At 39.6% G+C, this 72,089-nt stretch overlaps 2 protein-coding genes across 2 annotated transcripts in view; both read right to left on the reverse strand.

Moving 5' to 3' along the window:
* Positions 1-8,931: 8,931 nt before the first annotated feature.
* On the reverse strand, positions 8,932-29,337 carry FEM1C (fem-1 homolog C). Its single transcript, XM_082651316.1, has 3 exons — positions 29,199-29,337; positions 27,632-28,345; positions 8,932-11,808 (listed from the first exon to the last, which is right to left on the reverse strand). The coding sequence occupies exons 2-3, from the start codon at positions 28,173-28,175 to the stop codon at positions 10,502-10,504; spliced, it is 1,851 nt and encodes a 616-aa protein (XP_082507442.1). The 5' UTR covers positions 28,176-28,345; positions 29,199-29,337; the 3' UTR covers positions 8,932-10,501.
* Positions 29,338-71,109: 41,772 nt separating this feature from the next.
* TICAM2 (TIR domain containing adaptor molecule 2) overlaps positions 71,110-72,089 on the reverse strand; it is a 7,521-nt gene continuing 6,541 nt past the window's right edge. Inside the window, exon 2 of the mRNA XM_082650152.1 lies at positions 71,110-72,089. This exon is cut by the window's right edge and continues 548 nt beyond it. Coding sequence (XP_082506278.1) covers positions 71,875-72,089 — 215 coding nt within the window. The 3' untranslated portion in view covers positions 71,110-71,874.

The following is a 72,089-nucleotide window of genomic DNA, read 5'->3' on the forward strand; positions in this document are numbered from 1 at the left end:
GGAAAAGTGGGGTCATGTCAAAATACCATGGCTCCCAATGGCCAAAGCTGAAACAACCTGAGCAAGAAAACAAACAATTACAGTATTTAATTATAATACACAAAAATAAAATATAAATCCATGATCCTATACTGAAAAATGATTGATTGAGGGAGACGGGACAAATCTCCCTTCCGTTAGAATTCCACATGGATACCCCTGTCTAGGAAGAGGAGCTTAATTACTCTCCTCTTCGAACAAGGGCTGGACTTAGCAACTCACTTGCAAAGAATACCCTATGGAATAGAAAAATATAACTCTCAAATAGAGAAAGAAACCCACCAGATACCATCTCAACCAAGTGATCAAGGTTATTATCATCAGTGTTGTACTGTTGGTAGCATGTACCCTTGATATGATGTAAGGAGAAGGGCACCTCACCTCTGGTGGTATTCCTCCCCAGAAAATCACAATCCCAATAAAATCACGAGAAGATATCAGATAGACCCAAACAGAGGAACATTCTACAAAATACCTGACCAGCACTCTTCAAAATCGTCAAGGTCTAGCAAAGATCAATAAAACTAAAAGCTGGTTCTTTGAGAAGATAAACAAAATTGATACACCATTAGCCAGACTCATAAAGAAAAAAAGGGAGAAGACTCAAATCAATAGAATTAGAAATGAAAAAGGAGAAGTAACAACTGACACTGCAGAAATACAAAGGATCATGAGAGATTACTACAAGCAACTCTATGCCAATAAAATGGACAACCTGGAAGAAATGGACAAATTCTTAGAAATGCACAACCTGCCAAGACTGAATCAGGAAGAAATAGAAAATATGAACAGACCAATCACAAGCACTGAAATTGAAACTGTGATTAAAAATCTTCCAACAAACAAAAGCCCAGGACCAGATGGCTTCACAGGTGAATTCTTTCAAACATTTAGAGAAGAGCTAACACCTATCCTCAAACTCTTCCAAAATATAGCAGAGGGAGGAACACTCCCAAACTCATTCTATGAGGGCACCATCACCCTGATACCAAAACCAGACAAAGATGTCACAAAAAAAGAAAGCTACAGACCAATATCACTGATGAACATAGATGCAAAAATCCTCAACAAAATACTAGCAAACAGAATCCAACAGCACATTAAACGGATCATACACCATGATCAAGCGGGGTTTATTCCAGGAATGCAAGGATTCTTCAATATATGCAAAACAATCAATGTGATAAACCATATGAACAAACTGAAGGAGAAAAACCATATGGTCATCTCAATAGATGCAGAGAAAGCTTTCAACAAAATTCAACACCCATTCATGATAAAAACCCGCCAGAAAGTAGGCATAGAGGGAACTTTCCTCAACATAATAAAGGCCATATATGACAAACCCACAGCCAACATTGTGCTCAATGGTGAAAAACTGAAAGCATTTCCACTAAGATCAGGAAAAAGACAAGGTTGCCCACTCTGACCACTCTTATTCAACATAGTATTGGAAGTTTTAGCCACAGCAATCAGAGAAAAAAAGGAAATAAAAGGAATCCAAATCAGAAAAGAAAAAGTAAAACTGTCACTGTTTGCAGATGACATGATACTATACATAGAGAACCCTAAAGATGCTACCAGAAAACTACTAGAGCTAATCAATGAATTTGGTAAGGTAGCAGGATACAAAATTAATGCACAGAAATCTCTGGCATTCCTATACCCTAATGATGAAAAATCTGAAAGTGAAATCAAGAAAACACTCCCATTTACCACTGCAACAAAAAGAATGAACTATCTAGGAATAAACCTACCTAAGGAGACAAAAGACCTGTATGCAGAAAATTATAAGACACTGATGAAAGAAATTAAAGATGATACAAATAGATGGAGAGATATACCATGTTCTGGGATTGGAAGAATCAACATTGTGAAAATGACTCTACTACCCAAAGCAATCTACAGATTCAATGCAATCCCTATCAAACTACCACTGACATTTTTCACAGAACTAGAACAAAAAATTTCACAATATGTATGGAAACACAAAAGACCCCAAATAGCCAAAGCAATCTTGAGAACGAAAAACGGAGCTGGAGGAATCAGGCTCCCTGACTTCAGACTATACTACAAAGCTACAGTAACCAAGACAGTATAGTACTGGCACAAAAACAGAAATATAGATCAATGGAACAGGATAGAAAGCCCAGAGATAAACCCACGCACATATGGTCACCTTAACTTTGATAAAGGAGGCAGGAATGTACAGTGGAGAAAGGACAGCCTCTTCAATAAGTGGTGCTGGGAAAACTGGACAGGTACATGTAAAAGTATGAGACTAGATCAATCCCTAACACCATACACAAAAATAAGCTCAAAATGGATTAAAGACCTAAATGTAAGGCCAGAAACTATCAAACTCTTAGAGGAAAACATAGGCAGAACACTCTATGACATAAATCACAGCAAGATATTTTTTGACCCACCTCCTAGAGAAATGGAAATAAAAACAAAAATAAACAAATGGGACCTAATGAAACTTCAAAGCTTTTGCACAGCAAAGGAAACCATAAACAAGACCAAAAGACAACCTCAGAATGGGAGAAAATATTTGCAAATGAAGCAACCGACAAAGGATTAATCTCCAAAATTTATAAGCAGCTCTTGCAGCTCAATAACAAAAAAACAAACAACCCAATCCAAAAATGGGCAGAAGACCTAAATAGACATTTCTCCAAAGAAGATATACAGACTGCAAACAAACACATGAAAGAATGTTCAACATCATTAATCATTAGAGAAATGCAAATCAAAACTACAATGAGATATCATCTCACACCAGTCAGAAAAGCCATCATCAAAAAATCTAGAAACAATAAATTCTGGAGAGGGTGTGGAGAACAGGGAACACTCTTGCACTGCTGGTGGGAATGTGAATTGGTACAGCCACTATGGAGAACAGTATGGAGGTTCCTTAAAAAACTGCAAATAGAACTACCATATGACCCAGCAATCTCACTACTGGGCATATACCCCGAGAAAACCATAATTCAAAAAGAGTCATGTACCAAAATGTTCATTGCAGCTCTATTTACAATAGCCAGGAGATGGAAACAACCTAAGTGTCCATCATTGGATGAATGGATAAAGAAGATGTGGCACATATATACAATGGAATATTACTCATCCATAAAAAGAAATGAAATTGAGCTATTTGTAATGAGGTGGATGGACCTAGAGTCTGTCATAAACAGTGAAGTAAGTCAGAAAGAGAAAGACAAATACTGTATGCTAACACACATATATGGAATTTAAGAAAAAAAAATGTCATGAAGAGCCTAGGGGTAAGACAGGAATAAAGACACAGACCTACTAGAGAACGGACTTGAGGATATGGGGAGGGGGAAGAGTAAGCTGTGACAAAGCGAGAGTGGCATGGACATATATACACTACCAAAGGTAAAACAGATAGCTAGTGGGAAGCAGCCGCATAGCACAGGGAGATCAGCTCGGTGCTTTGTGACCACCTAGAGGGGTGGGATAGGGAGGGTGGGAGGGAGGGAGACGCATGAGGGAGCACATGTGGGAACATATGTATATGTATAACTGATTCACTTTGTTATAAAGCAAAAACTAACACACCATTGTAAAGCAATTATACTCCAGTAAAGATATAAAAAAATAATAAAAATAAATAATAAAAATTAAAAAAAAAAAGAAAAGAAAAAAATATTTCTTTTCTAAAATTCAAAAAAACACAAAAAACAAAAACATCAAGGTCTAGGAAAACAAGACTGAGAAACTGTTAACAGACTAAGGGAACACAATGACTATATGCAATGTGGTGGCTTAGATTTCATGCAGGAACAGAAAAAGGACATTAGTGGAAAACTGTGAACTCCAAATAAAATCTATAGTTCGGTTAATTGTTTTATACCAATGTTAATTTCTTGGTTTTGACAAACTAAGTTTTGATAAACAGGTACCGTGTATGTGAGACGTTAACATTAGGGGAAGTTAGATGAAGGGTATACAGGAACTCTCTGAACTATCTTTGCAACTTTTCTGTAAATCTAAAATTACTCTAAAATTTTTTAAAGTTTTGGAGTATTCATAGAAATAAAAATATTCTACAACTCTTACTAGTTTGTATAATTCATCTGTAAAATAAAATTTTCATAATTCAAATATATCAAGACTTGTTCAAAGTCAGTGATGTAGAGAAAGAACTAAATATGAGAAATATCAGCTTATTTTTAAGATTATAGAAAAATCAGAAAGGTTTAAATGTATTATATAAGCTCTTTATGTGTAACTAAAGCGTCCATAATTTCTTTAATAAGTTGTATTTAGATGAATAGAAGCTATCCTAACATCAGCTATTTCAGAGATAAACAGGAAGGAATTGTTACCTACTGACAATGCATGTGGACTTATTTTGCTAACTGATTTTTTCGTGAAGATTACCCTGAAAGAGCATGGAGAATATGCCTAATTTTCCCTTAACACTCCATTATAAACAGGTCACACTCATCTAAATTCATTCTTGACCTAATTCTATTTTTCGAATTTTAGCTACCACCTATTGCTTTAAGAATTTGTCTTGAAAGAACTTAAGGTTTAAAACAGAACAAAAAAAAAAAGAAAAGAAAACATACCTAAGCATTAACCATGTATAACTGAGAGGTATGAGATAGGTGGTTTTCTTTTATTTTCGAAAAGCTTCTACAATGAATAGAATAATCATTTGACACAGTGTCTGTTACTGCAGGAATTCAATATTATTGACTGAATACTGAACTGGTATTACTTCTGTTATTAAAGAATCAAGGTGATCGATCGGAGCCGCCCTTAAAGGAGTGGGACGTACCCGAGCTGGGGCGCCGAAAGCCTGTGGGCAAGAGGCTCCCGTGGCATCCCTGGTGGCGCAGTGGTTGAGAGTCCGCCTGCCGATGCAGGGGACATGGGTTCGTGCCCCGGTCCGGGAAGATCCCACATGCCGCGGAGCGGCTGGGCCCGTGAGCCATGGCCGCTGAGCCTGCGCGTCCGGAGCCTGTGCTCCACAACGGGAGAGACCACAACAGTGAGAGGCCCGCGTACCGCAAAAAAAAAAAAAAAAAGAGGCTCCAGTAGGAGCTGGTGACCCCCAGGAAGTCTAGGGACAAGGGAATTTCTGCCTACCCTGAGTCAGTCCTTTCCACATGGGTGAGGTCCATCCACGGAGCAGCGGGAACAGTCTGCGAAGACCTGAGGCCTCCGTCTCTGCGGTTCCGGGTGGCTTCCATCGCAGCGCGTGCGCAGTGAAGCTCCTCAGCCCTGTACCAGCGCCACGTGGATGCGAGGCTCACGTCGGCCTGGACATCTCCGAGAACAAGTGGGTCCACCTGTGTGACATCAGGACCACCTGTTCTCCGTGCAGAACCGACTAGAACCCAACCTCGACAGCTCTCTGAACACACATGCTCCTAAGTTCTAGAAATGCCCACAACCTGTAAGTACCTGCAAGAAAGTCTAGTTAAAGCAGGTCTCCCTGTGAGAACCCTGACTCCAGCTGTCCAGCCTCTTTCACTGTTGCCTTGGTTTTTCCTTAGATGGTCTGTCCTTTCTTTGTTATCTTAAGCTGTGGTGTCATTTTAGTTTTGTTTTTCAATTGTCTTTAGTTAATCCCTTGTAATGAATATGTTAACTACATTTTGTTTAGAAAAAGAAAAATCAGGTGCCAAGTTTTTGAACTAGGTATTATCACAAGTATCCTTTATAACTTTATAATCTACAAACCCATTTGTTTATACGGATGAAAGGATTTTAGAAATAAGTATCAATACTAGGATCAATTGGTACTATAATGTAAACAAGAGGGGAACCTGCTATTAACAAAATTTTCTTTTGGAAAAGGAAAAAATTAAATTAATAAAATAAGGCTCAAATTATGTCTAAAATAAATCAAGGAGACCTCACTTTAGAAGAGACATTACTGGGAAGTTTTGTTAATGTTTTTATAATAGACTATCTTTCTTTATTCATCTTTGGCAATGTGAAATACTTTAAACCACTCCACTCCTTGACTTACACCAAAGTATAGTTATTAATAAGCACCCAATTGTTTTAGTGGGACTACTAATCAAATCCCTCTTTAATGTGAACATATGTGTCTGAAGTGTATCCCATTTTAAAGTTTAAATTTTCAATTTTTTAAGGCATGGAACTGTATTGTTTTATTTTTTAAATCAGACATTCTATATTAAGAAACTAAATTGAGATAATTATTAAAAGCTGAGTTAATTTAGGGAGAGAAAATCTTATTTAAAAGAGCCTTATAATAAAACGTAAGGTAATATGGCATACAGGAACCAATTCACAATTCCCACAACCCCATATTACTCAAGAAAGAACATTCTAAATGTGCAGAAATGGAGGGGAAAAAAAGGATATAATAACTTTTTTTTTTGCTCAAATCCTTAAAAATATTCTTAGCCTTATATACTTGCTAAGATTTCCTTTTAAATGTTGGTGGTGGTAGTTGGGAACAACCATAGCACCAAGGGTAAAGAAGACTAACACTTCAAAGGGTCCTGTGAAAACTATGACAAAGCCTGTATTTGTTATGGATAAGTTAATGATTCAAAAGGGGAAAGCTCATACAATTGAATATTTCAATTTATGCCTGGAGTTTAGAAATTATGCATTTTCTGGATCTGTTAAAACTTCTTATATTAGGAAACTTACATATAAGGAAAAGACAAGGACTACTTACATTTTGCAATTTAAAAGTGATGAAAATAAATTTATAAAATTTACCTTCATAGTAATATATTTATGATATACTTCTGATACTTAATATCAAACTCAGTTAAAAAACTGAGTTAGACCAGTTAAAAAACAAGAGTTAAAAGCAGTCCCTCTCCCATGCATCCCACAACAAAAATCTTCCTATATCTTTAGTTTCTGTGCTCTTTACTGGAAAAAAAAAATTAGAATAAACTACATAAATCATCTTTGTTTTTTACATACTAGTATAATAATAAATGCTAACTCGTGAGTTCTAACTGACTATAAATTACCAGTAGGTGTTTTTGAGAAAGGAGTCCACTATCATATGCCTTAAGATAACATCAGTCAAGTATTGAGTTAATAAGAATACACTAGTATTTGGCGCAAATTTAATTTTATTAAACCTTACAATGAATGTTGTGGCGTATCATTTTCCATTGTGTGACAGTTTATTGGCTGGCATCTGAATACAGTACTTTTTGGAAAAATACACAATGGGAATTGACAAAAGGGAGAGAAACTAGTTGCTTAGTGATGTATGAGGGCAAAAAGAAAAAGATGACAATTAATTTTAGTTTTCCTAGTAACTAAAATGGTTAAAGTTCCAAGCAATAATGCTGCTGGTACAGTGCACAAGAATATGGTTATTATCTCATCCGGCCCCCACAATTCTGGGGAAATTAAAAGGATTATTATACCTGTAAAATTCAACCTAAGGCTTCTGCTGGGTAATATTATTTTAAAGAGCTACTTTTTCAAATATAACCTCAACAGTTTTCCCAAGTCACAGGAGACGGGGGCCTCGAAAACATTATACATTACAAGTCACTTTACAAGTGAGCAATCACTTAACTGCAAAATCATAATGGGCACCAAATTACCTTTGGTTGATTTGGGCTAATGTCCCTGTCAGATTTATGGATAAGAAAATGACTCTTTTTAAAATCTGTAATCCACTTGTCTTTAAAATGTAGACTGGCATCTAAATAAAATGACCATTTCTTTTACAGAAATGATCAAGAGTGGAACATCTAAAATTCAGCAGGCCTTAACAGGGGATTTTTATGGAAATGCAACCAAAACTTATACATTAGCTCCAGCCAACATTACCATCCTACAGTGTACAGCTGAGAGTACAATTAGCTCATTATTAAATTACTCATCTGTTGGTTAAAAAAAATAACACAAACTTAAGTTTTTTTTTTAAATTCAGTCTCACAATTTTGTGAATACTTTCTGACAAAGGCCTTAAACAGTATCTGAGGGCACATTTATGAAACAACCTCCTCTAAAATAAAATGGACAATTTTGAGCTTTTAAACTACGTGATTTTTCAAGAGCTCCTAACATCATTTGGGGAGATGGCAAATAGAGAACTGTATCTTAATTGAAATAAGGCATTTCAGTTATCAAGACTGAGGAATAGTTCTAAGTTATCTATATTCAGTGGTGGGAAAATGCTATGTAAAGAAATCCTTATTTTATACTAGAGTTGCACAATTCAAATTCACCTATAAAATAGTGTGAGATGTGCCTTACTATATATAAGAGCATGTAAGCCCTCCTACACCCTCCCAAAAAAAGGAATATTAAATCAGTTAAAATCCAATTGCTCACCGTTCACCCCAAAATTATTGAGATCAACTAATGTAGATTTACTGTACTTGCAAAATTTTCCTTTCTTTAAAAAAAAAAAGGCTGTTCACGCATATAATTCTTATTCCAGAAGGTCAGAGGCAAATGATTTCAAAAATTGATATCTGATATTTCCAGAATAATTATCTAAATCACAAACTATTCTTAATTTATGTGGCAGTTCAAATATTTCATCAAATTTTCCTATAGTAAACAAGATATTAAAATCTCTTCATCAAAAGGTTGCAGAGCAACCATTTATATCCAAATCACCTTTTTCAATGGTGAAATTAAATATACAACCTAGTAAAATGAGTAAGGATATCTCTTAAAAAATTAAACTTCAATTATTTAACCAGAAAGTTAAGTCTAATGCTTTTTTGTTTATTTACTATTCTTCATTACAAGTTTTTTACTGAGTAAAGATGAAATAAACCTAATGTGACTGTTTGCAATGATGACTCCTTAAATACCCCTACATCAACCCTCAGAATAAAATGTCAACACAAAAATCCAAGTGATCAGGCTCATTAAACTCACAGGTAAACTGAGTTTTTCCTCAAACCAATAAGGAGCTTTTTATTCAGAACAATTGCATTAAGACATTTGCAGGGCAAATATGCCATCATAAATTTTATTCTGAATAACAATAAAGTGCTGAATGATAATTACCTGAATCTTTTTTAGTACTTTTCACTTATTTTTTCTTAAGTTAAAAGAGCCCTTTCTGTGGCATTAGCAAAGCTGTGAAAAAAAAAAAAATCCAAAAAAAAAAAAAGAAAACAAAGAAGGGAGGGAGAGAGGAAAGAAAGAAAAGAAAGGAAGAGAGAAAGAAAAAGAAAGAGAAAAGAAAAGCTAATTTTCAGTAAGGGAAGAGGAAGCACTGCAACCTTTTGTGTTTAATTAGGGTGACAAATAATTGAGACCAAAGTAATTCATGCAAGTTATCTTCAAAGGTATACTTAAGCTTGAAGAAAGAAGGAACACTGTTACTGACCTCTGATACTATGGTAGTAAATTGCATACTAAAAATACCTTAATTATCCTAGATGCCTAGATCTGGCTTGGCAAGCATCATGCCACTGACATGCTTCAGCTCTTTTTTGTAAATAAAAGTGATTTGCAGTTCAATTACTGAATACTTCAGTGTGACTCATTAAGCTGTGTGATAAAACTTTGAGGTTAAATTTAAGCAAATTCTCTACACCTAATCACATCATCAGCACAAGCAGGACAATGCTGGCGCAGCATGAAAGGTGGGTCACTTTACAAAGATTCTTCCTTTTACTGCATGATATATTAAGACGACAGACCTAAATTTCAACTGGGTTAATGAGTTAGAATAGCTTTGTTTCCCAAATTTAGCACACAATAATTTCAGTGGATTAGAGAAAGAAACCTCAGATGTAAAGAAAAAAACAACAAAAAAGCTTGAGCTGTGGTAGCTAACCTGTAGCTCTAAAAATTGTCATGCTACAAGAGTACTTTCGTAAAATGAACTTTGTAACATACTTAGCAGTGTTTCAGAGTTGAAGGTGACCAACTGCTGCATAGAAAATATGCTAACATACAACAGTCAAGTTGAAGCCAGTGCATAGAGAAGATAAAGCACTTATGGTAACTGCAAATGGTAACAAGTCCATAAAGTTTGTACAACCTAACATGGATCCATAAGGGGAAAGAAATTGATAAGTAGAAATGGTTAAGTTAAAAATGAGGTGGAAACAGGGGAGAAGCTCAAAGAGAAGGAAGAAGCACAAAAAAGACATTCAATTGTATAAAATTCACAAACCAGAAAAGTATAAAGACACCACTGAAAAATGGTTAACTCTATCCCAAGCACCCAACAGCAAACAAAACCAGAATGGATAAGCCTTTGGCAGACAATTTTAGAAATCTGAATATGAGATTACATTTCTCAATAATTCACAAACAACATATTATATGGTATATTTATATTAAATACTGGGAAACCAATCCTGTAAATTTGATGCTTACAATGCTTTAGCCAATGAGAGCACGATGAAATCAAGCTAAATGAATGCTGGTGTTACCACAACAGTGCTCATTTATGAAACAACTGTTACCAAGTCGTGCTTCAACAGTCAAATTATCATCTATGAAGTGAAACGAAGGTCTCTAGCTTTTCTGGGATATGCCCTTTATAGTATATTCTATGATTCACTATGACACGAGCAGCTAGACACTGCAATGTGGTATGATTTATAGGCTGGATCAAATTTTTAGCCATTTCCTTCTCGTCCAGCAAGTCACTAGCAGTTTGTTTGTGCAAGTTTGTGGCATCAAAATGTGCACCTGATTTAATAAGGAGATTCATGATGTCTGGATGGTTGTTCAGAGCAGCGATATGGAGGGGACTGTTGTCATCCGAGTCTCTGACGTTCACATCAGCACCACATTCTATCAGTATCGCAGTAACTTGCAGAGATGGAAATTTACAAACAGGGTACTGCCCTACACAGGTAGTATTCTTGTCCACAGCCAGATGAAGAGGGCTGAAGTTATTCTTTCCCCTTGGATGCAGCTTAAGAAACCTGTATATAGTTTGCTTTTTGAAATGATCCTGTTCTAGAGTACAAGGAACTTTTTCTAATATGCAAATCAAGTGCAAAATAATGGAAAGAGCCTTATTTAACTGTAATGGGTCTGCTGGACACTGAGTTTGTTTGATCGCTCGCTCTATTTCAAGGACACTTTTGCACAGTATGCCCATAAGATCATCAAATGTAACAGTGGTTCCCAGACCTTTAGCCCTATACTGTAGCATAAAAGAGAACAGTTCTGCAAAAGATAATAAGCTGCTGGCGGTCATCGGGCTTAGAGGGTCCAAATTGTTCTGCTGCATATCCAAAGCATACTTCCATAGGTTGATGCATCGTTTGAAATTTCCAGAGTCTGCATAGACAGCACCTCTATATCTAATATAGTAAGAGGTGTCAGGATGAGAAGGACCGAGAATACGTTCTCTAATTAATAGTGCCTGCATTCTCATCTCATCAGGATCAGCAATAAGACCTTCTAGCTCTTCTGCACTGTTTACCTCCTTGGCATAATCATAAGCCATTATTAGTGTCTGCGGTACTGGTTTGCTAATTATATTAGTCCTATCACTGTACCTCATGTTCATTGCCTTTTTCCAGTATTTCAAAGCCCCAAGGAGATCTCTTTTTTTGTCTACAAATGTAGCTCCCAGAAGCTCTAGAGCATTGATCCTTTCTGTCTTGCTGGTCTGTGCATGGTGAGTCAGGAAATCCACAATATTTGTGTGACCAGTCACACTTGCTGAGAGAAGGGGAGTCATTCCATAACCATCCTTTTCCATCTTGGCACAATACATAAGAAGCATCTTCATGATGTCCAAACTTCCAGATTCTGCGCAATCATGCAATGCAGTATTACCTTAAGGAGGAGGAAAAGAAGAGATAACATATTTGAGGGACCAGGATATAATGTAATACATATGTATACTTTAGAATCTAAAGAAAAGCAGGCAGCTCCAAGCTGCCCTCAATGGGACATACTTTAATTTGATTACAAATAAGAAAAAATGATCCCCAGCACCTAAAGCTAATGTCTGACACACAGCAGGGGGAAAAAATATTGGTTAAATTCTTTGAATAAACGAAATGACAAAATAAGGCATGAAAAGATATTCAAAGTCACTAAATGAAATTCAAAATTAATCCACGGCCTCTTGATATTTTTCAGTAATGTTTTCAAGTGTATATTCTACAACTAAAAACTGACAAAATGAAATTAACCACCTATTTACAGTTTTGCTGACAGTCACTTAACTTTCTGGGTCAGACTCCACATTTATAAATAAGAAATCTAGTCTGTAACACCTAAGAGTCTCCAATTTGATTCTAAGAGCCAGAAATTATTTTTTCAGTATTTCTGATTGCCAAGTGAACCTCAGCTGTTTTAGTCAAAAATCTTGGTAACAAAGTACAATACTTTCTTCAAAAAACTCACATAAGAAAAACAAGTCCACTGAAACCTAAAAAATATGTGGGTGGTTCAACATGAACTTTAAAAGGAGACATCTGAAGTGTCCTTTCATAATGGATTATTTCCCACTGTAATTTAATTTTCTTAAACATTCTTTTTAAATGTACTAAATGTTCTAACACCGTCCGATTCTTCCCACACATGCATTAAAACTGACAATAGACACTGGCACATTAGTAAAAGGCTGTGAGGATGGAACATACTAAGACATAATCACTCATTTTAGCTACCTAAATTTAATCTAAACATTCTACTAATGATCAAAACAGAAATTATCATGCAGACCTTTGATATCTACATACACTGTTTACAGAAAATTTCAACAGTCTTTTTAGGCTGTGTGTGTGAAAAATAACTAATATAGCTGGCTGAGACAGCTATCTTTAGAAAGACCTGCTTGCAAGGATGGCCCTGGGCTGGCATCTGGAATGTTGTCTGGTAAACAGTTCCAAGATATAAAACTTTCCCTAAATGATAAGGGTGGGCTTTTATGCTGACTACCTGCTTTCCTTCTGGGACTCTGGAATTTTGCATATGTGCTCAGCAGAGGGTGCCTTTGTGACCAGTGCCCAATAAAAACCTGGACATTGAGTCTCTAACCATTCTCTCATCAATCAAAATGGGTTTCCCTGGGCAGGAATATTGCACACATGCATTTATGTTGCTAGGGGAAGACAGCTCTTTGTGACCTCACAGGAAGGAGAGAGCACAAAAAAGCCTGCACAAAGATTCCTCTAGGCCCCAACTGTGCCTTTCCTCTTATGATCCAGGTACATGTCCTTATTATATCACTGTAATAACTCTTAGCCATGAGTACAACTGTATGCTAAGTTACCTGCAAACATGGGGGTGGCCTTGAGGACCCCTGACACAGGATGTATACTAGAAAGTTGTTTAAACCTGAATACTTCACATAACAGATCTACAGATAAAATTCCAAAAAGCACAAGTTGTAATACATTAGGACTTTAAATCTCTTCACAAGTTTATCCTGTTTATTAGTCTTCCATGATATCTATAGGGATTATATTAAAAAATCTGGATATGTTGTGACCCAGGATTCCAATGGTCTACAATGGAAGGGTGTCTGATAGAATGTTTTAGCAATGTGTATGGTAACCAACCACTAAGAGAGCCCAGAACTTCTGACTACTAATGTTCATTTGCTCAAAATAATTTCAATTAAACATGACTACTACTAAGTATATTTTTAAAACTCTTTTGAATTATTGATCCCTAATATTCCCATTTTCTCTAAGAAATAGACAATATAATAGAAATATAAACAGAAGGCTTAGATGGCATTCTTCTCTATTCAGAACAATAAAATCAAGAAAAAGAATGCAGCAAAAGCCAGTTTTTTAAGTAACTGAATTGACATATTAGAAAAATGCAGAATATATATATTTTGAATACACCATATACTGAAAAAATGTTGTTTTGTTTTGTTTTTTGTTTTAAAGGAATAAGAGACTCTCACATCTAGTATTGGCAGAGGTAGCATGATTACCCTCCCAATCAGAACCAGAAAAGCTGAAAACTGCATTTAAAAAAAATCTGTACGACCGCCTGTAAGAGCTCACAGGGAGACAACATCCAGGAGAATAAAGAAAATTAGTTAAGTAAAGTCCAGAATTTGGGGAAGCTTTCCCCAACGACCTCTATTGATTCTGGAATAGGCAGCTAAAAAACTGGGCAGAGCTTTTGACCTTTCAGGGCTAGAGGAGAAAACTGGAGTCCAAAGCCCATTAAGAAATCCCTATACACTTTAGGTTATAGCTCTGAAGGGCTGCTCTCTAGGAGTTAAGGTGAAGTGCAAAGAAACCAGCGTTCACAGGCACTGAAATGCAAGTTAAAATCATCTTTATATTGAATTAAAGTGATCCAGAACTGCTAGTATATATGTAATCAAAAGCCAGAAGCAAATACAAATACTACTTAGATGAAGATATTATCATATTAGAGCTCAAATTATTTTTATATATTCTTCATATATAATGTTTGGTATCCAATCAAAAATAATGGACAAAAGAGAAAACAAGGAACCACAACACAAAAACCAAGGATAAGAGCTAAGAGAAAAGCCCAACAGAAGATCTAGATAATACAGTTATCAGACACAGACTTTAAAGTAATAATTATGCTTAGAGTATTCAGATATTTAAAAAAAATTTGAGAATTAGACAGAAAACTGCAAACTACAAAAAAGAACCAAACGGACATTCTAGAACTGAAAAACTCAATGGGTGGCTTTAAAAGCAGACTACACACAGCTGAATAGAGAATTAGTGAACTAGAAAATTAAGTCAGATGAAAATACATAGAAAGAAGCATGCAAGTGAAAGGATGGAAAAACAGGAGACTATAGAGACAGAGGAAACGATGTCAGAAGGGATAACATGCTTAAAACCAGAATTGTAGAGTAAGAAAATAGGCCCAAAGCAATATTTAAAGAGATAAAGTTTGAGAATCTTCTGAAGCTGATGAAAGATTAAGCATAAATTTAATAAGTTTTATAAACAACAAGGATAGACAAAAAGAAAGCCACACTGAGGCACTCTACGGCAGAACCGTTAAAAACTAAGGACAAAGAGAAAAATCTTAAAACCAAAGAATAGGTGGACATGACCTGCCAAAGAACAACAATTAGACTGACAGCAAAGTTCTAATCAGAAACAAGAGAAGCCTTAAAGCACTAAAGGAAAATAAATGCCAACTTAGAATTCTGTGAAGTAAAGGACCGTTTCAGGTGAGAAAGAAAAGATGAGCCACATGGAAGCCTGGAAAGGAGAGTATCAACATTGACAGAAAGGGTAAATTTGTGAGATATCTAAATAAATATTGACGTTAAAAATAATATCTTGTAACAGGGTTTGAAACACATATAGAAGAAAAATGCTTGACAGCAATAGCATAAAAGTAAAGAGGGTAATTGGAGTTGAAGTATTCTAAGATTTCTGCCTTGCTTGGAAAGAGGTAAAATTAGAAATTTATGTTAGCCTTTGATAAGTCAAAGTAGTACTATCTAGAGTAACCACTAAAATAATAGAGGCTATGCATGCATATAATTACTATATCCTCTAATATAGAGAAAAAATGAAAAATAATCCAAACAAAGACAGAAACAAAGCAAAACAGGTAGACAAATAAAAATCAGTAAGTAGCTAGGAGATTAAAGCCCAAATATATAAGTAGTTACATTAAATACAAGCAAACTAAATGTTCCATTAAGACAAAAACTGTCAGACTGAAAATACAAACACACATAGAACTCAACTACATGCTGCTTACAAGAGAAATACCTTAAATGTAAGGATAGAAAAAGGTTTAAGTGAAAAGATGAAAAAATATATATACTTTATGCAAAAATTAACCATAAGAAAGCGGTCTGATATTAAAATATCAGATTAAGTAGACTTTAAAACAAAATACATGATTACAGATAAACAATTTTATAATGGCATAAAATTCAAAACAACAGAAAGATATAATTCTAAATTTGTTTTCACCTAAAAACAGCAAAATAAATAAAGCAAAAATCAACAGAACTACAAGGAAAATCAGATAAATCCACTCATAATACATTAGAACACACCTTTTTCAGTTTAGGAGACCAAAACCAATAAGGATATTGAAAATTAAATGAACACTATAGAATTTAATTTTTTTTCTAAGGACACATGGAACATATACAAATGCTGACTACATTCTGGGCCATAAAATGAGACTCACACAAATGTCAAGGGACTGAAATCACTGAATATGTTCTAAGTCCACAATACAAGTTAGATTAAAAACAAGCGGAAAAAAAAAAAAAACCCTAGAAAAATCTCCACATATTTGAAATTTAAAAATATACTTTTAAATAGCCCACGGGTCAAAGAAGGAATCCCAATGGAAAGCAGAAAATATTTTTATCTGGATGATAATAAAAATGTTAAATAAAAAATCTTGTGGGATATGGCTAAACTATGCTTAAATGTACATTAGAAAAGAATGGCTTTTTGAAAAAACAGCTAAGTTTCCATCTCAAGAACTTATAGGGGAAAAACAATATATTAATCCTAGAGAGACTAGAAGCAAATAATAAAAAACAGAAATAAATGAAGAGAAAAGGTACCAGTATGCTAGCACGGCATTTTTCCCCTAAATTGTATTAACTATTGCAAACTTCTATTAATAACTATGCAAAGTAGAGAAGATAAACTTGTTCTACAAACAGAAACCAGAGAAACTGGTAGTAAAATAAAAACCCATGTCTCCCAATTGCCATTTCAGTGTATTGCTCATTACTAAGGTCATATTTTAAATGCTAGTCATACTACACTCCAGTGAATAATTTATTTCTAATATAAACCAAGCATCATAATAAAACTTCCACCAATCATATTACTTTCCAGCTCAAAAGCTTTCATGCTTCCTCTAAAGAAATAGCTGAAAATCTTTAAGATTTCAAAATTCTACAGCATTGATTCTCAAAGCACTATCTGTGTGAGGATGAGAAAGCAACAAGGCAGAAATCTATAGTTTTAGAAGGCATGTCATGTGAAGTAAAGCTTAATCTTGGTAGTGGGAACACACATAAGAAGATATACTCTGGGAAATAGATTTTTAAAAAGAGAAATATTTCCCTAACCTACCTCTCTAGCCTCATTCGTTGTCATCTCCAGTATGAATGCTGCTCTGTGAATCTAGCCCAGGAGCCAGCAAACTTCTTCTGTAAAGGGTTAGATAGTATTCCAGCTTTTGCAGTCCATAAGGTCTCTGTTGTAATCACTCAACTCTACCATATAACAAAAAGTATCCATAGGCAATTGGTTAAATTAATGGACATGGCTGTTTTCCAACAAAACTTTACTTATGGACATTGAAATGTGGCTTTTGTGTAATTTTCACATGTCATGATATATTATTCTTCATTTGATTTTTTTTTCAACCATTAAAAAATATAAAAAATATATCTTAGTTCTCAGGCAGTACAAAAACAGGGGGTGGGCAGGATTTGACCTCTGGGCCAGAGTTTGCCAACACCTTCTCTAACCCAAAAGACATCATCAATACCAGCCACACACAAGGCAAAGAAACGGCTTAGGCTTCCCATCACTGTATTCTAAGTTACCTCTCCCAGTTCCTGGAATAGTCCCACTTACTTCCACCTCCATGCCTCTTCTCTTAATTTTCCTGTCAATATACTCTTTCTTCTTTGCCTTTTTAACTTCTTTTCCTCCAAGTTGCACCAGAAATTTCAGCTGCTCAAAGAGGCCTTCTTGGTTATACTATGTCAATTTATCATTTTGAGAATGCCTGGTGAATAAATGTTTCATTCATCCTGGTAAGTACTCATGTTATATCTACTACTATAATCTTATGTAATACCTTACATAATATGTTAGTGCTTCACAAATAGGTTTTCTTACCTAAACTGTCTATTCCTAAAGTACACAGAGCCTATGTTATATTTCCTGTATATCCCAGATAGCAGTTATTTAGCACAATATCAAAGCTAAGGTAGATTCTTAAATTTTTAATACTTGATATCACAAAAAATGATTCAAATAAGGACAAAATAACTTTAAAAACTAAAATCTTAGGGCTTCCCTGGTGGCACAGTGGTTAAGAATCCACCTGCCAATGCAGGGGACACGGGTTCGAGCCCTGGTCCAGGAAGATCCCACATACTGCAGAGCAACTAAGCCCGTGCACCACAACTACTGAGCCTGCGCTCTAGAGCCCATGTGCCACAACTACTGAAGCCCGCATACCTAGAGCCCATGCTCCGCAACAAGAAAAGCCATCGCAATGAGAAGGCTGTGCACCACAATGAAGAGAAGCCCCTGCTCGCTGCAACTAGAGAAAGCCTGCGCACAGCAACGAAGACCCAACACAGCCAAAAATAAATAAATACATTAAAAAAAAAAAGTAAAATCTTAGCAGGAGGGGATCACCTTTATTATTCTAACAGGTTAAGTATATAACTGCCACACTTTCATGCCCTGGAAGCCCTAAAAAATTTCTGAATTATAACCTAGACCATTACTTAAAAGTTAAGAAAACAGAGGTCAAAAAAAACCCCCAATACAAAAGCATAATTTTACAGCAACTATGTCATGTCTCCAAGTGTCTTTACATAGTATATTTTGATAAAGTTGTAATCAGAAAATATACAACTGTTTCCTGCTTTTCACCTACATCTTAGTCATTTTATCATGTTCCATGTATATAGTCTACATGAACTATTTACACAGATACTACATAATCACTCTTAATGGCTTTATGGTTAAAGTTCAAGTAAGGAGGCATGTCATAATTTACATAAACACTTCTCTGTTGATGGACATCTGCATTCCTTCAGAATTTTCACTATTAAAATTAATGCCTAAAAAACTATAAGGACATAACAGACCAGTGATTGCCAGAGGGTGGGTGCTGAGAGAATGGTTAACTGCAAAGGGGCATACAGGAAGTTTTCATTCCACCTCTATTGTAGTGGTGGTTAAATTACAGTTTATGTTTTTCAAAACTTAGGGAACTGGGCTTCCCTGATGGCGCAGTGGTTGAGAATCCGCCTGCCAATGCAGGGGGCACGGGTTCAAGCCCTGGTCCAGGAAGATCCCACATGCCGCAGAGCAACTAAGCCCACGCGCCACAACTACTGAGCCTGTGCTCTAGAGCCCGCGAGCCACAACTACTGAACCCGTGTGCCACAATTACTGAAGCCCGCACGCCTAGACCCCATGCTCTGCAACAAGAGAAGCCACTGCAATAAGAAGGCTGCGCACCTCAACGAAGAGTAGTTCCCACTCACCGCAACTACAGAGAGCCCACGCGTAGCAACAAAGACCCAACACAACCAAAAAAATAAAAAATAAAAAAAGTAATTGTCGTGATGGCTGCACAAATCTGTGACCATACTAAAAATCAATGATGGGTGGTTTTTAAATGCGTGAATGGTATGTGAATTATGTCTCAAAGCTGTTTTAAAATCAAAGTATTTGTTTTTAGTAAAGTATAAGTTTTGACTGATAGAAACAGCAATTAAAAGGTTTTTTATCATAACAGATTTGTCTGGAAATGCACAAAAACAGTTCTTATTGTAACAGGCAACAGCCAATTTTGACTCCATGTTGGATCTGTTTCTTGGACTTTAGCCTTTGCTTTTCGTTGCTTTTGTTATTATAATCATACATAATTTCCTGCCTCAGGGAACCCTACCCACCTGTGAATGGCTGCAAGAAAAAAAGAAATTAACACATCCCCTCCGGGAGGCTGGCCATTCCAGGAGATGTTCTCCAAGACTGATGGCCGTTTTTACTTTACTTCCTCCCCACCTCTCCCTCTCTATTCTGCCTTTTTACTTTACTTCCGATTCTGTAAAAAAAACTGGCATCCAGACCCCATAAGGTGGTTTTTTGGGGGACCCTAGTCTGCCATCTTCTCGGTCTGCCAGCTTTCCGAATAAAGTGGTACTCCTTGCCTCAACACCTCGTCTCCCGATTTGCTGGCCTGTCGTGCGGCGAGAAGAGTCAGCTTACACGACAGCTCCAGCTCGCTCATCATCTCTCCTCTTTAGCCTGCTGTGCTTCGCATCCATTCTTCTACCTTGCAGCTGGGGCTAAGCCGAGTCTTTAAAGAGAGGTCCACCTATAAACATGGGGGCGGGGGGGGAGGGGTGCAGTTCAACTGCATAACAAGGCTGATTGCAAGCATTTTACTCCTGGAATAGCTAATTGGTATGTGTTAAGGGAGCAGGCGGGAAGGAGTGAAGAGGAAAACTTTAGGATATCAAAGGAGCACTAGAAGGTTCCTCTGCTCAGAATATTTCCCTTCCCCATGTATGCTGTAACACCAGAGATACTCAAGGACAAGAGTTTGAAAAAAAAAAAAAAAGAATCAAAAATAGGATAGGGGGCTTCCCTGGTGGCGCAGTGGTTGAGAGTCCGCCTGCCGATGCAGGGGACGCGGGTTCGTGCCCCGGTCCGGGAAGATTCCACATGCCACGGAGCGGCTAGGCCCGTGAGCCATGGCCTCTGAGCCTGCGCGTCCGGAGCCTGTGCTCCGCAACGGGAGAGGCCACAACAGTGAGAGGCCCGCGTACCGCAAAAAAAAAAAAAAAAAAGATGATAAAAACCTACTGGTATTAAGATTACCACGTGCCTTCCCCTCATTAATTCTTTATATAAGGCAGTGAGCTAGGAACACAGAGAAATTTAACAATACAGGTCCTTGAGCTCACAACAAAGTTAAATGCTAAAAAATGCTCAAGATGCATTCATGTGACTCAAGGGGGATGAGGACTTGCCTTTGAAATGGGTCTTGATAGCAAGCAGTAATATCTGAGCTAAGGGATCAGGACTAAATTCAACTAATAATAGTATAATTTGATGAAGATGACACAACATAAGTTGATGAAAACATCAACATTACAATTCAGACTTACATTCTAGTTCAGACTCTCTATTCAACTGCAGCTCTACCCAAAGGTAGGGAAAAAAGAGGAAGAGATATTTTAATCAAATTTGCATCCGTGTGACTTCTTTACCTGGGCCTCTCCCCAACTCTTCCACCTCTATCTTCCAACACATGCATTCCCGATGTCTCAGTAGCATACATCTTTAGAATGCCATGGGCTTCCTAAATTTTCTTTTAAACAAATTTAATTAATCAATGTGATTAAAATCTCATAAAGATGAACTCACTGAGGGAACTATATGTAGCTAAAAGATCAATAAGTAAAACTTAACCACTGCCTTAAGTTTGTGTTGCTGGGGATGACTCTGAAATAGCAGTAGTGTTCAGGAGCTACTCATTTTCACCATCTTCAGTTCAATCTTGTGAGGACACAGTTTACAATCCAATCTTCACGGATAGAGGAACACAATAGATATTTCCCTACTGCACTCAATAGACACATCATCTACAGCTTAGCTTCCCCAACTAGGATGCCAAGTTTCCCCGAAGACACAGAGAAAGTGTGCCAGGAGATACAGGAGGGAAAAGGATGAACAAGAAACAACTTGCAGGAGCAACTTGATCTGGGATTAAAATGTTAATGAATTCAACTAGTTAAACATTATTATTATAACAAAATAAGTATGGAATGTTACAGAGTAGAAAGAAATTTTAAATCCCTCTCTTTCACTCTTCTCTGCTACTAGGTGTGTTCTGAGGTAACCAAGAGCTGGGCTAGAGTTCTCAAAGAAGAAAAACAGAATTTCAGCTTCCAACACTCTCAGTCCTGAAGTATACAAATAAACTACCTACATGACAATAGTCATTATCCTTGTCCATTCTCTTAATACCAACCATTCTTAATTTACAGTGGAGATTTTCTTACATGAAATTCCTTTGGATTTACAGTGGATAAGAGAAAAAAAGGATTTCTTTTTTTTAACATTCTCTTGATTGAAATACATCTATACCCTAAACTGCCTATACTATAGGAGAGAAAGAATGCCTGGGGTTTGCTTCAAGCTACTGCAGAGAACAAAAGGAGGGAGAAATATATTTTTTAACATATATTAGCAAATGTGGATAAATGTTGAAGCAAGGTGATAAATACATAATGGTTCAAAGTATTCTTCTTTCTCCACTTACATATAAGTTAGAAAACTTCCATAATAAAGAGGCAAATAGGGGCTTCCCTGGTGGCACAGTAGTTAAGAATCCGCCTGGTGGGCTTCCCTGGTGGCGCAGTGGTTAAGAATCCACCTGCCAATGCAGGGGACAGGGGTTCGAGCCCTGGTCTGGGAAGATCCCACATGCCGCGGAGCAACTAAGCCCTGTGTGCCACAACTACTGAGCCCACGTGCCTAGAGCCCGTGTTCTGCTACAAGAGAAGCCACTGAAAGGAGAAGCCCGCGCACCACAAAGAAGAGTAGCCCCTGCTTGCCACAACTAGAGAAAGCCCGCACACAGCAATGAAGACCCAATGCAGCCAAAAATAAAGATTTAAACTAAATTAATATAAATAAATAAATAAAACCAAGGTTTTAAAAAAAAAAAGAATCCGTCTGCCAATGCAGGAGACACGGGTTCGAGTCCTGGTCCAGGAAGATCCCACATACCATGGAGCAACTAAGTCCATGTGCCACAACTACTGAGCCTGTGCTCTAGAGCCCACGAGCCACAAGTACTGAGCCCGTGTGCCACAACTACTGAAGCCCGCACGCCTAGAGCCCGTGCTCGCAACAAGAGAAGCCACTGCACTGCAACAAAGAGTAGCCCCCACTCGCCACAACTAGAGAAAGCCTGTATGCAGCAACGAAGACCCAGTGCAATCGTAAATAAATAAATAAAAGATTTATTTATTTTTAAAAACGAGGCAAAAAACTGCCTGATCTAGCTCTCTCAAACCCTTTTAAAGCTAACCATACTTACGAGCCTACATGGTTTTCTCCCTTTTCTAAGCTCCTATAGAGTTCTACCTGTACCACTCACTTTTCACAATCACTGTCTTAATGTCTTCATGTACGTATTTCTGTACTACAAGGACCAGAAAACACAGTCCTTGCCATCCAAGAGCTTATAATCTTTCCTCTCCTAAATGCAACACATTCATTCAACAAACTCATTTACCAATTGCCCCCTGTGGGCCAGATTACTCTTTCTAACACATGGATACAAACACCAGGTCTCTAGCCTCAATGAGCTCACAATGTAACAGAATTAGAATGTACTAAGATGGGTTTCTCTAAAAAAAAAAAACACCACAGTCGTTCCTCTGCTGAAAACATTCACCGACTTACCTACCACTGCATAAAGAATAAAGTCAAACTCCTTTACCTGGAAGTCAATGTCCTTTTATACTCTAGCCCTGACTGCCCTTTGGTCCAAATATGCTACTTTCCAATTTCTGTACCCTCCAAGCATAATTCTCAATGTGCCTTTCCTTATGCCATTTCCTAAGCCTTAAAAACTGGATCAAATCCCTTCTGCAGATCTCAACTCCAACAATCCTTTCAAAGCCCAGTTAACTCCATGAGGCCTTTCCAGTCAGTACACTCTTCCAAAATCCTATATAATGAATTTATACCATTCCTTTATCGGTGAACAAATGTGATGTGCTGTATCTTTTCAGAGCCTCCACAAAGTCCAACACAATATCTGGCCTACAGAACATGCACAGGAATTATCCTATTACTAATTTACTTAATTACCTTGGGTATCTAAAATAATTGACCCATGCGTGAGGATAGCCTGTCCTCTGGGGCCAGTCTCCCCAATCCCAACTCAAAGAGCTGTCCTATATAGGTCTGTAGTACTCAACCAATCACTTTCAGGTGCTCAATTTCCAGTCGAATTTGGGTGTAAAAGCAGAATTGAGGGTTTAAGTAACTTTTCCATAGAGCTGCAAAGTCCTATTATGAGTCAAAACACAAACAAACAAACAAAAAAACCCTCAAATATAAAAGAACCAGGGCTTCCCTGGTGGCGCAGTGGTTGACAGTCTGCCTGCTGATGCAGGGGACACGGGTTCGTGCCCCGGTCCGGGAGGATCCCGCGTGCCGCGGAGCGGCTGGGCCTGTGCGCCGTGGCCACTGGGCCTGCGCGTCCGGAGCCTGTGCTCCGCGACGGGAGAGGCCACATCAGTGGGAGGCCTGCGTACCGCAAAAAAATAAATAAATAAATAAAGAACCAAAGAAAGCCAAAGATGACTATAACCGTGAAGTACTGAGATCAGTGTTATGGCCCTAAGATGGGCTTGTCTAATCACTCCTGATTTGAGGTCTATATTTAAATAGCAACCAACTTTCCTGTCTCAAAAATGAACTGTTGTGTTATACTGCAGCAGCATTTCTAAATATCTCAGTTTTTCTCCCCCTTTTGAATGGCATGGGAAAAAATGGAACCCACTGTCCCCTCAGGTAATGAGTTAGTTGGGGATAAAGTATTTCCAAAAATCTAAAACAAGAAAGCACTACTGCTGCATTTACCACAGTGTGGTTTAAGTATCTGCTTATGAACCTGTCTCTCCAAACAAGCCATGAGCTCCTGAAGAGCAGGGAATCAAGGACTGGATATCTTGTCTTACTCATCTTTGTATATCCTAAGTCAAACAGTCTGGCACACTCAAGGGACTCAATAAGTGCTCTCTCAATTAATGAATGAATTCCACCTTAGGTTAAAACATGTTCAAAATGCCAACAGCCTGTTAAAAAGTAATGGAAAGAGCTTAGATAATATATTCAAATGTCAACTGCCTGTTAAAAAGTAATGGAAGGTAGAAGTCACATGCATTTTATATTTAAGCAAACCAAGCATAATCTACTGACATTTTCCTTCTTCAGAACCATTTCCAACAGTTTACATATAAAATTTCCTAAGAAATTATCCCATTTTATCCCTCATCTTATCAGTCTTTTCCATTTTTTGCATGGGGATAAAAATGTGGGAAAAAAAAATCCTTTCTTGACACTCTACCAGATCCTTCTCCAGTGTTCCTGCCTCAGTTTCAAATAGTTCCTGTTTTTTTATTACCCCCCAAACCCATAAAATAAAAAAAAATCTGAAAAATCGATGAGGGAATTATCAAAGAATGGAAGCTTCAGGACCAGAGTGGGGGAGGTACATACGTACTTTAATCTGCCCCCAATATTCTTTAAGACTCACTGTCAAATTTAAAAGGCACTATGCAAAAGTTAAAGTACTGCACACAAAGTGATACGTTATATATACATATACTACACACGTATGTATTATGTGTATATATGTATGTATATAAAACTGAAGCTATATGAAAACAATTTTTGGTATAAAATTGTTTTCTCTTATGTGTACTTCTTTAAACAGCATAAATACTAGATATTGATACTGAGGTAAAAAAAGAAAAAACTCTAGAATTAGCCAGAACAGGGAGTATACACATCCTCAAGTACAAAACTATATGATGATGGTGTTAAAAGGTTTTATTACCTCTGAAATAGCAAAGGTAATCAAGTTAAATATTGTTCACAGTTTACTAAGGGAAAATGCTCACTAAAATATGGGCTATTTACACTATAGTTCTCCCATACATTATATCTCTAGAAGTATAAAGAACTTTGAAAAAGAGAATGAAAAATAGTACCAGTACTAATCTCTCCAGTGACCTAAGTTTAAAACATGCCCCAATTTGATTTAAATACGTGAGTTTATCAACAATCTCTACATCATTAGGCTGATGAATAAAAAGCCCAAAACAAACTAAAAATTCAACAAGCCTAAACATGCAGCCATACCTTTTAACCCTTTCTCTTCTAGGTATGATTTCAAAGCATTCCCAATACTAACATGGTCAATTAAGCAGTAATTTGTTCTTTTAAAACAAACATTCTTTAAAAGAATGGTGATTGTTTAAAAAAAAAGAAAGTCATGCTGTCCTTTTACCCAACACCTACATCAAAGATAATCAGAAACAATAAATCATTCATAAGAAAGAATGTTTACAGAAACATTTCTTATAGTGAGAAGGCAGAAGCAATGTAAAACTCCATTAGTAGAAGAGTATGCAGCTACTGAAATTAAAGAGCTATTATTAATGACATTAAGGATAACATTTATTAAGCTAAAAAACAAGTACAGAAGAGCATATAAAATAAAATTTCATACATATATCTAAATGCAAAATTCAGTATCTTTGGGAGGATTATCTCTAAGTGCTGGAATTTTGTGAGATTTTATATTTCCTCAGGAAAAAAATTTACAAAAAAATCACAATGTGGCTGTATCATTTTTATGACAACCCTTTTTAAAAAAGATTATACTAACTTCAGTAAATATGTCCAGTAACTATGTGGTGCCCCATAATTGTGTGGTTTAGCTACTCTGAGAGGAAATCAGTCACTATCACAATGATAAACTGCACATTCACTTTGATTTAGCAATTACACTTACAGGTATTTATAATACAATTATTTTCACATAAGTGTGCAAAGCCACAGATTTGTTCAAGAATATTCACAGCAGCATTGTTTATTTTGGATGTGACCTGTCGGTCAACAGGGACTAGATAAATTATGCACACTCATACAATGAAATACTGTGTAGCCATGAAACAGAATGAGGTAGCCACGTGTGTTGGAGCTGAATGACATTCAAGATAAATTAAATTGAAAAAAAAAGAAAGAACAGTATGCATCAACTAACAAAGAAGAAAGAGGGAGAGATATACAGACAAGTATACTTGTATTTGCATAGACTATCTTGAGGACACACAAAACACTGTAAACAATGGTAGCTGGTGGGTTGGAGGTCTAGAAATGAAGGGTGTTAAGACTTATTTTTCATACTAAATACTGTAAACCAATTTGTATTGTGTGATTTTTTTTTTACCACGTACGTATGCTCCTTTAAGTTTTATAGTTTTTTAATATTACGCAGTGAATTACTTTGCTGTTGTATAAACAAATATGTTTAAGGAAAATAATGTTAATGCTAAGTATTAATATTATACTATCAAAACACTTGTTTTTAAGGGTTAAAAAAATCCTAAACTATCATCTGAACAGTATACATGACCATAAACCTGAACTCTTCTTCTGGACAAAGAAGTTTACATTGTTGCTAGTCAGCAAATCCACATCTGCTTAACCTAGTCCTTGTTTTGCTCTGGGCATTGTGGCAGTTTAAAAAAATCTGTTCTCTCTTGCTATATTTAATGAAAGGATTTTCTATTGGCCACACAGTAAGTATGGAATAAGGGAACAGATTTTCTCCTTTTCATGGATATTAATCCTCCCGGGTCAGTATGGCCTAGCCATCCCTGACAGAATAACAAATGAAATGCCTACATAAGACAAACATGACAATGACTCACTAAGTATAGTAGTTTCTACTCCAAGGGTATTCTAAGAAAATAAAACTAAGAAAAATATATTAAATCAAGTTAAGTAAACTAAGTAAATTAAGTAAACACAAGTCTAATGGCTCAGATCAACTGCCACTAACATGCTCGAAACTTTGGGGAACCCACTTCCCATAAATTGTAAGTTACTCCAAATAAAGAGAAAATGCGGCTTAACACAGTGATAGAGGGTGTTTTTTTAAAATCACATTTGTCCCATGTACTATCAAATACCAAAGAAACAATCAACAAGGTTATACTGGAAGGGATACCTAATCAAAATAGGTCTGTCAGTGTTGGCTTACTCAACACCACTGCTTATAATTATGTATCAAACTTCCTGAAAATAAGTGGTAAACACTTAAAAAATTAAAATGAATATGAACTCACCTTTAACACTTTTTCTATTAACATCTGCCCCCTTTTCAAGTAAATACTGAGCAATCTCTTTGTGTCCTTTGTAACATGAGATCATCAAGCATGTATGCCCATGTCGGTTTGACACTTCCAAATCAGCTTTGTGTTCTACCAGGTACTTGACTATTTCCAAATGGCCATCGAAACAGGCAGCTCGAAGAGGAGTTGAATTGGTTAAAGTCGTGTTGTTGACAGACGCTCCATGATTTAACAAAGACTGAACCACCTTCAGATGTCCTGCTGCAGAAGCGGCCCACAAAGGGGGAGCCCCCTCAATGGTTTCGCCATCAAAATTGACCGAGCCCCCGACTTCTATGGAGGCACTGCACTGCTCTAGGAGAAATTCCACCATGTCAAGGTGCCCATACCTGGCGGCCATCAAGAGTGGGGTGGCCCCATTTGTTTTTTCAGAGATCAAGGAGGAAACCTCCTCTTTAGATTTGCTTGCCAACAATTTGGTGAGAAGCCGGAGTTTGCCATCTCGAGCTGCATTAAATACTGCTGTCTTTAGATCCATTTATGTCCAGTTGAGAGGCTGTGCTTTATCTTTCAAAGCAAAGCTCCAGCTTAACTCTATTGACACAGGCAAGGGTTACAGGAACCAAAGTTCAGTGTTAATCACGGCGCCCCAGAACGGATGTATGTTCTGTCTATTGCCGTCCAACATATGACAACCAGAGCGCCAAACTGGAGAAAGAAAAAAAAAAAAAGTAGCGGTTTTGAAATTTCCATAGGTAAAGGCGAAAACACTAGGTTTTCTTAATTTTTACTCCTGGGGGCGGGGGGAGCCACACTTTAGGGACTACTCCGCCTCCCCAAAAAAGGTGGGAAAGAAGAATACAAAAAAGATACACACAGAGACCCAAATGTTATGGTGGGAGACAGTCTCTTCTCTGTATACGGTAAATTTAAACACTACAGGCAACCGGTTTTCTCGCCTCCTAACCAGCCAAGCTTTGGGCTAGTTTTGCTTTGCACACGCCCAGAGAGAGTACAACCCAAAGAGGCAGGAGACGCGGGTGCAGAAATGTTTCCCTTTCTCACATCTGCAGAGGAGAGCGGGCCAAGGGCGCGAGGCTGCAAGGCCTCGCCGTGGCCAGGATGGCTTTCGAGAAGGAACAAAAAAGGTCGGACCCAACAAACCGCGGCCAGCTAACGCCAAAACCCTCACCCAAAAGGTTCCCTCTCCTTTAAAACTACTCGAGGCTCTCAGGAAATCCGGCTGCCTTTTAGCTAACTTCGCCCGCCCCATTCTGATCCCCACCCCCCGCCCCGCAAAGGGGTCCGTAGGTTCCCCAAACCACAGCCGCCCCTACACAACCTTCACCTCTACCTTTTCCCGATAGGGGCAGCCCCCTCCCCAAGCTCCTCCATCAACCACGACCCCCTCCCGCAGGCCGATCAGCCTGTGGCCTCCAGCCCGCTGCCCGCCTTCCGTTCCTGCGAGCGCCCTCCTTCCCCTTCCCGCCCAGGCCTCCCCGCGGGAGCCTCAGGCCGCGGCCCGGGCTCGGCCGACCGCCGCCGCCGCCGCCTCCACTACCTGCCACGGGGCTAGTCCTCCCCGCCGCCGCCGGCCGCTCGGGCTCGGGCTGCCCCCTCAAAATGAGACCGCTATCCGCGCCGCCGTCCGGACCGCCCAGCTCCGCCTGCGGCCGCACAGCTTCTCCATACCCCGCGCCCCACAGGAATGAATCCGGCCGCGCCGCTCGCCCCGCCTCGCCTCGCCCCGCCCCGCCCCGGCGAACTGCCTCCCGCCCTCCCAGTCTGCGCGGGCTGCAGCGGCTACAGCAGCAGCCGCGGCGGATGGTGTAATGGACTGCGGGACGGGGGCCGGACGTGCCAGAGCACTGCTTCACATCACCGACGCGGCAGCCTCGCCATTGGGCCGGGGGAGGGCGGCGGCTGCCGCGAGCAGCCGCCTAGGGGCGGGGCGGGGCCACGCCGGAGGCGGCCGCCGAAGGTTGGCGGAGAGGCTGTCGAGGTGTCGGGGGCTGCTCCGCGCTCCACCTTTCGGGGCGCTGGTTTCGGGTACCTTTGGGTTCCAAGGCCATAACCCCCCAGAGGGGTGGTAGCCATTCTTTCTTTCTCGCAGACATCAACTCTCTCAAACTAGTCTCTTCTAAGGTTCCTTCCTTTGCTGGGCCCTGGAATATACCGAGCTCGTTGTGAGGCCTCAAAAAAGCAAAACAAGAAAAACGCAACAAACTTGAGAAAAAGCTTAGTTTTGGAGGCTGCCAAACATGGCTTAGTTTATAAAAATATGAACTCTAAGAAAATATAAAGCTACAAGGAATGATAAAGCTTAACAGCAGTGTAAGTCATCGAGTTCTTCACTCTGAACAGTAAAACCAGGAAATGAGAGGAAGCTAAAAAGTTAATATAAATGAAAAGAATTACTACTTTGTGCAGCAGGAAATAAACTTGTGGAATTCATGACGTTAACACATGGGATGTTTTAAACTAGGGTGAGGAAGAGTTTAAATATGTTTGGAGACTTAACACCCATAGTGAATCATGATGAGAAAATAGTTTTGAAAAACGTAGTTTTCAATCTCTTGAACACTTTATTTTGGGGGACTTGAACTCACACACAGTTTTTTGGTACCGTTAAGAGAAAGAGAATGTTAGATTAGACATTATCTGACCCCCAGTATCATAAGTGTAATTAGCATTATTACTTAAAAAGTAATGCAACATTAAAGACATTTTATTTAAAAATCACTTCATTTTTGCATATTTACTTATAGTATTGTCCAGAATTTTATGTAGTTTTGTATAATTGAAATAATAATTTACATACAACTACATATTTTGCTTTTTTACCTTAATATACTCTAAAGATTTCTCATTTTTTATGGTCTTAATAATCATTTTTAAGTGGGGCATTATATTTGCCTCAGGCAGCCAGTATATAGGCTCAACATCAGTACTCCAAAATTGAAGTTAAGGTTACTACCACTGAGAGGAAAATAAAGAAGGGCAGAATAGAAAGGATGAGGGTAGCAATCTATAAAAATCAAACAACCAAGAGGAATTGGCTGTTTTATCCCTAGTGTTAAAGATCACAGTTCTACACTCCCAAGGTGTAAACACCAGAGTACAGTTTCCCAACCAAGGCCTAATGTGAGCTGACCTATCTCTCTTATCAAATTCAATAAGATGTTGTAAAAATTTACATCAGTGGTCTTCAAATGGACATGAGCATCTCCCAGGGGATTTTCAAGGGGTAGGTGCACACTTAGTTTTAAGGCCACCAGTTTCTGAATCTTCAGCTTGCATCTGTATCAATTCCTAAAACTGATCTGCTGGTAAAGGAATGCAGTATGGCATCTCCCTGTTTCATTTCCCAACTCTTTTACAATAGCCATATATTTCCCAAATTGCAAAAATAAAGGACATAATTTTCACTCACTGAGAATCTTAAAATGGTGCATTGTTCCAGGGTATAAAACCAGGCAGGGCTTCCCTGGTGGCGCAGTGGTTGAGAGTCCGCTTGCCGATGCAGGGTACACGGGTTCGTGCCCCGGTCCGGGAAGATCCCACATGCCGCGGAGCGGCTGGGCCCGTGAGCCATGGCCGCTGAGGCTGCGCGTCCGGAGCCTGTTGCTCCGCAACGGGAGAGGCCACAACAGTGAGAGGCCCGCATACCGCAAAAAAAAAAAAAAAAAACCTCAGGCAACCTTTGTCAGTTCTTTATCAATTTAAAATATTGGACTGTACAGAGAAAGTATACTCCTAATGACTGGATAACAAATTCTTTTGCAAGCTAGGTGATTTCCAAATAATTACTTTCAACAAAGTATGACCTCAAGATCACTAAGTGAGTTTATAAATTGGAAGGAGTTCAAAGAATTGAGTGAATTGATGTGACAACACTTCTTACAGCCCCATATACTTATTAATGTAAAAACATTTTCTTAGAATTTGTAAAAATGAAAAATTGAGAAAAACACTGACGCTTAACTCTGTCTCATTCTTGTAAGATGTAGTATTTAACAACAAATGTATGCACTAATTGTAAAAAATTACATGTTTAGTAATTATAAACATTTGTAATATATTTTGCATTGTTTAGAATACCTGATCATTTCTAATAAATATAATAATATCTTAGTCTAGAAGAAAATGTTCTAGCACATAGTCTTTCAGTCATAGGAAATTTTAAAATTAAATATATTTATATTTTCATCACAGATAAATATAATAGGATGATCAATAAAACACATTCAAACATAAAAATACATTAAACTAGGATACGATCCTGAGGGATGGGGAAGTGGAATGGAGCTATAAGTGTGAAAAGAAAAATAAATTACATAAAATATACTGAAGGTAAAGAAGAGTTTGTTCATATATTTTGTAAATAGCTGATAATAGGCATAATTGCTATGGTATTTAGATTTCATTGGATTCACTTAAAAGAGTGACTATTCTAGCTTAAAATGTCATTTTTACAGTATGCAGGAAATTGTATCCTTTGCAACTGCTTAAACTTATGACGAAAAAATTTTAGATGTTAACCTAGAAATATGCAAGAGGGTAAATAATATTTCATGTATGTGAACAAAAATATTTGAAGACTACTGATTTACTCATTAACCTCCTACTGGCGGTTGTCTCCGTTTCTACAGATTTTGGCAGTATTTGTTCTTCAAATCTTTGTTTTTAGTTTTTTTATTTTCTTAAATAGAAACTCAACTAAAATTCCGTTTTCTGTTTTGCTGAAAGATCTTACATTGTGTTTCTAAACACCCATCTCCTAGGGCACCTTTTACGATTGGGGAGGAGAAGTTTTTCTTTTGGCTTGCTTGGTTCGACTTGGATTGGTTTGGTTGCTAAGGCTTTGGACTCTGGTTTAATCAGCAATTACTGTGGTCCTAAAAGCCTCAGAATATTTTGGGGGATATAACAAGGAGAACCATGGACTCAAGGTCAAGGAGTCTGCAGGTGGTACAGGTGGGAACCAGAGAGGTAGAAAAGGGGGAAAGGACCAGAGGGAGCCTCTGAATAACCCATTCTGGTAAGTGCCCAGGGGATGGCAGGCAAAAGACGAGCCACTTTCAGGAGCCAAGGCAAACACCCAGTCTACCTCTGAGGGGAAGCCTTGTGTCACTGCATTCACAGCTCTGACTCACTGGGCTTCCCTGAGACCCAAGGCACTACAAGTCCCTAGGAGGGCACCTCTCTGCAAGGCCCCCAAGACACTGTAAGCCCAGAGGGGTCACTACCCCATACCTGAAAGGGTGGTGGGAAGGAACTGGACTAGCAGAGACGGGGCACCCTTATTACTAGAACAACAAACATTTTCAAGTTGTCTAAGTTGTCTTCTTCTTTTCATGTATTGCTTTGGGATAAATTTCCAGGAGTTGGATTATGGAACATCTTTCTGGCTTCTCATACATATTGTATCACTTTCCCAAAGAGTTAGGCCAATCTGCTTATACTAGTGGCAAGAGAGTGTGCTGAATTCGCTGAAACTTGTACCCACTAGATATTATATTTTTCAAATTCTTGCTACTTTGGTATGTATAAAATAGTACATCAAAATTTCCCAAATTTGCTTGACCACCTTGTGATTTTTTGGCATCCATATAATCTCCTATAATTAGTAAACTATTCCTTCTAAAGTTTTCCTTCTGGGGATTTTTCAATGTTTTATTCTTGCTTGTCTCTGCTTAAACCAGAAACCTCAATGAAAGATTCTGCTTGCAGTTTTGGTAAACTTTGTTAACTTCATCTAACTTCAGGAAAGGATAGGATGAATGAAAAAATACTTCTTGGGGCTTCCCTGATGGCGCAGTGGTTGAGAGTCCGCCTGCCGATGCAGGGGACACGGGTTCGTGCCCCGGTCTGGGAAGATCCCACATGCTGCGGAGTGGCTGGGCCCATAAGCCGTGGCTGCTGAGCCTGCGCGTCCGGAGCCTGTGCTCCGCAACGGGAGAGGCCACAACAGTGAGAGGCCCGCATACCGCAAAAAAAAAAAGAAAAAATACTTCTTGTTTTTAGTAACTAACTGAGCACTGGTTTAATTTTTAAAAAGTGTGAAAGGAACCTACTTTAATGACTATAACACAAAAATAGTATAGCAGTGTGTATGCTTCCCAAGCTATTTAGAAATGCCTTTCTTATAAAAGAAATCTATTTTATTAACACTGATAATTTGTTTCGCCAAAGTAGTTTTTCATAAATTCATTCATCATGTCAATAGTTACTGAATCCTATTGTGTACTATGTTAGATGCTAAATGGATATGATCCCTGCTTTCAAGGAATTCATGGTCTGTGGGAGAAATGTAGCAATAAACAGATCAAAGTGAAATATATATATATATAAACATTTGTGAGAGCTCAAACGATAGAGCCACTAACTCTCCTTGGGCAAGTCTGGAAAGGAGGTGATGTTTAAGCTGGATCTTCAAGGATTACTGGAAGGACAGCCAGCCAAAAGGCAGTGGGAGAGAGCAGAAGCCCCAACAAGAAACAAAGAGCTGAAAAAACACAAGAGGTGGCCCTTTCTTTCCTTCTCCCCCACTTCCCACCCAGGTACAGAGTGGAAAACTAGGCGACCTTCTGAATGTACAAAGATTTCACCCAATCCCCATAAGATGAAAAATCCATCTCCACTTGCTGCAGCAGAATGGGCCTCTACATTATTGTTTCTTATAATGTGGCCCACAAAACTCAGGAATAAGAATCACCTAGGAAAGTTGTTTAAAATGAGGATTTCTGGGACACACTCTCAGAAATTCAGATTCACTAAGTTTTAATGTGAAGCACAAGAGTCTGCATTTTAAACAAATCCTAGAAATCATTTTATGCCCATAAAGCTTGAGAACCAGTCTTATAAGTCCCTGTCATCCAACTTTCTAAAGAGAAGGTGAGGGAGATTGGTTCAACATGGCAGAGTAGAAGGACGTGTGCTCGCTCCCTCTTGTGACAGCACCGGAATCACAACTAACTGCTGAACAATCATAGACAGGAAGACATGGGAACTCACCAAAAAAGATATCCCATATCCAAAGACAAAGGAGAAGACACAATGAGACAGTAGGAGTTGTGCAATCACAATAAAATCAAATCCCATAAGCGCTGGGTGGGTGACTCACAAACTGGAGAACAATTATACCACAGAAGTCCACCCACTGGAGTGAAGGTTCTGAGCCCCGTGTCAGGCTCCCCAAACTGGAGGTCCAGCAACGGGAAAAGGAATTCCCAGAGAATCAGACTTTGAAGGCTAGTGGGATTTGATTGCAGGACTTAGACAGGACTGATGGTAACAAACACTCCACTCTTGGAGGGCACACACAAGGTAGTGTGTGGATCAGGACCGAGGGGAAAGGTGCAGTGACCCCACAGGAGACTGAACCAGATGTACCTGGTAGTGTTGGAGGGTCTCCTGCAGAGGCAGGGGAGGAGCTGTGGCTCACCTCAGGGACAAGGACACTGGCAGCAGAAGTTTTGGGAAGTACTCCTTGGCAGGAGCCCTCCCGGAGTCCAAACATTAGCCCCACCAAAGAGCCTGTAGCCTCCAGTGCTGGGTCGCCTCAGGCCAAAAAAAAAAAAAACAGGGAGGGAACCCAGCCCCACCCATCAGCAGAAAAGCAGATTGAAGTTTTACTGAGCTCTGCACACCAGAGCAACACCCAGCTCTACCCACCACCAGTCCCTCCTATCAGGAAGCTTGCACAGACTCTTAGATAGCCTCATCCACTAAAAGGCAAAGAGCAGAAGCAAGAAGAACTACAATCCTGCAGCCTGTGGAACGAAAATCACATTCACAGAAAAATAGACAAAATAAAAAAGGCAGAGGACTATGTACCAGATGAAGGAACAAGATAAAACCCTAGAAAATCAACTAAATGAAGTGGAGATAGGCAACCTTCCAGAAAAAGAATTCAGAATGATAGTGAAGATGATCCAGGACCTCAGAAAAAAAATGGAGGCAAAGATCAAGAAGATGCAAGAAATGTTTAACAAAGGCCCAGAAGAATTAAAGAACAAACAGTTCTTTTGTTCAATACAATAACTGAAATGAAAAATACACTAGAAGGAATCAATAGCAGAATAACTGAGGCAGAAGAATGGATAAGTGACCTGGAAGACAGAATGGTGGAATTCACTACCATGGAACAGAATAAAGAAAAAAGAACGAAAAGAAATGAAAACAGCCTAAGAGACCTCTGGGACAACATTAAACGCAACAACATTCACGTTATAGGGGTCCCAGAAGGAGAAGACAGAGAGAAAGGACCTGAGAAAATATTTGAAGAGATTATAGTTGAAAACTTCCCTAACATGGGAAAGGAAGTAGCCACCCAAGTCCAGGAAGTGCAGAGACTCCCAGGCAGGATAAACCCAAGAAGAAACACGCTGAGGCACATAGTAATCAAATTGCCAAAAATTAAAGACAAAGAAAAACTATTAAAAGCAACAAGGGATGAATGACAAATAACATACAAGGGAACTCCCATAAGGTTAACAGCCGATTTCTCAACAGAAACTCTACAAGCCAGAAGGGAGTGGCACGATATATTTAAAGTGATGAAAGGGTAGAACCTACAACCAAGATTACTCTACCAGGCAAGTATCTCATTTAGATTTGACAGAGAAATCAAAATGTTTACAAACAAGCAAAAACTAAGAGAATTCAGCACCACCAAACCAGCTCTACAACAAATGCTAAAGGAGCTTATTTAAGTCAGAAACAGAAGAGAAGAAAAGGACCTACAAAAACAAACACAAAATAATTAAGAAAATGGTAATAGGAACATACATATCAATAATTACCTTAAATGTGAATGGATTAAATGCTCCATCCAAAAGACACAGGCTGGCTGAATAGATACAAAAACAAGACCCGTATATACGTTGTCTACAAGAGACCCACTTCAGACCTAGGGACACATACAGACTGAAAGTGAGGGGATGGAAAAAGATATTCCATGCAAACGGAAATTAAAAGAAAACTGGAGTAGCAATACTCATATGAGATAAAATAGATTTTAAAATAAGGAATGTAGGGCTTCCCTGGTGGCGCAGTGGTTGAGAGTCCGCCTGGCGATGCAGGGGACATGGGTTCGTGCCCCGGTCTGGGAAGATCCCACATGCCGCGGATAAGCTGGGCCCGTGAGCCATGGCCGCTGAGCCTCCGTGTCTGGAGCCTGTGCTCCGCGGCGGGAGAGACCACAACAGTGAGAGGCCTGCGTACCGCAAAAATAAATAAATAAATAAGGAATGCTACAAGAGACAAGGAAGGACACTACATAATGATCAAGGGATCAATCCAAGAAGATATAACAATTATAAATATATATGCACCCAACATAGGAGCACCTTAATACATAAGGCAAATGCTAACAGCTATAAAAGAGGAAATCGATAGTAACACAATAATAGTGGGGGACTTTAACACCTCACTTACACCAATGGACAGATCATCCAGACAGAAAATTAATAAGGAAACACAAGCTTTAAATGACACCATAGACCAGATAGATTTAATTGATATTTATAGGACATTCCATCTGAAAACAGCAGATTACCCTTTCTTTCTTCTCAAGTGCACACAAAATATTCTGCAGGATAGATCACATCCTAGGTCACAAATCAAGCCTTGGTAAATTTAAGGAAATTGAAATCATATCAAGCATCTCTTCCAACCACAACACTAGGAGATTAGAAATAAATTACAGGGAAAATAATGAAACACAAACACATGGAGGCTAAACAATATGTTACTAAATAACTAAGAGATCACTGAAGAAGTTAAAGAGGAAATCAAAAAATACCTAAAGACAAATGACAAACACGACAATTTAAAGCCCATGGGAGGCAGCAAAAGCAGTTCTAAGAGGGAAGTTTATAGCAATACAATCCTACCTCAAGAAACAAGAAAAATCTCAAATAAACAATCTAACCTTACACCTAAATAAACTAGAGAAAGAAGAACAAACAAAACTCAAAGTTAGTAAAAGGAAAGAAATCATAAAGATCAGAGCAGAAATAAATGAAATAGAGACAAAGAAAACAACAGCGAAGATCAATGAAACTAAAAGCTGGTTCTTTGAGAAGAAAAACAAAACTGATAAACCATTAGCCCAACTCATCAAGAAAAAGAGGGAGAGGCCTCAAATCAATAAAATTAGAAATGAAAAGGGAGAAGTTACAAAGGACACTGTAGAAATACAAAACATCATAAAAGACTACTACAAGCAACTCTATTCCAATAAAATGGACAACCTGGAAGAAAAGGACAAATTCTTAGAAAGGTATCGTGTTCCAAGACTGAACCAGGAAGAAACAGAAAATATGAACAGACCAATCACAAGTAATGAAATTGAAACTGTGATTAAAAATCTTCCAACAAAAATCCAGGACCAGATGGCTTCACAGGTGAATTCTATCAAACATTTAGAGAAGAGCTAACACCCATCCTTGTCAAACTCTTCCAAAAAATTGCAGAGGAAGAAACACTCCCAAACTCATTCTATGAGGCCACCATCACCCTGACACCAAAACCAGACAAAGATACTACAAAAAAAGAAAATTAAAGGCCAATATCACTGATGAATATAGACGCAAAAATCCTCAACAAAATGCTAGCAAACAGAATCCAACAGTACATTAAAAGGATCATACACCATGATCAAGTGGGATTTATCCCAGGGATGCAAGAATTCTTCAATATACACAAATCAATCAATATGATACACCATATTAGCAAATTGAAGAATAAGAACAATATGATCATCTCAATAGATGCAGAAAAAGCTTCTGACAAAATTCAACACCCATTTATGATAAAAATTCTCCAGAAAGTGGGCAAAGAGGGAACCTACCTCAACATAATAAAGGCCATATATGACAAACCCACAGCAAACATCATTCTCAATGGTGAAAAACTGAAAGCACTTCCTCTAAGATCAGGAACAGACAAGGATGTCCACTCTCGCCACTATTATTCAACATAGTTTTGGAAGTCCTAGCCATGGCAATCAGAGAAGAAAAAGAAATAAAAGGAATCCAAATCGGAAAAGAAGTAAAACTGTCACTATTTGCAGATGACATAATACACTATACATAGAAAATCCTAATGATGTCACCAGAAAACTACTAGAGCTAATCAGTGAATTTTGTAAAGTTGTAGGATACAAAATTAATTCACAGAAATCTGTTGCATTCCTATACACTAAGAACAAAAGATCAGAAAGAGAAATTAAGGAAACAATCTCATTCACCATTGCAAAAAATAGAATAAAATACCTAGGAATAAACGTACCTAAGGAGGTAAAAGACCTGTACTCAGAAAACTATAAGACACTGATGAAAGAAATCAAAGATGACACAAACAGATGGAGAGATATACCATGTTCTTGGATTGGAAGAATAAATGTTGTGAAAATGACTCTACTACCCAAAGCAATCCACAGATTCAATGCAATCCCTATCAAATTACCAATGGCATTTTTTACAGAACTAGAACAAAAAGTCTTAAAATTTGTAAGGAAACAGAAAAGACCTGGAACAGCCAAAGCAATCTTGAGGGAAAAAAACAGAGCTGGAGGAATCAGGCTCCCTTACTTCAGTCTATACTACAAAGTTTCAGTAATCAAGACAGTATGGTACTGGCACAAAAACAGAAATATAGATCAATGGAAAAGGATAGAAAGCCCAGAGATAAACCCACTCACCTAACATCAACTAATCCATGACAAAGGAGGCAAGGATATACAATGGAGAAAAGACAGTCTCTTCAATAAATGGTGCTGGGAAAACTGGACAGCTACATGTAAAAGAATGAAATTAGGGGCCTCCCTGGTGGCGCAGTGGTTGAGAGTCCGCCTGCCGATGCAGGGGACACGGGTTCATGCCCCGGTCCAGGAAGATCCCACATGCTGTGGAGTGGCTGGGCCCGTGAGCCATGGCCGCTGAGCCTGTGCGTCCGGAGCCTGTGCTCTGCAACGGGAGAGGCCACAGCAGTGAGACTTCCGCGTACCGCAAAAAAAAAAAGAATGAAATTAGAACACTCCCTAACACCATACACAAAAATAAACTCAAAATGAATTAAAGACCTAAGTGTAAGACCAGACGCTATAAAACTCTTAGAGGAAAACATACGAAGAATACTCTTTGATGTAAATCACAGCGAGATCTTTTTTGACCAACCTCCTAGAGTAATGGAAATAAAAACAAAAATGGGACCTAATGAAACTTAAAAGCTTTTGCACAACAAAGCAAACTATCAACAAGACGAAAAGACAACCCTCAGAATGGGAGAAAATATTTGCAAACGAATCAACGGACAAAGTATTAATCTCCAAAATATATAAACAGCTCATGCAGCTCAATATCAAAAAAACAAACAACCCAATGAAAAACTGGGCAGAAGACCTAAATAGACGTATCTCCATAGAAGACATACAGATGGCCAAGAGGCACATGAAAAGCTGCTCAACATCCCTAATTACTAGAGAAATGCAAATCAAAACTACAATGAGGTATCACCTCACACCAGTTAGAATGGGCATCATCAGAAAGTCTACAAATGCTGGAGAGGGTGTGGAGAAAAGGGAACCCTCTTGCACTGTTGGTGGGAATGTAAACTGATACAGTTCCTATGGAGAACATTATGGAGGTTCCTTAAAAAACTAAAAATAGAATTACCATATGACCCAGCAATCCCACTACTGGGCATATACCCAGAAAAAAACATAATTCAAAAAGACACATGCACCCCAATGTTCATTGCAGCACTATTTACAATAGTCAGGTCAGGGAAGCAACCTAAATGCCCACTGGCAGACGAATGGATAAAGAAGATGTGGTATATATATACAATGGAATATTACTCGGCCACAAAAAGGAATGAAATTGGGTCATTTGTAGAGACATGGATGAACAAAGAGACTGTCATGCAATGTGAAGTAAGTCAGAAAGAGAAAAACCAATATCGTATATTAATGCATGTATGTGGAATCTAGAAAAATGGTACAGATGAATCGGTTTGCAAGGCAGAAACACAGACACAGATGTAGAGAACAAACGTATGGACACCAAGGGGGGAAAGTGTGTGTGGTAGGTGGTGGTGGTGGGATGAACTGGGAGATTGGGATTGACATGTATACACTAATATGTATAAAATAGATAACTAATAAGAAAAATAAAAATAAAAAGGAATCTTTTCTTAACCAGAAAATTCAGAAAAAATAAATAAAAAGATACAATAAAGAGAAGGTAACATCACAGGTGTGGGTCTCAGCCATGTTTCCTCCAATTACAGCAGTGTATTTTCAGTAGGACCCATTGAGCAGAAAACCCAAAACTGCTATAGAATTCTTTAGCCCAGGCGTAAGGATATGGCTTTATGGCTGATGGATTACCCCAGCAGTGTTTCGAGAATGGCTTATTGGGGAATTTTCCAACCTGGTTTACAGCCCAATGAGCCCCACCCTAAGTGAAGAACCCCATTGTTGAGTTCTCTGTCACCACCCAGACTGGTATCAGACAGGCCAGGTTCTTGTCAGTTTCAAGCATGTGAGACCCCACCCAAGTCTTAGGAGCCACACTTTATTGGAGAGGGAGGAATCAGATGGCTTCTAACCCAGTAGTCCATCTAGGTCCCCTGTTGCCACACAACCTGAGTCTAGGGCACTCCTGCCCTCTCTCCCAGCCCTGGCAACCGTGCCTCAGACACCACTCCAAAGTCCCTGTTGGCCAGGCCCTAAACACCCAAATGATCTTCTGGTGCCTTACTTCTCACAGAGCCCAGGAAATGAATTTTGCTTTCACAACCCTCACTCCTTTGGTGTCTTCACAACCTGCATCAGTTCCAGACTCTTACTTCAAAGCTGCCTTCTTTCATGCCCACCTTCCCCACTCAGGAGCTCCCAGCCACCTCCTTGGATGCTCAGCTTAAAGGACCTTTTTGCTCCATCGGTGGGGATAAATCATTACTGATGATTCTGCCTCTGCCAAGGTGTTGATCCCAAATTCCAGAGCTCCTTCAACACCTCCCTGGTATTTACAGTCCTAGGAACTTCATGCCATCAGCCCTCCCAGTGGAATCCACTATGTCCTAGTGTAGAATTCTGGAAGGTGATTCTGCTCTAGGTTCAGCTCCACCTCATTTATTTTTCTTCTGACTTCCTGTGCAGCTAGTGACTGTCTGCTGATTCTGTGCCTCCCACTCCACCTTTAGCTCCTTTCTACGTGGGCCCAGTGTGTTCTACTGCCGACCCTCTCTGAAGAGGCCAGTGCCACAGCAGAGTCACTTTCCCTGTCCCCAATCCTACCTGTTTCTGTCTTCTTTTTCCTGCCACCAACTGGCAGGCCCACCATGTTTGGGGCCTGCCCCCGCCCTGAACTCAACCCTGATGGTGAGGACCCTGTCACTTTGACTCTTTCTTGTTAAAGCCACTCAACACACCTTCAACCTTTCAATACTTCTGATTGGAAACCCCCTTGCAAGTTGCTGCCCCAGTTGTGGCTGAGGCCAAGATATTCCTTGGTAATAGTGGCTCCTGTCTGGTTCCTCTACTGGCATTATTCTCCACAGCTAAATTGGTTCTTCAAAGCCAGTCCCACACTAGTAGGTAGGTCTCATGCTAAGTCTCAGTCTCTCTTCCTGCCCCGTAAGGCCAGAGTAGCCCACCATACTTACAATCCAATCTTGAGTTATGATTCCTAGTCAGAAGGGGATAAGGCCTTTAGCATCAGTTTTGTAAGTTCAGTACTCTTGTGGAGCACCCCTGAGAAACTGTCTGAAGACCCACATTGGTGGGAGATCTGTGTTACAGACATAAGGTTCTCCCCTTAAGAAATATAGATGCAATCCTCAGGAGAAGGCTGGCAGATGTGTCCTTGAAGCTGAGTACTGCTGCGCATCCTTCCTATTGAGGCTCAGTACCATCAATCAGTTTACCGCGATTTATTTTATTTATTTTATATTTATTTATTATATTTATATTTATTTATTTTATCATTTTACTTAAGTGTTTTCCCATGCCTTGGGACAGGTTTCAATTCTTTATTCTACCATACCCAATCCAAGAACACCAAAAGCATCCCTCACCTTCTAGGTCCCTATTCAAAACAGCCCTCTGTTGGCCATTTGCGGAGGACAGGCATATTTTGTCCATCCATTCATTCACTGATACTCATTCTTTTTTTTTTAAATTTATTTGTTTTTATTTATTTTTGGCTGCGTTGGGTCTTTGTTGTTGCATGCAGGCTTTCTCTAGTTGCGGCGAGCAGGGGCTACTCTTTGTTGCGGTGTGCGGGCTTCTCATTGCGGTGGCTTCTCTTGTTGCGGAGCATGGGCTCTAGGTGTGCGGGCTTCAGTAGTTGTGGCACTCGGGCTTCAGTAGTTGTGGATCACGGGCTCTAGAGTGCAGGCTCAGTAGTTGTGGCGCATGGGCTTAATTGCTCTGTGGCAGGTGGGATCTTCCCGGACCTGGGATCGTACCAGTGTCGCCCACATTGGCAGGCAGATTCTTAACCACTGCGCCACCAGGGAAGCCCCAGTCACTCATTCTTTCAACACCTATTTTTTGGTGACTCTGTGCTATGCCCAGTAATGAGCCTGGGAGCAAGGTCATGTCTCATGTGTCCTCCTGGAGCCCTGGAAACACCTAATTTGGGCTGGGGGGACAAGCTGCAGTGGAAGGGGGCCTACCAGAGGCAGTGATGATTAAGCAGAAGTCTGCAGGGTGAGGTGGAGTTTTCACAGATGAAGAAGTGGTAACGAAGAAAAGTTCAGGCAGAGCGGAAACACTCAGAGGCAAGAGAGAGCCTGGCTGCCGAAGAGCTGAAAGAAGTTCCACAGGGCTGGGAACCAACCTGCAACAGGGACTCGTGAGACATGAAGGCAAGGAGTTATTGAGGAGTCAGGTCATGGAGCATCTGAGGAAGCCACATAAAATAATTTGAACTTTCCTCAGGTAGAATGCGAACCTAAACAAATGGGGCAGAGCCAGGTCCAGCTTCTGCTAGCCTAAAGGGTGCCAAGTGAAAATCAACTTCCACTTTTACTGAGAGCAAGCTGGACACGACGCTGAAAACTGTCTGGTTAAGTCACTGGCTCCATAGCCAAGAAGCTATCCTGAGAACAAAGCTTTTGCTTAGATTTCAAGGTCTGCCTCCTGGATCAGTGAGTAAAAACAGCAATTCGTCTATGTTCTACCTCCCTCTCAAAAACAACAAGTGCACATCCAAACTCTAGTCCAGTGCATCTATTCAGTAGGTTTCAGTGCTAGAACCCCATATTTTTCCTGCTCAGAAGAGCCCTACCTGTTAGAGTTCTGCCTCAGCTGAACTCACAACACACAATAACATCCACAGTGTGTTTTTTCATAAAATTACCAGCCTCGGTCCCTTAGTTACAATAATGTAATTTATCTCTGAGTGTAAGTCTATGCCAGTACCAAGTTGGCCTTGGGCAGGAAGACTCTGTCCTAGTTCCCAGACCAAACCAGATACAGAGCAGACAAATCCAAATGTTCTTAGTCTACTCATCAGAAAAACAGGAGCCTCTGACCTGGGGGTAGGTATATGTGAGCTGAGACCTGAAGGTGATGGAAGCTGTAGCCAGTTGTAGAGCAGGGAGAAGGGGTTCCAGGCATCTGGAGCATCTTATGCAAAGCACGGCCCTTGAAAGCTAGCACTGAGGGTTCAAGTGCTGACCATGGGTTTCCAATTTGTTCCTGTTTCCTCTGTTGATAATTAGTACTATAATTTGCTGCTACTGACAATACACTAAGCATTTATTTAGTGCGTCTGTGTGTAAGGGGCTGTGCAATAAAGCTTTAGGATTGTTGCTTTATTGAATTTTTATAACAAACACAGTAAGTACTATTACACAGATGGAGAAACAGAGGGATTGAGAGGTTCAGTAACTCAAGCAAAATCACATGGTCAGTCAGCAGCAGGTGGAATTGGTATCCAGACAATCTGACTCCAGAACTCAAGTTCTGAATAATGGTGCTACATGCCTCTGCCATGTGCTTCCTCAGTAATGGGTGTTTGCTTTCCAAGTTGCCGCCCTCCTGGCCCCCCGGGTCTCTGGGTCCTGGAGCTGAGCTTCTGCTTATATAAGCTTCTGCTCCTATAAGGACTCTGCCTCTCTGGGACCTGTCCCACAGCCTTTAGCTAGCAGGCCTGTCCCTCCACCACTGGGGAAACACCCATGAGAGCAGGCCTCCACCCGGGTCCTGTTCATGGTTTGCATTCCTTAATTGCTTCGCATCCACCTTCTCACCGCTCCTGGCTCCTCCAGGACTCCTGCTTCTGGATTTACTGCCCATTTGTAGACTGATTTGCCCTGCAGATCTGACATGTGACCACGTCCCACTGGAACACCTGTGGCTGGCTCATATGAATTATGGTTTGCACCTACCCCTTTCCTTCTGCTGTTTCCGGCTTCTTTGAGTAAATACCACACCCAGGAAATTCCACTCTCTGAAACTTGCCCCTTTTGATAGGCCTCCATGGAGTGTCCACGCTAGCATAGGGCCTAGATGTCTGGCCTTGGTTGGTGGTCAGTGTACATCCAGAACATTTTTTGCCTAGGTCACTTCACCCACAAGGTAAGAAGGGCCTAGGGGCCAGATGGCAGACATCATGGTAGAGGTACTTGACCTTTTCTGTGCTTTGTTACCTATTCACCAAATCTGTGCAGAGCAGCAGTGACAGGAACACAGAAAACATGCAAAAAACTATTTGTCCAATTTCTGTTGTTATTCTTTGTGCTCTGGGAGGGGGCACGGGGGAGGAAATTAGCAGAAGAGAATTTCTACAACAATTTTCTATGTGGTATCCATGGAGTTAGTTTCTTATCAAAAAGAATTTGCATGAATGAAGAATTTTGAGAATGAATTCTTTTGAAGAGGACATAGGTCCTTTCTAGAAGGTCTTCTAATGCTAAAACTCTGCACGCCCTCTGTCTCCAGGCCCTAATAATGTCCCTGCCACATTTTTATAATGTTTCATGGCTACTAAGCTTAGGAAGTTAGCACATCATGCCAGATACAAGCACAGGTTTTAGAGGCCACTGATTCAGTTCAACACACATGTATTGCATGCACTAGGTTCGAAATAAGATTGAATCCCTCTCCTTGTGACTTTATAGTCTGGTGTGGGCAACAGACACTCAAACAGGTAATTTCAATTTAATGGGCAAGCTGTGAGAAAAGTATGCAGAGTGCTACGGAAGCAACGATCACTGACTAATTGTGTGTCCTTGGGCAAAGAGCAACCTCTCTCAGAGCCCCAGTTTCTACAACTATAAAATGGGGTCAAAGTTCCTACTGCCTAAGGATTGCTTTGAGAACTAAATGAGACAACATTTATAAAACACATAACACGGTGTTTTACACACAGGAGGCACTCAATAAATGGTGTCCATTAGATTATCTAGTAGGCCAGAACCCAGAGTTCTTGTTCTATCTTTGCTTGCTAAGGGTGTCTGATTCTCCCACTACAAACTGAGTTTTCACACAACCCTCTCACTGTAGTAATTATAACAATAACCCACTGTTAATACTTGCCCTTGTTCACAGGAGAGACTAGACAAGAAATGATGACTGTATTGGCCCAAATCTACAACTGCAACTTGAAAAACGCCTCAAAGAACATTCTGTGCTCACAGTGGGCTTGGACCATTGTTTTAACATGTGAAGAATGAAACTGTCTACATTATCACTATAACTTCTTCCTCACCTTGCCTCTGTCTGCTACAAACCATTAGACTAAAGATCTTTTCTCTCTCTTGCCCATATCAGCCTTCTCATGACTTTTTCTAAGGGTCACACTCAGGACAGCCTTGTGTGGAAGAGGTCTCTGAGGTTGTATGATTTCAATGCCACTGCCAAAATAATCCCAAAGAGTCATCCATGTGCTGGACACTGGGTCTATATTAGGTCTTAGGGAGCTCTTATTTTATATTAACAATTTGACTACCCAAATACATGACATTTGGTTGGCTTTTTCTTATTGATGACATTTGACTATTTTAGAGAAAACTTGGCTTAAGGAAATGCTAGTAAGCTTTGTTTCAAGCATTTATTGTAAACTTTTTTTCTCAGTTCTTTGATTTCCTCATATTTCATCACTGAGATAATCGTCTATCAGATGACCATTCCTAATAGATGATCCTTACTCCTAGAAGTCATCATCTTATGAGTATGAGCTCACTGCTTGGGAAATGACTCATAATCTACCATAGGGTGGTTAATATCATTGTGCTTAAAAATTGGGGTGCCATTTTATTCTCTTCATAAAGATTTGGGGACTTACCTGGTGGCGCAGTGGTTAAGAATCCACCTGCCAATGCAGGGGACATGGGGTCGAGTGTTGAGGTCTCAACACTAAGAAGACCTTCCCCTGGTCTGGGAAGATCCCACCTGCCATAGAGCAACTAAGCCCATGAGGCACAACTACTGAGCCTGCGCTCTAGAGCCCGCGAGCCACAACTACTGAGCCCACGTGCCACATCTACCAAAGCCCGCACGCCTAGAGCCTGTGCTTCGCAATAAAAGAAGCCACCGTAGTGAGAAGCCCACACACTGCAACGAAGAGTAGCCCCTGCTTGCCACAACTAGAGGAAGCCTGCATGCAGCAACAAAGACCCAGTACAGCCAAAAATAAATAAATAAAATAAAATAAATATTTGGGTTATGCTTACTAATATATCATGTATCCTCATGTATCAGCCATGAATTCCTCAAGATACTTGAAATGAAATCTACACAAAAAATCAAATCATTCTTACAGTAGCATTAGTCTAAGAATGATACTCAATGACCCTCAGAGGCCAGAACCAAGAGCCAAGAGAGTAAAGCAGAGTCAAGCAGAATTATTCTCAGGCTATCAAACCTAATGAGCTGGTCCAGCTGGATGTCCAAACTGCTTTGAACTGATAACTCCTTTGTGCCTTCCATTTACATGCTTTTTGAGTGAAATGCCTATAACAGTTACCATGCCTGTCCCACCATTGTTTGTTGGGAGTGTGGGGACAAACAACTTGTCTCTGTAGTTCTACAGGCCCACAGATAGAGAGGAATTGTGCTCCAAATGAATTACTCCCAGGAGCCTCATCAGCACCTGATTTAGATGATGGTATTTTGGGCTTTTGAGCTGATGATATTTAGATGAGCTTTTGGACTCTGAACTGATGCTGAAAAGGGATAAGGAAGGCCCTTAGGAACCTTTGGAGGAGGTTCATGTATCTTGCATGTGGAATACATGTGGACCACTGAGGGTGACAGGGTAGATTGCAGTAGTCAGAATCCTACCCCAATGTCTTTCAATCTTATATATATAACCAAATTCTCTCCCCTTTCAGTGTGGATGTGATGAGATATCATTCCCATGATTATGTTATGTTAAATGTCAAAAGGGAGTTTACTCAGCTGGGCCTAATCATGTAATTACATGAGCTGCGCAAAAGCAGAGAGTTTCCTCTGGATGAAAGAAACAGAAGTCAGAGAGACTCAGAGCATGACAGGATTCAATGGATGACTGGAGAGTCTCCTGTTGGCCTTGAAAAATTCTGCTGCTGCAACGCTTGAAGGGAGCCGGTGAAGGGAGACCTTCAAGATGGTGGAGGAGTAAGATGTGGAGATCACCTTCCTCTCCACAAATACATCAGAAATACATCTACATGTTGAACAACTCCTACAGAACACCTACTGAATGCTGGCAGAAGACCTCAGACCTCCCAAAAGCCGTGTGGCTGACAGGGTCTTGGTGCTCTGGCTGGGTGTGAGGCCTGTGACTCTGAGGTGGGAGAGCTGAGTTCAAGACATTGGTCCACCAGAGACCTCCCAGCTCCATGTAATATCAAACGGTGAAAATCTCCCAGAGATCTCCATCTCAACACTAAGACTCAGCTCCACTCAACGACCAGCAAGCTACAGTCCTGGACACCCTATGCCAAACAACTAGCAAGACAGGAACACAACACCACCCATTAACAGAGAGGCTGCCTAAAATCATAATAAGGTCACAGATACCCCAAAACACACCACCGGGCACAGTCCTGCCCACCAGAAAGACAAGATCCAGCCTCATCCACCAGAACACAGGCACCACTCCCCTCCACCAGGAAGCCTACACAACCCACTGAACCAAACTTACCCACTGGGAGCAGACACCAAAAACAACGGGAACTACGAACCTGCAGCCTGCGAAAAGGAGACCCCAAACACAGTAAGTTATGCAAGATGAGAAGACAGAGAAACACACAGCAGGTGAAGGAGCAAGGTAAAAACCCACCAGACGAAACAAATGAAGAGGAAATAGGCAGTCTACCTGAAAAAGAGTTCAGAGTAATGAGAGTAAAGATGATCCAAAATCTTGGAAATAGAATGAAGAAAATACAAGAAACGTTTAACAAGGAACTAGAAGAACTAAAAAGCAAACAAACAGTGATGAACAACACAATAGATGAAATCAAAAATTCTCTAGAAGGGATCAATAGCAGAATAACTGAGGCAGAAGATCGGATGAGTGACCTGGAAGATAAAATAGTGGAAATAACTACCGCAGAGCAGAATAAAGAAAAAAGAATGAAAAGAATTGAGGACAGTCTCAGAGACCTCTGGGACAACATTAAACACACCAACATTCGAATTATAAGGGTCCAAGAAGAAGAAGAGAAAAAGAAACGGAGTGAGAAAATATTTGAAGAGATTATAGTTGAAAACTTTCCTAATATGGGAAAGGAAATAGTTAATCAAGTCCAGGAAGCATAGAGAGTCCCATACAGGATAAATCCAAGGAGAAACACGCCAAGACACATATTAATCAAACTATCAAAAATTAAGTACAAAGAACAAATATTAAAAGCAGCAAGGGAAAAACAACAACTAACATACAAGGGAATCTCCCTAAGGTTAACAGCTGACCTTTCAGCAGAAACTCTGCAAGCCAGAAGGGAGTGGCAGGACATATTTAAAGTGATGAAAGGGAAGAAACTACAACCAAGATTACTCTACCCAGCATGGAGAAATTAAAACCTTTACAGACAAGCAAAAGTTAAGAGAATTCAGCACCACCAAACCAGCTTTACAACAAATGCTAAAGGAACTTCTACAGGCAGGAAACACAAGAGAAGGAAAAGACCTACAATAATAAACCCAAAACAATTAAGAAAATGGTAATAGGACCATACATATCGATAATTACCTTAAAAGTAAATGGATTAAATGCTCCAACCAAAAGACACAGACTGGCTAAATGGATATAAAATAAGACCCATATATATGCTGTCTACAAGAGACCCACTTCAGACCTAGGGACACTTACAGACTGAAAGTGAAGGGATAGAAAAAGATATTCCATGCAAATGGAAATCAAAAGAAAGTTGGAGTAGCAATTCTCTAACGGACAAAATAGACTTTAAAATAAAGACTATTACAAGAGACAAAGAAGGACACTACATAATGATAAAGGGATCAATCCAAGAAGAAGATATGACAATTGTAAATATTTATGCACCCAACATAGGAGCACCTCGATACGTAAGGCAAATGCTAATGCTAAAAGGGGAAATCGACAGTAACACAATCAGAGTAGGGGACTTTTCACACACCACTTTCACCAATGGACAGATCATCCAAAATGAAAATAAATAAGGAAACACAAGCTTTAAATGATACATTAAACAAGATGGACTTAATCGATATTTATAGGACATTCCATCCAAAAAACAACAGAATACACTTTCTTCTTAAGTGCTCATGGAACATTCTCCAGGATAGATCATATCTTGGGTCACAAATCAAGCCTTGGTAAATTTAAGAAAATTGAAATCATATCAAGTATCTTTTCCGACCACAACGCTATGAGACTAGATATCAATTACAGGAAAAAATCTGTAAAAAATACAAACACATGGAGGCTAAACAATATGCTACTAAATACCCAAGCAATCACTGAAGAAATCAAAGGGGAAATAAAAAAATACCTAAAAACAAATGACAATGAAAACACGATGACCCAAAACCTATGGGATGCAGCAAAAGCAGTTCTAAGACGGAAGTTTATAGCAATACAATCCTACCTCAAGAAACAAGAAAAATCTTTCTTAGGTCAGTCTCCCAAGACAATAGAAATAAAAATAAACAAATGGGACCTAATCAAACTTACAAGCTTTTGCACAGCAAAGGAAACCATAAACAAAACGAAAAGACAACCTACAGAATGGGAGAAAATATTTGCAAATGACACAACTGACAAGGGCTTAATTTACAATATATATAAATAGCTCATACAACTCAACAACAAAAAACAACCCAATTAAAAAATGGGCAGAAGACCTAAATAGACATTTCTCCAAAGAAGACATACAGATGGCCAAGAAGCACGTGAAAAGCTGCTCAATTATTAGAGAAATGCAAATCAAAACTACAATGAGGTATATCACCTCACACCAGTTAGAATGGGCATCATCAGAAAATCTACAAACAACAAATGCTGGAGAGGGTGTGGAGAAAAGGGAACCCTCTTGCACTGTTGGTGGGAATATAAGTTGATACAGCCACTGTGGAGAACAGTATAGAGGTTCCTTCAAAAACTAAAAATAGAATTACCGTATGACCCAGCAGTCCCACTACTGGGCCTATACCCAGAGAAAACCATAATTCAAAGAGTCATGTACCACAATGTTCACTGCAGCTCTATTTACAATAGCCCGGAGATGGCAACAACCTAAGTGTCCACTGACAGATGAATGGATAAAGAAGATGTGGCACATATATACAATGGAATATTACTCAGCCATAAGAAGAAACGAAATTGAGTTATTTGTAGCGAGGTGGATGGACCTAGAGTCTGTCATACAGAGCGAAGTAAGTCAGAAAGAGAAAAACAAATACCATATGCTAACACATATATATGGAATCTAAAAAAAAAAAAAAAGTTCTGAAGAACCTAGGGGCAGGACAGGAATAAAGACGCAGACGTACAGAGTGGACCTGAAGACATGGGGAGGGGGAAGGGTAAGCTGGGGTGAAGTGAGACAGTGGCATTGACACACATACGCTACCAAATGTAAAATAGATAGCTAGTGGGAAGCAGCCGCATAGCACACGGAGATCCGCTCGGTGCTTGGTGACCACCTAGAGGGGTGAGATAGGGAGGGTGAGAGGGAGGGGATGTGGGGATATATGTATACGGGTAGCTGATTCACTTTGTTATATAGCAGAAGCTAACACAACAATGTAAAGCAATTATATTCCAATAAGGATGTTAAAAAAAAAAGAGAGCCTGTGAAGAGGAATGTAAGTGGCCTCTGGGAGTGGAGAGTGGTCCCTGGCTGACAAAAGGAGGACCCCTGTCCTATAACCACAAGGAACTGACTTCTGTCAATAACCCATATGAACTTGGAAGCAGGTTCTTCCTTGGTCAAGTCTCCAGAGGAGAATTCAGCCAGTTGACACTTTGATTTCAACTCTGTGCAGCTCCCAGCAGTGGACTAGCTATGCTTTCCAGACTCCTGACAGACAGAACTGTTAGCTAATAAATGGGTGTTACTTGAAGACACTAAGTTTGTGGTAATTTACCGCACAGCAAGAGAAAACGAACACAATTTCTAAGTATGTATTGACTATGTACAATGTTAAGTATGCCTTTCTATAACTGGTCAATTATTATTCATATCATCAATTTCTCATTGTCCAATAGCTATGATGACAACAGCTAACAACCACATACTCCTGCTTTCAAACGCAATCAAATCACACAGTGCTGTGTCCTTCGAATTCCCAAGGGAACTCTAATTCATTACGGTCATCACAGCAATAGAACTGAGTGAAATCAGAGTTCACTCAGAGTTCACCTTGGTAAGGTTCACAGGGGACTTAGGTGATAACAGAACATGGCAGGCCAAGAATGGCTGATGCAGACAGACAAAGGCTGGCAGGCACTGTAAGCCACGTGGGTGTGGGAGGCAGGCTGGAGGGAAGGCCAAGAGAAGATGCTTCAAGGGTCCAGAGTCCAGGCTAAGATACTACAGAAACAAAGGGTCAGGGACATGAGCAAATAACCTGCCAAACTAGTCAGGATCCAGCCTAAGAAGACGCCAAGCCTCAGGCTCTAGACAAGAGGTCCAGGAAACAGAAGCTAGCAACAAGAGGGGAAGTGAGATTAGGTCACCCCCAACTTATCTCAGCATGTTGAAAGGCTAGATGGGAAGGGAGGAACCTATAACCCACACAGCTGGGGGTTCAACAGATAGAAATTTATCAAGAAGAGTCAAGGTTTTCTAAAATGTGGTTCCTCCCTCCTACACTGTTGGTGGGAAAGTAAATTGGTGCAGCCGCTATGGAAAGAAGTATGGAGGTTGCTCAAAAAACTAAAAATAGAACTGCCATATGATCCAGCAATCCCACTCCTGAGCATATATCCAGACAGAACTGTAATTCAAAAAGATACATGCACCCCGATGTTCATAGCAGCACTATTCACCATAGCCAAGACATGGAAGCCACCTAAATGTCCATCGACAGAGACTGGATAAAGAAGATGTGGTATATATAATATATAAAATGGAATATTAGCCATAAAAAAGAATGAAATAATGCCATTTGCAGTAACATGGATGGACCTAGAGATGATCATACTAAGTGAAGGAAGTCAGAAAAAGACAAATACCATATGATATCACTTATATGTGGAATCTAAAATATGACACAAAGGAACTTATCTGTGAAACAGAAACAGACTCACGGACATGGAGAACAGACTTATGGTTCCCAAGGGGTACGGAGGATAAGGGAGGGATGGATTGGGAGTTTGGGATTAGCAGATCCAAACCGCTGTTTTATATAGAATGGATAAACAACAAGGTCGTACTGTATAGCACAGGGTAACTATATTCAGTATCCTGTGATAAACCATAATGGAAAAGAATATGAAAAAGAATATATATATATATGTATATGTATATATCCATATATATATATAAAACTGAATCACTTCGTTGCACAGAAGAAATTAACACATTGTAAATCAACTATACTTCAATAAAACAAATTTTTAAAATATAATAAAATGTGGTTCCTGTGTCAGCAGTATCAGCATCACCTGGGAATTCACTGGAATTGCAATTTCTCCAGCCCTACCTGAGACCTAAGGAAACAGAAACTTTTGGGTGTAAGGCTCAGCAACTGATGTTTTAACACACCCTCTGGTCATTTTGATGCACAATGAAGTTTGAGAACCCCAGCTATAGTGTCTTCACTCTTACCTTCCACTGACAAGCATCTTGAGAGCCGTAGAACCAAACCACTAGCCTAGCTTTCTCTTCCCTCATTAGCCAGCTTCCTCTATTTTCACACTAGAACCTCTCTGTCAGGACATGTGGAAGGGCAGCAACAGTCAAATGCTGTTTATTTTCCTTTTCATCTCGGGTATATCATAAAGCAGATTATTGTTGAGCTGCATGTATGCATATTAATTCAAGACAGGTTTATAATAGATTATAAATTATTATTGTGGAAACAAATCTGAATTAAATATACTCCAGAAGAGAAGGGGAAAAAACAATCAGGAAATTACTATCGCCAGGCACAAAAGAAGGAAAACAAAGCAATGAGAAAGCTTGTAGGTAATCCTCACCCTTGAGATCTCTCACATGAACAAGATTTTAGAATATGAGTGTTTAAACAGTTTTTCTGAATGAAGAAAATTGTTTTTGCAATGTAAATGAAATAAGAAAATCCTGTCTAAGTTAAAAATCACATATATTAGGAGTGTTGCCTGTGAGAGAGATTTTTGTGCTTATTTTGGGGCAGTAGCTGAACATCTATTCTCTTTATCATCCAAGCATTATTTACTTTTTTTTTTCAGAAATGACACTTACTAAAATGACTTCATTAAGTGTCTCCTAGACTTTTCCCTGTATTTTCCAACTTTTAATCCAGAATCTAACTGCAGCTTTTATTATTCCTACCCCTATGTCTTCATGGTTTATTTTCAGTTTGTAACTGGCCACGTGGCATTAAAATATTTCTAGAACTGAAACACATCAACTGAAGCTCATCTTTACTTATAATACCATTTCCTGTACATTGCTTAACAAGTTATTATCATTATCATGGTCTTTTGTAACCAGTTGTTAAATATATAAACAAGAATAGATAGAAAGGGAGAGACCAAGGACAAAGGTCTTTTTAAAAGTAAACACCAGGGACTTCCCTGGTGGCACAGTGGTTAAGACTCTGCACTCCCAGTGCAGGGTGCCTGGGTTCGATCCCTGGTCAGGGAACTAGATCCCACATGCATGCCACAACTAAGAGTTCGCATGCCACAGCTAAGCAGCCAGCAAGCCACAACTAAGGAGCAGGTGAGCCCAGCTAAAGAGCCCGTGAGCTGCAACTAAGGAAGCACGCCTGCTGCAACTAAGATCCGGGGCAAATAAATAAATAAATATTAAAAAAAAAAAAGTAAGCACCACATTTAAAAGAAAAATAAGAATGATAGCTGGGATTTGATTGCCAAAAAATAAATGTGAATGAATAAAACATAAAGTAGAAATTCCTTTTCTATCTTTTGTCTTAGGATGAAGGAAGATGTGGCCAGTCTGAGACTACATCGTTTCTGAGGAAGTATTTTCCTGCTATTATTGGGGTATTCCTAGTCTAACTTTCTTACATCAGCCAAAAAGAAGTACAGAATTTTCCCAGCATGGACCATTAACAGAAACAAAAGTATTTTGCTCCCTTTATATTAAAGTACCATTTCCATATTGTTTTTTGTTCTTGATTTCAAAACACAGCATTACATATAGAAAAGCGTGTGTCTAATATTGTTGCATTTTGAATTGAGAAGAAAACAAAAATGACAGCCGCTGACATCTAAAAACTTGACTTATACTCACAGCGAGGCCATGTTATTCTCCTGTTAGACATGAATCATCTCAGAACATCAACTTCAGGCAAGGTTACTCTTAAGACCATAATAAAATGAGATCAAATAATGTCCCTTCATAATTTTGTCTAAGCACAGACAGCAACAAAGGCATTGTGTTACCTGCAAAATGCCAAATATCTCCTTACTTGGCCAAGATGACTGATTGCTACTTATTAGCCAATTACAACTCTACCCTCCATCTAATCTCTCCTCTCTATAGATAAGATTTATTGATGACCAGTCATAGAATTGCTCCTGCTTTCTTACAGCCTCTGATCTGGAACAAACCCCACCTCCTTAGAGCCTCCCCTAAATTACCTAACCGAAGCCCCAATCCTATAATACATTCTTTCTAATATCTTTTTACTGAGATGCTCCATCATTCTCCATGATGTATGTTCTCCCTCTCTGCAGTGAGTAATAAAACCCACCTTGTCTACCTACAGGTGTGTTCTCATTTTTGCTCATAAACAACAGAAATGTATTTCTCACCATTCTGGAGGCTGGAAGTTTGAGATCCGGGTGCCAGCACGGTCAAGTTCAGGTGAGGGCCCTCTTCCAGGTCGCAGACTGATGACTTCTCCTAGTATCCTCACGTGGTGGAAAGTGGAGGTCCAGGTGCGTCCTTGATGGTCAATTGTACGTTATTTTAATTTAAAAAGACAAAAGCCTCTTCATGAGGATGCCTATAATCCTTTAATGCAAGTTTTAGAATGGATATGGAAAGCAATTAATGATTGACCCAGCAGCTCATCTAATAGTTCAATGTTCTGTGCCAACTCACCTAGTTCTTACTTTGCACTATGCTTAATCCCTTGAGAAGTCAAATAGCATCAATGATTCTGTTTATATATTACTTATAAGCTTAGATTTGGTCGATCTAGAAATGTTATTAAAAAAGAGAGAAAACTCCATATCTTACTAATGATCAAAAGCTACAAGCTTTTTAGATAACTTTGACAAAGAAGATTATAAGACCCTCTATCTTGAGCACTTACTCTATGCAGGTATTATACTAAGTGCTTTATACAGCTTAGCTCACCTAAAACTCAATAAATTTGGAGTCACAGACGTCCAATTAAAAGTGGTTTAAATAAGGAAGAAAATGCGCTGTCCACATAGCTCCATGATGTTAACACAGACTCCTCTGCTTACTGCCATCCAGAAGCTGTCCTCAGTGCGTCCATGGCGGCTCTTTTGGATTGCAAGTTGGCTAGAGTAGTATTGGCCTTCACACCGCAGGAAATGAAAGTAGATTCCTAGCATTAATTTTTATTAGAGATGAAATGTTCCTCCCATTGATTTCCCCCTCAGGTCCCATAGGCCAAGACTCGGTCATGTGTCCAGGCCGTGGTTACAAGGGCAACTGAGAACATAAGCATCTGGAATTTTCAGGCTTAATAATTGGAGGTGAGCTCTATCGGCATGGAAGGAAGGAAGGAGAGGTAGCTGTCAGGTAGGAGGCAGACAGCATTGTTCACAGGTGTTATTATTATCGCCATTTTACAAAGGAGGAAAGGAAGCTTAAAGAGGTGAAGTAATTTACCAATTAATACTCAGCTAGAAGGTTTAGTGCAGAATTCAAATCCAGTATGCAGAATTTCAAAGCCCAAACTTTTTTAAGGGCTTGGGCTCTAAATCAGATGGACCCAGGTTTGTATCTAGACTCTGCATCCTGTTTCCTCATTTGTAAAAGGAAATTATTGTATCACTTACTTCTTTGAACTATGGCAAAGCCTAAACAGATAATGTATATATCTAAACAGACAATGTATATATTTATTGTGTGTTGAGTACAATGTCTGGCCCTGTTATCACTGTTGACTTTGCTATCAATCAGCAGCAGCATTATTACCCCATTCCACTGAGAATGCCACTCACTGGGTGAAATTTCTAGGTGGTTGTTCAGAGTCCAAGTGCTCTTCTTCCGTCCTTCACACTACCCGGTGAATGGAGTTTACTCTGTTACTATGACCATACTCTTACCTGGCTTGTGCCCGTCACTCATCTGAACCCTCCTGGGAGCAGGGATCATGTCTCATTTATCTTTATATCTTTAGCCTCTTGCACAATGTGTAATGCATAGTATGTGCTCAATAAAAGATTCTGAATGAAGGTGTAGGTGAGGGTGGAAATAATTCTGTACTTCAACAATTGAGAACTGAATACTATTTCTCAACCTCAGAAAAATCATCATTTCCTAGAAAAATGTTTGATTACAAAAATCTCATCTGGGAAGGCCTAACTGACAAGGCTCAGCACTGAATAAAAACCACATGTATTTAAAGAAAATTTTTATTTTCCCCATCCCCCAAAGGGTTGCTGCTGTAAATCTTCTCTCATTTTAAACCTTGATGTTCTTTCATTGATTAAAATTTACACTAATGTGTCAACAAAATTTCAGCTCACAGTAATTACTCAAGACTCCATCAAAAAATCTATGTGACTTACAAGGTGAAGTTCTTAGAAAATTCAGGAATAACATTTAAAAACTCAGCAATAAGATACTTTTGGGATAAAAGGAAAATGCATTCCATAAATATTTTGAATAGAACCAACTGAAAAGAAATGTTCATTTCTTAGGATTGAGTTCAAGTAAGTTTCCATGTTTCCTTGTGTCTGAGGATAGTAAACGAAGTACAGGATTAGCAGCAGACAGTTGACAACACTCACCCTGAGAACATATAAACACGCTATGGGAAGCAGGTGCTGCTGTACGTGAAATAGGAATTTCAGTGGCAGTAAAAACAGGACAAACATATGTTGGCGTCCTCACCTGCTCATGATCCACATCACAATCATGTAATCAGCCTCTTTTTCTTCTCGCTAATTTATAAATGGTTAAGACTTTTTTTTGACAGTAAAATTGTAACAATGGTTGATTTCTCTATCATTGTTATTTTGTTTTGTTTTACAAAAAGTGTGCAGTCAAGCTACTGGCAAATAATAAAATTGTCCAATATCCCTTTTCATTCTAATTTTGCACATTTAATTTCACTATTGTGTTTCTTAAACATTTTTTCTATAAGCCACCATTTTTTAAAATAAATTTATTTATCTATTTATTTATTTTTGGCTGCATTGGGTCTTCGTTGCTGCGTGCAGGCTTTTTCTAGTTGCAGTGAGTGGTGGCTTCTCTTGTTGCAGAGTACAGTCTCTAGGCGCGCGGGCTTCAGTAGTCATGGCATGCAGGTTCAGTAGTTGTGGCACACGGGCTCAAGAGCGCAGGCTCAGTAGTTGTGGCGCACGGGCTTAGTTGCTCCACGGCATGCGGGATCTTCCCGGACCTGGGCTGAAACCGGTGTCCCCCGCATTGGCTGGCAGATTCTTAACCACTGCGCCACCAGGGGAGTCCTAAGCCACCATTTTTAAAGCTATATTTTTATATATCAGGTACTCAATAGTGGAATCATGATTCCAGTAAGAGTTCTTTCAGGAAGGCGACTATGTCATAAAGTGGAGGATCATTCAGCATTTATAGGCTGCTCTGATTTCAGAAAATATTTTTCAACCATTGATACACTTCCTATGCCTGTTATTCAAACACAACCTTGTTATGAAAGCTAATTGTTAAGGATTTCATTAAGAATTACATTATTATAAAATAATACTGTTTCTTGTAGAAAAGGGGGAAATACAACAAAACACAAAAAAATTAAAATTATGCACAATCCAACCCTGTAGCTGGCTAATGCTAACATTTTGGTTTACTGCCTTCTTGTCTTTTTTCAAAGAATACATAATATATACACATTCAACTTTTAAAAACAAATTAGAGGGCTTCCCTGGTGGCACAGCGGTTAAGAATCCACCTGCCAATGCAGGGGGCACGGGTTTGAGCCCCGGTCAGGCAAGACGCCGCAGAGCAACTAAGCCCATGTGCCACAACTACTGAGCCTGTGCTCTTGAGCCTATGAGGCACAACTACTGAAGCTTGGGTGCCTAGAGACTGTGCTCTGCAACAAGAGAAGCCACCACAATGAGAAGCCTGCGCACCACAACAAAGAGTACCTACCGCTCGCCACAACTAGAGAAAGCCTGCTTGCAGCAATGAAGACCCAACGCAGCCAAAAATAAATAAATAAATTTATTTAAAAAAAAACAGGGCTTCCCTGGTGGCGCAGTGGTTGGGAGTCCGCCTGCCGATGCAGGGGACACGGGTTCGTGCCCCGGTCCAGGAGGATCCCACATGCCGCGGAGCGGCTGGGCCCGTGAGCCATGGCCACTGAGCCTGCGCGTCCGGAGCCTATGCTCCACAACGGGAGAGGCCACAACAGTGAGAGGCCCACGTACCAAAAAAAAAAAAAAAATTAGAAACATGCTAATTATACTTTGGTTTCTTGCTTTTTCATTTAAAATTATAACTGGAATTTTTATGGTAATAAATATTTATGAAAAGAAAAATTTTGACTCAGTGAATGGTATTTTAAGATAAAGATTTCCATAATTTAATCAAGCCTCCACTGGTGTACATCTACATCATTTTCAACTTTTGTTGTTATAAAAAATACTATAGTAAGCATCCTTGCACATAACATTTCTATATATCTCTATTTTCTTGCTTTGGAACACTACTAGAATATGAATTTTTAACGTCCTTAATATATATATTTAAATTTAAAATGCTTACTATTAATTTTAGAGCTATAACCATAACACAGAGAGCCAAAATGTCCTAAAGTAAAAATTACTGGTGCACTTGTACAAGGTCCACTTTAGAACCTTGGCACATAATGCATACGAAAGCTTGTCATTTTTGTTAAAAGCTCCCAGAACAGTACATCCATGTTGCTCTTTGGCATAAGATATTGCTAGACAGGAAGACACACATGATATCTTTATCATCAAGATACCAAATCTTCTTATCATACTAAGTGAAGTAAGTCAGACAAAGACAAATATCATGTGATATCACTTGTATGTGGAATCTAAAAAAATGATACACATAAACTTATTTACAAAATAGAAATAGACTCACAGACATAGAAAACAAACTTATGGTTGCTAAAGTGGGAGTAGAGGGATAAATTGAGAGTTTGGGGTTAACTGATACACACTACCATATATAAAATAGATAAATAACAAGGACCTACTGTATAGCATGGGGAATTATATTTAATATCTTATAATAACCTATAACGGAAAAGGATCTGAAAAAGAATGTATGTAAATATATCTGAATCACTTTGCAGTACACATGAAACTAACATATCATTGTAAATCAGCAATACATCAAAAAATAAAGATATCAAATCTTCTTAAACTAAGCCATAATGTAAAAGTACAAAAGGATTTTTGAAGCAATACAAACATATTTTAATAGTAATATGTTAAAATTAATATTTCATACTCATGAAATATAATATAGGAAAAGAAAATTCTGAAAATGAAAAGTAATAAGCATCGATTAGCTGTCTCAGATATTAAAGCATATTATAAAGTGCCAATAATTAAAACAGTATGATAAGTATGCATGAACAGATTGACAGATGAACGGGAAATACTACGAAGTCCAGGAATAGACCCAAAATTCGTACGTGAACCCTTATTATATCATAAAGGTGGAATTTAAAACTATTGGGGAAAGACAGATTATCACAAAAAGGTGTTAGAGCAACTAGAAAAAAATTACCCCAACATCTCACACTTTACACCAAAATAAATTCCATAGTGGTCAAAGACTTTCAAATGTGAACAACAAAACCATAGAGGTATGAGAAGAAACCACAGGATAATTTTTAATAATCTTCACATGGGGAAATCCTCCCTAAGCATGAAAAAAAAAAAAAAGAAAAAAGAAAAAGCCCAGATAAAAGAAAAAACTGATAAATTCTATTATTTTCAAATAAAAAAGTTTCCATGGGAAAAAATAAGCGAAGTCAAAACCTACACTCAGAATAATATTTGCAGCTTAAATCATAGACAAAGGCTAATTTATCCCACACATAAAGAACTCCTATGAAATCCATACGAAAAGACCAATAACCCAATAGAAATTTGGGCAAAGGGTGTACACAGATAGTTCACAGAAAAGGGAACACCAAAGGCTCTTAAACATATGAAAAGATGTTCAGCCTCACTTTTTAAAAAATGCCAACTTAAACTTGGACAATACTATTTTTTTGAGATGCTATTTTTTACCTATTAGATTGGCAAAGATCGACACATTTGGTGACACATTCTCAGAAGGATCTGGGGAAACAGGCCCTCTCACATAATGTTGGTGGCAGTATAAATTGATGCAACCTTTGTGGAGAGCACTTTGGCAGTAAAAAAAATCTATAAAAAACGTTCATTAACCCAGCAAGTCAACTACTAGGCTTTAATCTTACTGATATATTCATTCATACATGTACAAAATTTCATATATACAAGGTTGTTATAAGAACACTGTAATGGAAAAGATTGAAAACAACCTAAAAGTCCATCAACAGGGGCTGGTTAAAGGAAATGATACAACGAAGCAATGAAATATTAGACAGTCAATATGAATAACGAAATGAGGAAGCTCCTCGTGTATTGAAATGGGATGACTGCTGATATTGATTGGTAGGTAAGATAGATGTAAAATCATGTACATATGCACATGTGTTATGGATTGTATACGCATCGAGTATCTTTGGAAGAGAACAAAGAGGTGACGATATTAACTGGCTTTGAGAATGGAAACTGGAGTGCTTCACTGTACCCTTTGAATTTTTAAGTATTTGAACATATTATGTATTTTAAAAATTAAATAGAACTACATTAAATTTTTAAAGTTGAGTAGGTTATAATCACAGAAAACAGCTTGGGTCCTAATGAGTTAGTACAAAGAAAAATAAAAGAAATATCTTAGCAAAAGGATAGTAACCAGGACCTAGTGTTCCTCTAAGTCCCCAATTGTTGGGTAGTCTGAATTATCTACTCCCCAAGCCAACCATGTAGCTAGCAGAGCACTAACCAATGCCAGAAGCTCCCCAGTGGTTCCAATCAGGCCTAGAGCTGCCCTCACCTTCCTCTCTTTGCTTGAAGAGAAGAATGAAGAAGCTACTACAGCACACACTTAGACTGACCAATGAATGAATGGCTGGGAGCCTTCCCATTCTTCAGCCAACATAAAACACAGTGAAGCAAAGAAAGTATTAGAGTCACTGGGTCAGTGACTACTGATCCTTTTGTTACCTCCCCTTTAGAGCACAGCCTCTGAGTCTGACAGCCACCCAGGCAGGGCTAGAAGGAGGCATGTAGATGAGGCCCACAAAGATGGAGTTCACCTTTACAGACATTTTTTGTTTTTTAAGTTAAAAGCAATAAATCTGTTCTTGTTTAAGTGGCAGATGGATTGTTCCTTGGCTTTAGGCAAACTTATCAAAGGAAAGTGAACCAACATGGTCTGGAAGGAAAAAAATAGAGCAACTATCAAGATCTGGATCTAATTGCTTAGCTAATAGCTTAGCAGTCAAGCCTTGAATAATGGGCTAAGTCAGGATGAAAGAGTTATTCCCCCTTTCTTAAGCACTTTACCTGTATTAACCCATTTACTTTTTTTTTTTTTTTTTTTGCGGTATGTGGGCCTCTCACTGTTGTGGCCTCTCCCATTACGGAGCACAGGCTCCGGACGCGCAGGCTCAGCGTTCATGGCTCACGGGCCCAGCCACTCCGGAGCATGTGGGATCTTCCCAGACCGGGCCACAAACTCATGTCCCCTGCATCGGCAGGCGGACTCTCAACCACTGCGCCACCAGGGAAGCCCCAACCCATTTACTTTTTACAACAAATCTAAGATGTAGTCTTTACTATGATCTCCATTTTACAAATGAGGCAACTGAAGCATGGAGAGTTTAACCAATTTGCCCAGTTACCCAAGGAGTAAACAGTAGAACCAGGACTGAGCCCAGGTAATGTGGCTCCATAGGCTGCACTCTCATCAAAACATACGACATTCTATGTCATAGTAATTTGACCTATAGTATGATCCAAGCATTACAAAAATAATTTTTGTTGGAACTAGGCCCTTCTGAAACTCATAGACCAGAGTGTATGTGAACGTCCTGTATTTGTTTCCTTTAGTCAATGTTTCATACATTGCTGAACAACCTTTTTGCTTTAAAGACCCAACAAACCACATAGTTACATGTCTCCAGGAGTTTTGCAACACTAATTTTCCTGAAAGAAAAGTGATCCCCACTTATCAGTCCCTCTAATTTTTTCTTCTTCCCTTTAAATCAAAGCAGTGTTTCATTTACCATATTTAACACCTAGCATGAGCAAAGAAAGCAAATAAAACAAAGCAAAACAAAAAAGTCCAAAGCAAAACTTAGGTCAAAACTTCCATCCTAAAGACTGAAGACTGGAAACATTAGCTAGACAGCAGCACAGCAGAGTTAGGACATGTATCTCCTGACTCACAGTCATGAGCTAATCATACCAGGCAAAGAAGACTAAAAATAGGGCCACTTCACCATGTCACTTCTTGTTTTTACTTAGAAATTGCCATGGTTTTCTCTTTGTACTACAGACCTCTCCTAAGATTCTCCACTTTGAGAAAACAGATCCATTGAGAAGCCGCATTATGGAGCCTAAGAACAACCAAGACTTGGAGCCAGACCAGTTGATATTCCAATGACTTCATTAACTACCAGCCCCTGATCTTGGCTTATGACTTATGTCTCCAGCTTCAGCTTCCTGTCACTCGTATTGGACATAATAAGACCAGTCATATAGAAACTGGGGAATATTGGAGATAATGGAAGTAAAGTGCCTGACACAGTAGGTGATAAAAAATGAAGCCTATTAGTACCAGCATATAATTGATTGTTGGGTCTTCCTCTTTTCTCCACTCCTCAAATCATTGCACGTGTAAGGAAATTCTCTAGCACTTAACATGACCATCAGTGTGTGCGAACTTAAAAAATGATTATTAACTATTTCAAACATACAGAAAAGCATGGAAATAATATACCACCACCTACGTATGTCTCCATTAAAAAAACGCCACCTTGCATTTCATAACTTTATATAAATGGTATGTTTGTCCATCTTATTCTACAACTTGCTGTACCCTCTCCAGCATTATGCTTCTGAGATTTACCCATGTTGATATATGTAGCTGTTAGTTATTTTAAATGCTCTATAGTATTCAACTGTATGAACCTTCCATCATGTATTTCTGATAGAGACACAGATGTAGAGAACAAATGTACGGACACCAAGGGGGGAAAGTGGCGGGGCTGGAGAGGTGGGTTGGATTGGGAGATTGGGATTGACATGTATACACTAATATGTATAAAATGGATAACTAATGAGAACCTGCTGTATAAAAAATAAATTAATTAAATTAAATTTTTAAAAATTACCATATGATCCATCATGTATTTCTGAGTTCTCCTACTGATGGACATTTAGATTGTTTCCAGTTTTTTACTATTACAAAGAATATTGTAGTAGACATCCTCCTTACATGTGCTTCTCTGGGTACCTGTGAGAGGGTTTCTCTAGGGTACAAATCCAGAGGAGGGACTGCTAGATTCACAAGATACTGTCACTTTCAACATCACTAGCTATTGCCAAATTGTTTTCCAAATCACTACAGCACTTCGTTGTTGCCCCTTGTGGGGTTTTGTTTGTTCATTCTTTACTGAGCAATATTTTATAGACCATAAAATTTACCCATTTAAGGTGTACAGTTCAACAGTTTTTAGCATGTCTGTGAAATTGTGCAACCATCAGCCCAACATAATTTTAGATTCATGTGATAGTGTTTTTATTTATAAAATATACTTAAGCAATCTGTAAAGCGGGTTACATGTCCTATCCAACGTAACCGCGGAAATACCCTGGGAGAAGCTAGTTTGTAGAGATTGCCTTCTTTGAACCCTGTTGTTTGAGGCGGTAGCTGGAAGGCACATTCCCAATTAGATTGCGAAACTGATTAAACGCAAGTTCTTGTTATTTGCTAACAAAGGTATTCCTATTTACTCACCTCAGAGTAAAATGACTCAGAACTGACTCTATTTGGAGAGAAGGGAGGCATGCTATACCAAATAAAGGAGCTCTTTTCCCCCAGAATTTTTCTGGCTCCTGCCAGAAAGGGAGGGAGGTGTGAACCAGGGTAGAGGATGGAGTAAACAGTTGTGGAAGCCAGGGTACTGGCAAAGGGGAGGGGGAGCCACCACCGTCTTTTATTTTCCTCCACAGGTTAACTTGCTGTGCTTTCATCAAATCATTTTTGTACTCTGAGTTATTAATTAATGGCACTTTCAAGTATTATTTACTCCATCTCATACTTAATGTGTTAATTGTCAACGCAGGTTGCCAAGTATGACTTGGAATACAAATTTAGGTAAGAATATTGTTCCCACCCAGCCACTAAGTGTTCAAAACCTAACACATTTCTTTCTACTTGGAATCTCCTGAGAAACATCGGTTTCATGGACAAAAACACTGGTCTCCTGTATTCATTCATTCCTTTCAGTCATTGCTTTAAGGACGTCAATTTTCAGATACTATGGTTTCATTTCATCAGGTGCCTGGCAGCTTTCTGAACTCTCCTCCTTACCCTTCAGCCCTTCCCACAAGTACAGAGTACACAGTCATGTTCCGTGATAGCCCATCAGGTGACACAGACTGGGCAATGTTAGAGTGTGATGTGGAGGAGAGGCACAGACACAGGGCTGACACCCAGGGCAGACGTGTTAGATCTCACCTCACCAGCTACGCAGGCCTGTGATTTAGGAATGAGCTGCATGGGATGGGAGGACCCAAGGAAGTTGCTTCTGTAACTACTTCCCTTGCTCCTTACATGAGGAGGCCTGAGGCTCTGACAGGTTTTCGGTCCACTCCAAGGCCCGACTAAGGCTTTAGGACCCGCAAAAGTGAACGACATGGGACTGAAGTGGAAAACAGCCCTGACTTGCACTGGAAGGGATTAAGGCCAGCAAGCAACCTGGAATGCAGGGTAGAAATCCAGTTAGTCAGGACAGGAAGAAGCAAAGCAGATGAGTGCTTGTCTCACTACCCCTCCACCCACCTAAAGGGGAAACAGTCTAACCAGGCTTCATCCAGCCTGTATCCCCAGCCAAAACAAAATTATCTGCCAGTTCCTGAGCCCCAGCAGAGGGCTGAGTTAAACGGGTTACCCTGCTGAAATGCAAATATATGCAAAATGTACCTACTTCTTCTGAGCATCAAGAGCAAACACACACAGCTGAAGTCATCCGCACCTGGGCGGGCCATTCCCCTGAACAGGCTTCAGAGCTGGTCTACTTTCCTGCTTTTCTAGTCTATGGCCCAACTTCCCTAACTTGTTACAGTCATGGGGCCCCGCTGCCGCGTTTTCCCTGCCCCCAGCTTCCTCCACGCCAACAGCTATAGCTCACACATCTCCTGCGGATCAGGGTGCTCCTCTCAATGGTCAGTGCCTGGATGGGAACTGTCCTGCACACGGAAACGAGGCCCAGCATCTCACTTCCTCTTTGTTTAAAAATCTATTCCTTACGAGCTACAATGGTTCCAAGAACAAGGTTGCGGGTAATTATATTTTCCCTCTGCCCCATCCCATGTTGCAGAGTCAATGTGTGTAGGCCACAACAATAGTTCTAGTAGGATAGAACTGGTATGGTAGTTATGTGTGAGGCACTATTTGAGTACCTCGCAGGTATTATTTCATCTAATCCTCAAAATAACCCTACCAGGGAGGCATTATTATCTTCATTTTTGGATGAGAACACTGAGACCCAGGAAGATTATGTGTCTTGTATAACATCACAATTTATAGACGATGCATGTGGGATTCAAACCCCAATGTTCACTGCAGGACTATTTACAATAGCCAAGACATGGAAGCAACCCAAATGCTCATCGACAGATGAATGGATAAAGAGGATGTGGTACATACATACAATGAAATACTACTCAGCCATAAAAAAAGAATGAAATAATGCCATTTGCAGCAACATGGATGGGCCTAGATATTATCATACTAAGTGAAGTAAGCCAGACAGAGAAAGATACACATCATATAATATCGCTTATATGTGGCATCTAAAAAAAACAAAAAAGATACAAGTGAACTTATTTCAAAACAGAAAAAAAATCATAGACATAGAAAACAAACTTATGGTTTGTTTTCAAACAGGAAAGGGGAATGGGCAGAGGGACAAATTAGGAGGTTGGGATTAACATATACACACTACTATATATAAAATAACCAACAAGGACCTACAGTATAGCACAGGGAACTCTACTCAATATTCTGTAGTAACCAATATAGGAAAAGAATCTGAAAAATAATGGATATATGTATATATATAACAATCACTTTGCTGTACACCTGAAACTAACACATTGTAAATCAACTATACTTCCATATAAAATTTAAAACATTTTAAAAAGATACCTGTAAAGATGAAAATGTAAAATACTCAAATACCATAGAACTGAAATAAAGATACACGGTGAACATCAAAGAAAAAAACACCAGGGCATCTGACTCAACAGTGTGAGGGAGGGGGAGGTGATGGGAGAAGTCCGCCTGGATGCAGGTGGAGAGAATTTAAAACTAATAATAAAACCAATGAGAAGTCAGATGGCTTTTTATTATCACCATAAGCAATTTTCAACAATGCAGTGAAGAAATATTTTTCCTCACTTGGGTGAACCACTCCCACTGTCTTATTAGGCTGGATGCTTCAATATCTGTGCTTAACACTGGTGCAGCCGTAGTACAACTCTAAGGAAAGCCCAGCTGGGAAACTGAGGATGGCAGAACAAAAAGGTGGAAAGACCATATGGGTTTTTAAAAAATTACTGTGGTAAAATATACATAAAATTTACATTTTAACCATACAATTCAGGGGCATTAAATACATTCACAATGTCATACAAACATCACCACTACCCTTTTCCAGAACTTTTTCATCATCCCAAACAGAAACTTTGTACCCATGAAACATGACTCCCTATTCTTCTCTCTCCCCTGCCCGTGGTCACCTCTCTTTTTTTTTCTCTACGAATTTGCCTACTCTAGGTACCTCATATAAATGGAACCATACAGTATGTATCATTTTGTACCTGTCTTTTTTCACTTAGCATTGTGTTTTCAAGGTTCATCCACGTTATAGCATGTATGAGAATTTTATTTCTCTTTAAGGTGGCACAATATTCCACTGTATATAAGAACTGGGTTTTTAATGATACCTTTGAGGCACCATACCTTAGGGGACCTAATGTTAGGTGAGATAGTAAGTTTACCTTAATAGTGTAAAAGTCACATGGCACCGGCTTTTCTGTTTCTTACAGCTGAAAGAATCCTGACACATAAGGCACAACTCAGGTTTTTTTTTTTTTTTTTTTTTTTTTGCGGTACGCAGGTCTCTCACTGTTGTGGCCTCTCCCGTTGTGGAGCACAGGCTCCGGACGCGCAGGCTCAGCGGCCATGGCTCACGGGCCCAGGCGCTCCGCGGCATGTGGGATCCTCCCGGACCGGGGCACGAACCCGTGTCCCCTGCATCGGCAGAGGGACTCTCAACCACTGCACCACCAGGGAAGCCCATAACTCAGGTTCTTCTGTGAAGCTCCAGGGTGGGCAATGAGACCCACAGACAACCAAAATGGATGCTCTCCAGCATGTGGCAAAATTTTACAGAATTTCCCTCTAAGTCTGAATCTATACACGTGTACACGCGTATACACACACTCACACGACTAGCGTCACACCTTTACCTCTTCTCATCCTCAGTTTAGCTATTTTGATAATCTCTTATTACAACGTTTAATTTCAGCATAGACAGTTATTCAGTACTTAACATCTTTATTCATCATAAAAATATATATATGTAACTTCAAATCAAGTGAGACATTGTGCCTGGTGCTCTGTGGAGGAGTACAGATTGATGCCTCTTTTCAAAACACTTCTCCACAGTCTTCACTGGACTTGGAAATAATCAAGCTTAGTCAAAGGTAAAAAACACTTATTTAAAAAATACCATCCAGCATTAAATGTGCCAACTTTGGCAGGCAGGCAGGGTGGGTGGTTAATGTTTTATTTGTATATGAAATTGGAGATACAGGAAGCAGTGTGGCAAAAAAAAAAAGAATGCTTATCATTAGAACTGAAAGAAAAAGTGAGTAGTATGCTAATATGATAGAAGGGAACTTTGAGTCACCACACAAAGAGAAGAATCTCATCTTTGATAAGTACTAGTAGTGGGGGAGGTTTGACTTATTTGCAGGATTATGAAACATGTTGATTCATGACTATGAAGAGGCAGACTGTAGAAAGCTGTGAGCAGACCCTAGTGTTAGTAGGGGATATGGAGAAGTGGGAATAAAGAGAAAGAAAAATAGGGCAGAATGTTTTTGCTCAAGGGTCCCTAGAAAAAAATTTAAAAATTAAAAAAAAAAATCTGAGGGGCTTCCCTGGTGGTGCAGAGGTTGATAGTCCGCCTGTCGATGCAGGGGACGCGGGTTCATGCCCCGGTCAGGAAAGATCCCACATGCCGCGGAGCGCCTGGGCCCGTGAGCCATGGCCGCTGAGCCTGCGCGTCCAGAGCCTGTGCTTCGCATCGGGAGAGGCCACAACAGTGAGAGGCCCGCGTACCACAAAAAAAAAAAAAAAAACTGAGTAAGCACGTATTGTAATATTTTTCTGTGACTATAAAAATGTAATGGGAAGCATTAGAAATCAATTACACTGTAAACATATATAATATCCTTTCATCGTGAGCATATATATGAAGCCTCCTGCAGCTATTATAAAATCACGTTATAAAATTCTACCTTTTTTTTGCTTGTTCCCTTTTCTGGTTCCTAGTTATTCACATTCTGGGAGAGGACAAAGGCCTTTACAGATTCATCAATCCAATCCTTTCTTTTCACAGATAAAGGAGGGTAAATAGCTTGCCCGCGGTCCCATTCATCCTCAGTGAAAGAGACTGGACTAGAACAACCAGGTCTCCTGATTCCCATCTGGTGCTTTTCTCATTACAACATGACCTGATTCACACGCCGCCTTGTCCCTGGTCTGTACCTGGTGGTTCTCCCTCAATCTCAGCTGGCGCAGAAGGGCTGTGAAAGACAGGACCCGGTCCTCTTGGGGCCTCTGGTTTGCTATGAGTGTGGGGCACTAGAAGAGGACGCCAGAAAACGCATCGCCCACTTCTATCCCAAGTCTGAAAGTGATCTACAACACACACACACACACACACACACACACACACACAGTGTCAGGCTCTGTGATCACCTAGCTGAGAAATATTTCCTTGATAGGGCATTGTGTGAGAGAGGAATTTTTAACAGCTGCCATAGGAGAGGTTATTGATTTTAAAGGAGAACACCTGGCCTAGGATACATACACCTTTCAGAAGCTCCTGGTCACACACAATGACCAACAATGGAGAGCTTCCAGCTCCAGGAGTCATGTCAACACCAGGCACGAAGTCCCTGACCACAATACCATCAAATGGGCCACTAATCAGTGGTGGGAACTGCCTCCAAATATGCAAACTCCAACAGAAAGGAAACACATTTGATTGGATTCTTCTCCCCCCCCCCCCGCCCCCCGCCCCCCGTACGCGGGCCTCTCACTGTTGCGGAGCACAGGCTCCGGACGCGCAGGCTCAGCGGCCATGGCTCACGGGCCCAGTCGCTCCACGGCAGGTGGGATCCTCCTGGACCGGGGCACGAACCCGCATCCCCTGCACCGGCAGGCGGACTCTCAACCACTGCGCCACCAGGGCAGCCCCTGATTGGATTCTTTTAAAGAGCCCTACCATTCTCACATCTATTTTGGGTTTCATATTTATCAGCACTCAACATTCTAAATGTTCTAGTCTGGCTATCCCTATTTCTGGGTGACAACACCGGGAACACTTTATTGCAACATTCATGAGAGGTGCCTCGAAAGCGAGGGCGCTCGGATCTCTCGAGGCCATTTTTTTCTGCGGTTCCTTTGAGAACAAAATCAGTGTTATTGTATTTTTTAAATGTCTATCATATAAGGTTTTGATCAAGTTCAATACGAGGAATATGAATTTAAAATATCCTTTGTTGTAATCATGAACTAGGAAAACTGAGAGGAAACAGTTCTTTTTTTTTTTTTTGGAAACAGTTCTTGAAACTCTGACAATTTCAAGTTTATGGAAACATTGAAAAGTACCACAATTCTATAGACTGTCCTGCAGAAATTTATCTTTCTTGGGCTCCATAAGTTTCTGTAAGAGTAAGGTTCTCTTTCATCTAAACTCTTCCTAGAAATTTGCTTTCTCAAGTGGAGATAAATCATTTGTTTTACAAAACAAGAGCCTGTTGTGTGTTGTGTGTTCCGTCTCAAGCAATAAATTGCCTTTGTACCGTATTTCTGGTCTCTTTCCATATAGCCCGCTGTATCCTATATACAGAATCCTGAAAAATCCTTTCCACTTGTGTAGGAAAGCCACGACTTTCTTCCTCCAGGGCGTTGATGGTTCGCAGAGCAAAGGGAGTCCTTTCTCGGGGCAGGGGGTTGTTCAGAGGCCGCATGGGGATGACGGAGTTGTACTTGT

Source organism: Grampus griseus (genome assembly GCF_964374135.1).
Source record: "Grampus griseus genome assembly, chromosome: 3".
NCBI lineage: Eukaryota > Metazoa > Chordata > Mammalia > Artiodactyla > Delphinidae > Grampus > Grampus griseus.

Excerpts from the sequence above, each read along its gene's own strand:
- FEM1C (XM_082651316.1), bottom strand. The coding sequence starts at position 28,175 with ATGGATCTAAAGACAGCAGTATTTAATGCAGCTCGAGATGGCAAACTC. Across the intron at positions 11,809-27,631 it reads TAATAGAAAAAGTGTTAAAG|GTAATACTGCATTGCATGAT; the intron begins GTGAGTTCATAT and ends CTCCTCCTTAAG.